General features: G+C 46.3%; 1 pseudogene; it reads right to left on the bottom strand.

Moving 5' to 3' along the window:
* Positions 1-19,812: 19,812 nt before the first annotated feature.
* On the bottom strand, positions 19,813-53,802 carry LOC137346306 (zinc finger protein 271-like; annotated as a pseudogene).
* Positions 53,803-69,474: the final 15,672 nt, after the last annotated feature.

The following is a 69,474-nucleotide window of genomic DNA, read 5'->3' as shown; positions in this document are numbered from 1 at the left end:
CACTCACTGGATATTCAGTCCTGAACATTAGTGTGGATATTATGGGATACAATCTGTACAAACTCTGCTCCGTCACTCACTGGATATTCAGTCCTGAACATTAGTGTGGATATTATGGGATACAATCTGTACAAACTCTGCTCCGTCACTCACTGGATATTCAGTCCTGAACATTAGTGTGGATATTATGGGATACAATCTGTACAAACTCTGCTCCGTCACTCACTGGATATTCAGTCCTGAACATTAGTGTGGATATTATGGGATACAATCTGTACAAACTCTGCTCCGTCACTCACTGGATATTCAGTCCTGAACATTAGTGTGGATATTATGGGATACAATCTGTACAAACTCTGCTCCGTCACTCACTGGATATTCAGTCCTGAACATTAGTGTGGATATTATGGGATACAATCTGTACAAACTCTGCTCCGTCACTCACTGGATATTCAGTCCTGAACATTAGTGTGGATATTATGGGATACAATCTGTACAAACTCTGCTCCTTTACTCACCGTCTCACTTGTTTTTCAATCCCGATCAGGAAATCAACCAGCTGCGAAAGAGGAAGAGGAGGAAAAGAGCCGATTGGTTGGCTTCTCTGACTGACATCTCCCACAACCAATGAGTAGCTCAGGGACATCGAAAGCCACCCATCCTAAAAATGTTAGTCGTCTGCTCCCATGTCAATCAATCCACTCAGCCATTCACAGTGGAGAGGGCCGGACCTCCTCTTGGTGTTTTGTTACTTTGAGATTATTCAATCCAGTCAATGTCAGTGATGAGAAATAAAGGAGAGAAGGAGCAAGAACTTTCATATATACAGGATGTTCCAAAACATTTCACAGTCCCTCCGACAGTGCAGCACTCCGAGTACCGACCTTCCGACAGTGCAGCACTCTCTCAGTACCGACCTTCCGACAGTGCAGCACTCTCTCAGTACCGACCTTCCGACAGTGCAGCACTCTCTCAGTACCGACCTTCCGACAGTGCAGCACTCTCTCAGTACCGACCTTCCGACAGTGCAGCACTCCGAGTCCCGACCTTCCGACAGTGCAGCACTCTCTCAGTACCGACCCTCCGACCGTGCAGCACTCCGAGTCCCGACCTTCCGACAGTGCAGCACTCTCTCAGTACCGACCTTCCGACAGTGCAGCACTCTCTCAGTACCGACCTTCCGACAGTGCAGCACTCCGAGTCCCGACCTTCCGACAGTGCAGCACTCTCTCAGTACCGACCCTCCGACCGTGCAGCACTCCGAGTCCCGACCTTCCGACAGTGCAGCACTCTCTCAGTACCGACCTTCCCACAGTGCAGCACTCTCTCAGTACCGACCTTCCGACAGTGCAGCACTCCGAGTACCGACCTTCCGACAGTGCAGCACTCTCTCAGTACCGACCTTCCCACAGTGCAGCACTCCGAGTCCCGACCTTCCGACAGTGCAGCACTCTCTCAGTACCGACCCTCCGACCGTGCAGCACTCCGAGTCCCGACCTTCCGACAGCGCAGCACTCTCTCAGTACCGACCTTCCGACAGTGCAGCACTCCGAGTACCGACCTTCCGACAGTGCAGCACTCTCTCAGTACCGACCTTCCGACAGTGCAGCACTCTCTCAGTACCGACCTTCCCACAGTGCAGCACTCTCTCAGTACCGATCTTCCCACAGTGCAGTAGTCTCTCAGTACCGACCCTCCGACAGTGCAGCATTCCGAGTACCGACCTTCCGACAGTGCAGCACTCCGAGTACTGACTTTCCGAAAGTGCAGCACTCTCTCAGTACCGACCATCCGACAGTGCAGCACTCTCTCAGTACCGACCTTCCGACAGTGCAGCACTCCGAGTACTGACTTTCCGAAAGTGCAGCACTCTCTCAGTACCGACCTTCCCACAGTGCAGCACTCTCTCAGTACCGACCTTCCCACAGTGCAGCACTCCGAGTACTGACTTTCCGAAAGTGCAGCACTCTCTCAGTACCGACCTTCCCACAGTGCAGCACTCTCTCAGTACCGACCTTCCGACAGTGCAGCACTCTCTCAGTACCGACCCTCCGACAGTGCAGCACTCCGAGTACTGACTTTCCGAAAGTGCAGCACTCTCTCAGTACCGACCTTCCGACAGTGCAGTACTCTTTCAGTACCGACCTTCCGACAGTGCAGCACTCCGAGTACCGACCTTCCGACAGTGCAGCACTCTCTCAGTACCGACCTTCCCACAGTGCAGCACTCCGAGTCCCGACCTTCCGACAGTGCAGCACTCCGAGTACCGACCTTCCGACAGTGCAGCACTCTCTCAGTACCGACCCTCCGACCGTGCAGCACTCCGAGTCCCGACCTTCCGACAGTGCAGCACTCTCTCAGTACCGACCTTCCGACAGTGCAGCACTCTCTCAGTACCGACCTTCCGACAGTGCAGCACTCCGAGTACCGACCTTCCGACAGTGCAGCACTCTCTCAGTACCGACCTTCCGACAGTGCAGCACTCCGAGTCCCGACCTTCCGACAGTGCAGCACTCTCTCAGTACCGACCCTCCGACCGTGCAGCACTCCGAGTCCCGACCTTCCGACAGCGCAGCACTCTCTCAGTACCGACCTTCCGACAGTGCAGCACTCCGAGTACCGACCTTCCGACAGTGCAGCACTCTCTCAGTACCGACCTTCCGACAGTGCAGCACTCTCTCAGTACCGACCTTCCCACAGTGCAGCACTCTCTCAGTACCGATCTTCCCACAGTGCAGTACTCTCTCAGTACCGACCTTCCGACAGTGCAGCACTCCGAGTACCGACCTTCCGACAGTGCAGCACTCCGAGTACTGACTTTCCGAAAGTGCAGCACTCTCTCAGTACCGACCTTCCGACAGTGCAGCACTCTCTCAGTACCGATCTTCCCACAGTGCAGTACTCTCTCAGTACCGACCCTCCGACAGTGCAGCATTCCGAGTACCGACCTTCCGACAGTGCAGCACTCCGAGTACTGACTTTCCGAAAGTGCAGCACTCTCTCAGGACCGACCTTCCGACAGTGCAGCACTCTCTCAGTACCGACCTTCCGACAGTGCAGCACTCCGAGTACTGACTTTCCGAAAGTGCAGCACTCTCTCAGTACCGACCTTCCCACAGTGCAGCACTCTCTCAGTACCGACCTTCCGACAGTGCAGCACTCCGAGTACTGACTTTCCGAAAGTGCAGCACTCTCTCAGTACCGACCTTCCCACAGTGCAGCACTCTCTCAGTACCGACCTTCCCACAGTGCAGCACTCTCTCAGTACCGACCTTCCGACAGTGCAGCACTCTCTCAGTACCGACCTTCCGACAGTGCAGCACTCTCTCAGTACCGACCTTCCGACAGTGCAGTACTCTCTCAGTACCGACCCTCCGACAGTGCAGCACTCCGAGTACTGACTTTCCGAAAGTGCAGCACTCTCTCAGTACCGACCTTCCGACAGTGCAGTACTCTCTCAGTACCGACCTTCCGACAGTGCAGCACTCCGAGTACCGACCTTCCGACAGTGCAGCACTCTCTCAGTACCGACCTTCCCACAGTGCATCACTCCGAGTCCCGACCTTCCGACAGCGCAGCACTCTCTCAGTACCGACCTTCCGACAGTGCAGCACTCCGAGTACCGACCTTCCGACAGTGCAGCACTCTCTCAGTACCGACCTTCCGACAGTGCAGCACTCCGAGTACCGACCTTCTGACAGTGCAGCACTCTCTCAGTACCGACCTTCCGACCGTGCAGCACTCCGAGTCCCGACCTTCCGACAGTGCAGCACTCTCTCAGTACCGACCTTCCGACAGTGCAGCACTCTCTCAGTACCGACCTTCCGACAGTGCAGCACTCCGAGTCCCGACCTTCCGACAGTGCAGCACTCTCTCAGTACCGACCCTCCGACAGTGCAGCATTCCGAGTACCGACCTTCCGACAGTGCAGCACTCCGAGTACTGACTTTCCGAAAGTGCAGCACTCTCTCAGTACCGACCTTCCGACAGTGCAGCACTCTCTCAGTACCGACCTTCCGACAGTGCAGCACTCCAAGTACTGACTTTCCGAAAGTGCAGCACTCTCTCAGTACCGACCTTCCCACAGTGCAGCACTCTCTCAGTACCGACCTTCCCACAGTGCAGCACTCCGAGTACTGACTTTCCGAAAGTGCAGCACTCTCTCAGTACCGACCTTCCCACAGTGCAGCACTCTCTCAGTACCGACCTTCCCACAGTGCAGCACTCTCTCAGTACCGAACTTCCGACAGTGCAGCACTCTCTCAGTACCGACCTTCCGACAGTGCAGCACTCTCTCAGTACCGACCTTCCGACAGTGCAGTACTCTCTCAGTACCGACCCTCCGACAGTGCAGCACTCCGAGTACTGACTTTCCGAAAGTGCAGCACTCTCTCAGTACCGACCTTCCGACAGTGCAGTACTCTCTCAGTACCGACCTTCCGACAGTGCAGCACTCCGAGTACCGACCTTCCGACAGTGCAGCACTCTCTCAGTACCGACCTTCCCACAGTGCAGCACTCCGAGTCCCGACCTTCCGACAGCGCAGCACTCTCTCAGTACCGACCTTCCGACAGTGCAGCACTCCGAGTACCGACCTTCCGACAGTGCAGCACTCTCTCAGTACCGACCCTCCGACCGTGCAGCACTCCGAGTCCCGACCTTCCGACAGCGCAGCACTCTCTCAGTACCGACCTTCCGACAGTGCAGCACTCCGAGTACCGACCTTCCGACAGTGCAGCACTCTCTCAGTACCGACCCTCCGACAGTGCAGCACTCCGAGTACTGACTTTCCGAAAGTGCAGCACTCTCTCAGTACCGACCTTCCGACAGTGCAGTACTCTCTCAGTACCGACCTTCCGACAGTGCAGCACTCCGAGTACCGACCTTCCGACAGTGCAGCACTCTCTCAGTACCGACCTTCCCACAGTGCATCACTCCGAGTCCCGACCTTCCGACAGCGCAGCACTCTCTCAGTACCGACCTTCCGACAGTGCAGCACTCCGAGTACCGACCTTCCGACAGTGCAGCACTCTCTCAGTACCGACCCTCCGACCGTGCAGCACTCCGAGTCCCGACCTTCCGACAGCGCAGCACTCTCTCAGTACCGACCTTCCGACAGTGCAGCACTCCGAGTACCGACCTTCCGACAGTGCAGCACTCTCTCAGTACCGACCTTCCGACCGTGCAGCACTCCGAGTCCCGACCTTCCGACAGTGCAGCACTCTCTCAGTACCGACCTTCCGACAGTGCAGCACTCTCTCAGTACCGACCTTCCGACAGTGCAGCACTCCGAGTCCCGACCTTCCGACAGTGCAGCACTCTCTCAGTACCGACCCTCCGACAGTGCAGCATTCCGAGTACCGACCTTCCGACAGTGCAGCACTCCGAGTACTGACTTTCCGAAAGTGCAGCACTCTCTCAGTACCGACCTTCCGACAGTGCAGCACTCTCTCAGTACCGACCTTCCGACAGTGCAGCACTCCGAGTACTGACTTTCCGAAAGTGCAGCACTCTCTCAGTACCGACCTTCCCACAGTGCAGCACTCTCTCAGTACCGACCTTCCCACAGTGCAGCACTCCGAGTACTGACTTTCCGAAAGTGCAGCACTCTCTCAGTACCGACCTTCCCACAGTGCAGCACTCTCTCAGTACCGACCTTCCCACAGTGCAGCACTCTCTCAGTACCGACCTTCCGACAGTGCAGCACTCTCTCAGTACCGACCTTCCGACAGTGCAGCACTCTCTCAGTACCGACCTTCCGACAGTGCAGTACTCTCTCAGTACCGACCCTCCGACAGTGCAGCACTCCGAGTACTGACTTTCCGAAAGTGCAGCACTCTCTCAGTACCGACCTTCCGACAGTGCAGTACTCTCTCAGTACCGACCTTCCGACAGTGCAGCACTCCGAGTACCGACCTTCCGACAGTGCAGCACTCTCTCAGTACCGACCTTCCCACAGTGCAGCACTCCGAGTCCCGACCTTCCGACAGCGCAGCACTCTCTCAGTACCGACCTTCCGACAGTGCAGCACTCCGAGTACCGACCTTCCGACAGTGCAGCACTCTCTCAGTACCGACCCTCCGACCGTGCAGCACTCCGAGTCCCGACCTTCCGACAGCGCAGCACTCTCTCAGTACCGACCTTCCGACAGTGCAGCACTCCGAGTACCGACCTTCCGACAGTGCAGCACTCTCTCAGTACCGACCTTCCGACCGTGCAGCACTCCGAGTCCCGACCTTCCGACAGTGCAGCACTCTCTCAGTACCGACCTTCCGACAGTGCAGCACTCTCTCAGTACCGATCTTCCGACAGTGCAGCACTCCGAGTCCCGACCTTCCGACAGTGCAGCACTCTCTCAGTACCGACCCTCCGACCGTGCAGCACTGCGAGTCCCGACCTTCCGACAGTGCAGCACTCTCTCAGTACCGACCTTCCCACAGTGCAGCACTCTCTCAGTACCGACCTTCCGACAGTGCAGCACTCCGAGTACCGACCTTCCGACAGTGCAGCACTCTCTCAGTACCGACCTTCCCACAGTGCAGCACTCCGAGTCCCGACCTTCCGACAGTGCAGCACTCTCTCAGTACCGACCCTCCGACCGTGCAGCACTCCGAGTCCCGACCTTCCGACAGCGCAGCACTCTCTCAGTACCGACCTTCCGACAGTGCAGCACTCCGAGTACCGACCTTCCGACAGTGCAGCACTCTCTCAGTACCGACCTTCCGACAGTGCAGCACTCTCTCAGTACCGACCTTCCGACAGTGCAGCACTCTCTCAGTACCGATCTTCCCACAGTGCAGTACTCTCTCAGTACCGACCCTCCGACAGTGCAGCATTCCGAGTACCGACCTTCCGACAGTGCAGCACTCCGAGTACTGACTTTCCGAAAGTGCAGCACTCTCTCAGTACCGACCTTCCGACAGTGCAGCACTCTCTCAGTACCGACCTTCCGACAGTGCAGCACTCCGAGTACTGACTTTCCGAAAGTGCAGCACTCTCTCAGTACCGACCTTCCCACAGTGCAGCACTCTCTCAGTACCGACCTTCCCACAGTGCAGCACTCCGAGTACTGACTTTCCGAAAGTGCAGCACTCTCTCAGTACCGACCTTCCCACAGTGCAGCACTCTCTCAGTACCGACCTTCCCACAGTGCAGCACTCTCTCAGTACCGACCTTCCGACAGTGCAGCACTCTCTCAGTACCGACCTTCCGACAGTGCAGCACTCTCTCAGTACCGACCTTCCGACAGTGCAGTACTCTCTCAGTACCGACCCTCCGACAGTGCAGCACTCCGAGTACTGACTTTCCGAAAGTGCAGCACTCTCTCAGTACCGACCTTCCGACAGTGCAGCACTCTCTCAGTACCGACCTTCCCACAGTGCAGCACTCCGAGTCCCGACCTTCCGACAGCGCAGCACTCTCTCAGTACCCACCTTCCGACAGTGCAGCACTCCGAGTACCGACCTTCCGACAGTGCAGCATTCTCTCAGTACCGACCCTCCGACCGTGCAGCACTCCAAGTCCCGACCTTCCGACAGCGCAGCACTCTCTCAGTACCGACCTTCCGACAGTGCAGCACTCCGAGTACCGACCTTCCGACAGTGCAGCACTCTCTCAGTACCGACCTTCCGACAGTGCAGCACTCTCTCAGTACCGACCTTCCCACAGTGCAGCACTCTCTCAGTACTGATCTTCCCACAGTGCAGTACTCTCTCAGTACCGACCCTCCGACAGTGCAGCACTCCGAGTACTGACTTTCCGAAAGTGCAGCACTCTCTCAGTACCGACCTTCCGACAGTGCAGCACTCTCTCAGTACCGACCTTCCAACAGTGCAGCACTCCGAGTACTGACTTTCCGAAAGTGCAGCACTCTCTCAGTACCGACCTTCCCACAGTGCAGCACTCACTCAGTACCGACCTTCCCACAGTGCAGCACTCTCTCAGTACCGACCTTCCGACAGTGCAGCACTTTCTCAGTACCGACCTTCCGATAGTGCAGCACTCTCTCAGTACCGACCTTCCGACAGTGCAGTACTCTCTCAGTACCGACCCTCCGACAGTGCAGCACTCCGAGTACTGACTTTCCGAAAGTGCAGCACTCTCTCAGTACCGACCTTCCGACAGCGCAGCACTCTCTCAGTGCCGACCTTCCGACAGTGCAGCACTCCGAGTACCGACCTTCCGACAGTGCAGCACTCTCTCAGTACCGACCTTCCGACAGTGCAGCACTCTCTCAGTACCGACCTTCTGACAGTGCAGCACTCCGAGTACCGACCTTCCGACAGTGCAGCACTCTCTCAGTACCGACCTTCCGACAGTGCAGCACTCTCTCAGTACCGACCTTCCGACAGTGCAGCACTCTCTCAGTACCGACCTTCCGACAGTGCAGCACTCTCTCAGTACCGACCTTCCCACAGTGCAGCACTCTCTCAGTACCGATCTTCCCACAGTGCAGTACTCTCTCAGTACCGACCTTCCGAAAGTGCAGCACTCCGAGTACCGACCTTCCGACAGTGCAGCACTCCGAGTACTGACTTTCCGAAAGTGCAGCACTCTCTCAGTACCGACCTTCCGACAGTGCAGCACTCTCTCAGTACCGATCTTCCCACAGTGCAGTACTCTCTCAGTACCGACCCTCCGACAGTGCAGCATTCCGAGTACCGACCCTCCGACAGTGCAGCACTCCGAGTACTGACTTTCCGAAAGTGCAGCACTCTCTCAGTACCGACCTTCCGACAGTGCAGCACTCTCTCAGTACCGACCTTCCGACAGTGCAGCACTCCGAGTACTGACTTTCCGAAAGTGCAGCACTCTCTCAGTACCGACCTTCCCACAGTGCAGCACTCTCTCAGTACCGACCTTCCCACAGTGCAGCACTCCGAGTACTGACTTTCCGAAAGTGCAGCACTCTCTCAGTACCGACCTTCCCACAGTGCAGCACTCTCTCAGTACCGACCTTCCCACAGTGCAGCACTCTCTCAGTACCGACCTTCCGACAGTGCAGCACTCTCTCAGTACCGACCTTCCGACAGTGCAGCACTCTCTCAGTACCGACCTTCCGACAGTGCAGTACTCTCTCAGTACCGACCCTCCGACAGTGCAGCACTCCGAGTACTGACTTTCCGAAAGTGCAGCACTCTCTCAGTACCGACCTTCCGACAGTGCAGTACTCTCTCAGTACCGACCTTCCGACAGTGCAGCACTCCGAGTACCGACCTTCCGACAGTGCAGCACTCTCTCAGTACCGACCTTCCCACAGTGCAGCACTCCGAGTCCCGACCTTCCGACAGCGCAGCACTCTCTCAGAACCGACCTTCCGACAGTGCAGCACTCCGAGTACCGACCTTCCGACAGTGCAGCACTCTCTCAGTACCGACCCTCCGACCGTGCAGCACTCCGTGTCCCGACCTTCCGACAGCGCAGCACTCTCTCAGTACCGACCTTCCGACAGTGCAGCACTCCGAGTACCGACCTTCCGACAGTGCAGCACTCTCTCAGTACCGACCTTCCGACAGTGCAGCACTCTCTCAGTACCGAACTTCCCACAGTGCAGCACTCTCTCAGTACTGATCTTCCCACAGTGCAGTACTCTCTCAGTACCGACCCTCCGACAGTGCAGCACTCCGAGTACCGACCTTCCGACAGTGCAGCACTCCGAGTACTGACTTTCCGAAAGTGCAGCACTCTCTCAGTACCGACCTTCCCACAGTGCAGCACTCTCTCAGTACCGACCTTCCGACAGTGCAGCACTCCGAGTACTGACTTTCCGAAAGTGCAGCACTCTCTCAGTACCGACCTTCCCACAGTGCAGCACTCCGAGTACTGACTTTCCGAAAGTGCAGCACTCTCTCAGTACCGACCTTCCGACAGCGCAGCACTCTCTCAGTGCCGACCTTCCGACAGTGCAGCACTCCGAGTACCGACCTTCCGACAGTGCAGCACTCTCTCAGTACCGACCTTCCGACAGTGCAGCACTCTCTCAGTTCCGACCTTCCGACAGTGCAGCACTCCGAGTACCGACCTTCCGACAGTGCAGCACTCTCTCAGTACCGACCTTCCGACAGTGCAGCACTCTCTCAGTACCGACCTTCCGACAGTGCAGCACTCTCTCAGTACCGACCTTCCGACAGTGCAGCACTCCGAGTACCGACCTTCCGACAGTGCAGCACTCTCTCAGTACCAACCTCTCTCAGTACCGACCTTCCGACAGTGCAGCACTCTCTCAGTACCGACCTTCCGACAGTGCAGCACTCTCTCAGTACCGACCTTCCGACAGTGCAGCACTCTCTCAGTACCGACCCTCCGACAGTGCAGCACTCTCTCAGTACCGACCTTCCCACAGTGCAGCACTCTCTCAGTACCGACCCTGCGACAGTGCAGCACTCCGAGTACCGACCTTCCGACAGTGCAGCACTCTCTCAGTACCGACTTTCTGACAGTGCAGCACTCTCTCAGTACCGACCTTCCGACAGTGCAGCACTCTCTCAGTACCGACCCTCCGACAGTGCAGCACTCCGAGTACCGACCTTCCCACAGTGCAGCACTCTCTCAGTACCGACCTTCCCACAGTGCAGCACTCTCTCAGTACCGACTTTCTGACAGTGCAGCACTCTCTCAGTACCGACCTTCCGACAGTGCAGCACTCCGAGTACCGACCTTCCCACAGTGCAGCACTCTCTCAGTACCGACCTTCCGACAGTGCAGCACTCCGAATACCGACCTTCCCACAGTGCAGCACTCTCTCAGTACCGACTTTCTGACAGTGCAGCACTCCGAGTACCGACCTTCCCACAGTGCAGCACTCTCTCAGTACCGACCTTCCCACAGTGCAGCACTCTCTCAGTACCGACCTTCCCACAGTGCAGCACTCTCTCAGTACCGACCTTCCCACAGTGCAGCACTCTCTCAGTACCGACCTTCCGACAGTGCAGTACTCTCTCAGTACCGACCTTCCGACAGTGCAGCACTCCGAGTACCGACCTTCCGACAGTGCAGCACTCCGAGTACCGACCTTCCGACAGTGCAGCTCTCCGAGTACCAACCTTCCGACAGTGCAGCACTCTCTCAGTACCGACCTTCCCACAGTGCAGCACTCTCTCAGTACCGACCTTCCCACAGTACAGCACTCTCTCAGTACCGACCTTCCGACAGTGCAGCACTCTCTCAGTACCGACCTTCCGACAGTGCAGCACTCCGAGTACCGACCTTCCGACAGTGCAGCACTCTCTCAGTACCGACCTTCCCACTGTGCAGCACTCTCTCAGTACCGACCTTCCCACAGTGCAGCACTCTCTCAGTACCGACCTTCCGACAGTGCAGCACTCTCTCAGTACCGACCTTCCGACAGTGCAGCACTCTCTCAGTACCGACCTTCTGACAGTGCAGCACTCTCTCAGTACCGACCTTCCGACAGTGCAGCACTCTCTCAGTACCGACCTTCTGACAGTGCAGCACTCTCTCAGTACCGACCTTCCGACAGCACAGCACTCTCTCAGTACCGACCTTCCGACAGTGCAGCACTCCGAGTACCGACCTTCCCACAGTGCAGCACTCCCTCAGTTCCGACCTTCCCACAGTGCAGCACTCTCTCAGTACCCACCTTCCGACAGTGCAGCACTCTCTCAGTACCAACCTTCCGACAGTGCAGCACTCTCTCAGTACCGACCCTCCGACAGTGCAGCACTCTCTCAGTACCGACCTTCCGACAGTGTAGCACTCTCTCAGTACCGACCCTCCGACAGTGCAGCACTCTCTCAGTACCGACCTTCCGACAGTGCAGTACTCTCTCAGTACCGACCTTCCGACAGTGCAGCACTCTCTCAGTACCGACCTTCCCACAGTGCAGCACTCTCTCAGTACCGACCCTCCAACAGTGCAGCACTCTCTCAGTACCGACCTTCCGACAGCGCAGCTCTCTCTCAGTACCGACCTTCCGACAGTGCAGCACTCCGAGTACCGACCTTCCCACAGTGCAGCACTCTCTCAGTACCGACCTTCCCACAGTGCAGCACTCTCTCAGTACCGACCTTCCGACAGTGCAGCACTCCCTCAGTTCCGACCTTCCGACAGTGCAGCACTCTTTCAGTACCGACCTTCCGACAGTGCAGTACTCTCTCAGTACCGACCTTACGACAGTGCAGCACTCTCTCAGTACCGTCCTTCCGACAGTGCAGCACTCCGAGTACCGACCTTCCGACAGTGCAGCACTCCGAGTACCGACCTTCCGACAGTGCACTACTCCGAGTACCAACCTTCCGACAGTGCAGCACTCTCTCAGTACCGACCTTCCGACAGTGCAGCACTCTCTCAGTACCGACCTTCCCACAGTGCAGTACTCTCTCAGTACCGACCTTCCGACATTGCAGCACTCCGAGTACCGACCTTCCGACAGTGCAGCACTCAGAGTACCGACCTTCCGACAGTGCAGCACTCCGAGTACCAACCTTCCGACAGTGCAGCACTCTCTCAGTACCGACCTTCCGACAGTGCAGCACTCCGAGTACCGACCTTCCGACAGTGCAGCACTCCGAGTACCAACCTTCCGACAGTGCAGCACTCTCTCAGTACCGACCTTCCCACAGTGCAGCACTCTCTCAGTACCGACCTTCCGACAGTGCAGCACTCCGAGTACCGACCTTCCCACAGTGCAGCACTCTTTCAGTACCGACCTTCCCACAGTGCAGCACTCTCTCAGTACCGACCTTCCGACAGTGCAGCACTCTCTCAGTACCGACCTTCCCACAGTGCAGTACTCTCTCAGTACCGACCTTCCGACAGTGCAGCACTCTCTCAGTACCGACCTTCCGACAGTGCAGCACTCTCTCAGTACCGACCCTCCGACAGTGCAGCACTCTCTCAGTACCGACCTTCCCACAGTGCAGCACTCCCTCAGTTCCGACCTTCCGATGGCGCGGCACATCCTCACTACTGACCCTGCGACGGTGCGGCACTCACTCAGTACCGAGCCTGTGGCGGTGCTGCGCTCCCTCGGTACCGACCCTCCGACGGTGCTGCGCTCCCTTGGTACCGACCCTCCGACGGTGCGGCACTACCTCAATACTGACCCTGAGACAGTGCGGCACTCCCTCAGTTCTGACCCTGCAACTGTGCGGCACTCCCTCAGTACTGACCCTGCAACAGTGCGACACTCCCTCAGTACTGACCCTGCGACAGTGCGGCACTCCCTCACTTCCGACCTTCCGACAGTGCGACACTCCCTTGGTACTGACCCTGCGATAGTGCGGCACTCCCTTGGTACTGACCCTGCGGCACTCCCTCAGTACTGACCCTCCGACAGTGCAGCACTCCCTCGGTACTGACCCTGCGACTGTGCGACACTCCCTCGGTACTGACCCTACGACAGTGAGGCACTCCCTTACTACCGACCCTCCAACAGTGCGGCACTCCCTCAGTACTGACCTTGCGACTGTGCGGCACCCCCTCGGTACTGACCCTGCGACTGTGCGGCACTCCCTCACTACCGACTCACCGGCAGTGCGACACTCCCTCGGTACTGACCCTGCGACTGTGCGGCACTCCCTCAGTACTGACCCTGCAATTGTGCGGCACTCCCTCAGTACCGACCCTGCAACTGTGCGGCACTCCTTCACTATCGACCCTCCGACAGTGCGACACTCCCTCGGTACAGACCCTGCGACAGTGCGACACTCCCTCAGTACCGACCCTGCGACACTCCATCGGTACCGACCCTCCAATGGTGTGGCAGTCCCTTGGTACCAACTCTCCGACGGTGCGGCGCTCCCTCGGTACCGACCCTCCGACGGAGCGGCACTCCCTCAGTACCGACCCTCCGACGGTGCGGCTCTCCCTCGGTACCGACCCTCCGACGGAGCGGCACTCCCTCGGTACCGACCCTCCGACGGTGCGGCACTCCCTTGGTTCCGATCCTGCGACAGTGTGGCACTCCCTCAGTACCGACCATCCGACAGTGTGGCACTCCCTCAGTACCGACCATCCGATACTCTCTCGGTACCGACCCTCCGACAGTGCGGCACTCCCTCGGTACCGACCCTCCGACAGTGTGGCACTCCCTCAGTACTGATCTTCTGACAGTGCAGCACTCCCTCAGTACTGACCCTCCGAAGATTCGGCGCTCCCTCGGCACCAACTCTCCAACACCATGGTGCTCCCACGTAATGACCCTCGTCAACATTCCAGCACTCCCTCGGTCCCAATGCTCTGACAGCGCGGTGCTCCCTCGGCACCGACCTCCTCAGATAGCACGCTGCTCTCTCAGCATGACCCTCCAACAGCGCGGCACTCCCTCAGCACCAATCCTGTGACAGCACAGCGCTCCCTCGGCACCAATGATCTGAAAGCGCAGTGATCCCTTGGCACCGATGCTCTGACAGCGCGGCACTCCCTCGGCACCAACCCTTCGACATCGCAGTCCTCCCTCAGCATCAATACTCCGACAGCGCGGCGATCCCCTGCTCTCTCCGTACTGACCCTCCAAACGTGCGGCGCTCCCTCAGGAATGACCCGCCAACAATGCGGCGCTTCCTCAGTACACTCATATGCGAACGACTGGATAAGTAGAGAGGCACACGGTAAGTGGTTTGAACTGAGATAGATCTTCGGTGTTCATGGTAAACCTGTTAAATCTTCTTGTTGGACTGTTTCTTTAAAAGTTGCAGGTGGTTAAGACTTTAGACTGGAAGAACGGGTCACTTTCAGTTCTCTGCTGCACCAAGTTGAAGTGTAGAATTCACAGCAGGACTCCTTCCTAGTTTTTGTTGGAGTCCTCTTCACAGCCCTTAGCTGGGCTGCTTTTCTGTGGTGTTCTTCTGATCTCCCTCTCTCTTTCTCCCACCAGAGGGTTGCCTATTAAGGTCAAAAGGCGTCAGATTAGAGTCTTTCTGTGTTGATGCTTGGCCCTCTCCCCTGGTGTTACCACACAATGGACCAGGATGTGAAATCCTTGGCCATCCATTAAGGTCTGGATGAATATCATCCTGCTGTGATGTGGCTACTCCACACCTTTGTTTCAGAAGAATCCATTCAATTCAGGAATGTCTTTTGATGGTTTCAGGATGGATGTAATTGAAACCTCTTAGCCTAGAATGTAGCCTTTTGTCCCTAACATACAGTGAGGCAGTGTTCGAATACACAAGGCCCAGTCATCTGACCTACAGCAGCCATCTTTTGCAGCATTTTCCACTTTAAAAAAAAAGTAATGTCAATTTTAAAGAGTACACCTTCAATAAAGTTTGTATCTTAAAAGTAGGAAATTGATATGCCTTTACTGGGCATGACACACCCCTGACAAAAGAAATCAAAATGAAATCTTGATACATTAGTTTTACATTATTTACAGAGCAAAGTAAGAGAAACATGAACACACATTCTGCACTCACTTGTATCATCCAAACCTCAATTTTACAACTGCTGAACTGGCATTGTCTGCAACAGCCATTTCTTGTTCAAGTTTGGATGGGCCACAATTATAATTGAATTTCCTTTTTGGGTGTTGAAGTTTTGCCCCAGGAAAGCTTTTATTTAGAAAACTTAGCACTTTCTATCCGTTCCCCACTTTTGAATCCCAGTTATGTGTTGTCGAATGGTGTTGGATTTCTCAAGCATCTGCTTGCAGTACTTTGGGAGTGTTAATTACCAATAGACGTGTATTTTTTGAGAGACTTGAGTCCTTGAAGGGATTTAATTTTACAGGCAGTTGTAGAGACAGTTGTTCTGTTCCAAGGTTTGTAATGTGCAAATTTCCATTACTGCATTGTTCCTGGCTGTTAACAAATTTTACTGCCTGTACAGGCCTTAACCCCTGAACTGCTGCATCCACAACACATGGATTTTCTAGTTCAGGTTCTGGCACATTGATAATTCTTATCTCTAGGGTGACAGTGGGTGGTAAACTGTTTTTTTTTTAGCCTCTGTAAGGGTCTGAGTTCTCTGGCACTTTGTACTGAAATAGTTCTGAATCTAAATTGCTGGGTTTGGTTAGGTTTGGATTCAGAACCTGAGTGTTTGATTCTTCAGTAGGCAAATCCACAGCCGCCTCACTTTTACCTTTCTTGTAGCTTTCACAAGTGCTGTTTACTTTAGGGCATATTACCTTCCCTTTTCCCTTTATTTTGGGGATGGGATTTCCCCCAATCTGCCCTATGTCCTCTGGGACATTACTGCTCATGTGTGGCTATCCAGCTTCTGCTGCACTCCACTTCAGCTGGGAGGGGCATTCTTGCCTTGCCTGTTTGGCAACTTTCCTGTCCCTGTTTAAATCTGTGAAGAAGGTTTTGGCTAACCATACCGCTGCTGCTTTAATCTCAGCTCTTTTACTTGCCTTTGGCTCTGTAGTGGCCTTTTTAAATTCTACTGGCTTTCCTTTCGGGCCAGTAAAGGTTAAAGAGACTAACAGTCCCTGTGGGATTTTTGGGACTTCCTCAGCCCTCTGCAGCTGTGCAGTTTTGTTTGTTCCTGTCAGTTTCTCCAGTCTCCGTGGACTGCTCTGGACCCTCTGGGTATAATACTGTGCTTTCCGCAAAGTCATTGCCCAGCAATAGGTCAACACCCTGCATTGGTAAGGTCTGAATGACCCCACCCATTACTACACCAGTGACCCACTTACTCTGTAAGTAATCTTTAACTGAGGGAAGCTTCAAGCATTTGCCAGTAAGCCCTGTTACCAATACTGTGGTATTTGTTCTGCTTTGACATCTCTTCTCTGCAATTGTATTTCCTCTTTTCAACAGCATCTCTTCTTTTTTCAACTGCAATTTCTCCCTTTCCTTCTGCATTCGAGCTAGGACTATTTTCTCAGACTCCGATTCCATGCTTTCTTTTTTGGGCTGCAGGGTAAGTTTACATTGATTAGCTGGACTCCGCAGCGTTCAGATTTCTTTGCTTTTGTTTGAAAGTGACTCCTACCTCAGTAGCTAAGCTTTTAGAATCTGCAATACTTAATTTAACTATCATGGGAGAAGTCTCACTGCTCTATAAACTATTTAGCATTAAATGTGGCCATATTTCCTGTTTCTAGCACTGCAAAGAAAAAACTGATATGGGAAAACCTTTTGTTTCAATTTTCCCACAGTTTTAGAAGTGAATTTTCTTCCCTTTTCCCAAATCTCTTGTTTAGTCTGATTTGTTCAGAATCTTGGCTTCGAGTCCCCAATTTGTTGTGGAAAGGTGGTTGAGGAATGTGGGTGGTTTGTGCCGTTCACCTCGAAATTGGCTACAATTGTGTTTACTTGAACATGATGAATTAGCACTTGAGTGTGCTTAAGGTCAAATAAACAGGCAAATGACAGGTTTTCTCATAGGTTAAACAAAAGATGGTCTCAGCTGCACCCACGCACATTCACGTTCTCACACACCACAAAAAGATAGAGAGGAAAAGGCTAAGTAGTTTGAAGTGAGGTAGGTGCTTGGGGTTCACGGCAAACCTATTGAATCTTCCTGGAGGACAGTTTCTTACAAAGTTGCAGGCCTGGGTGGCTGTAGTTTTCTGGTGGTTAAGACTTTAGGCTTTCAGTTCTCTGCTGCACAAAGTAGAATTGTAGAATTTGCAGCAGGGCTCCTTCTTCATTTTGGCTGAATTTCTGGACGAATATAGTCCTGTTATAATGTGGCTCCTTCACACCTTCTTTGTTTCAGAAGAACCCATTCAATACAGGAAAGTCTCTTGATGGTTTCAGGATGGGCGCAATTAACACCTGTTCGCCTGGAATATATTCTTTTGTCCGTAACAGACAGTGAGGCGATGTTATAATACACAAGAACAAGTTGTCTCACCTTTGCCGGCCATCTTTTTCAGTATTGCCACTTTTTTTTTTTAAAAGGTAAAATCAATTTTAAAGAGTCAACTTTGAATAAAGTTTGTATCTTAAAATTAGGAATATATGTCTTTACTGTGGCATGACAATGTTGATAGATGAAGTCACTGGACAAAACTGTGGCAAATGGATTTCAATGTAGATAAATCTGAGTTCATCTACTTTGGACAAAAAAGGATAGAACAGGCTATTTTCTAAATGTTGAAAAGCTAGAAACAGTGGGGTCCAATTACACTTGGAGTTCCAGGTACAAAGATCATTAAAATAATCAAAAAGACTAATGGACTGCTGGCCTTTATATCTAATTGACGAGAATACAAGGGGGTAAAAGTCATGCTTCAGCTATATAAAGCCCTGTTTAGACCACTCCTGGAGTTACGGTGAGTGGTTCTGGGCACCAGGCACCAGACCTTAGGAATGATAGGCCTTGCAGGGAGTGCAGCATAGATTTACTAGAATGATAACAGGAGTATAAGAGTTTAAACAAACTCTGGTTGTACTCCCTTGACATCAGAAGGTGGAGGGGTGATTTGTTCACAGTTTTCAAAATATTAAGGGACAGACAGGATGAACAGAGAGAAACTATTTCCACTGGTTGGGGAGTCTTGGACTTGGGTGGCATAGCCTAAATATTAGAGCCAGGGCTTTCCAGTGAAATCAGGAAACTCTTCTACACACAAAAGGTGTGAGAAATTTGGAACTCTCTTCCACAAATGAAATTGATGCCAGGTCAATTGTTAATTTTAAATCTGGGATTTTTGTTAACCAAAGGTATTAAGAGAGATGGGGAAAGGGCAGGTATATGGAGTTAGATCACAGATCCGCCATGATCTCACTAAATGATGGAACATGCTTGAGGGGCTAAATAGCCGACTCCTGTTCCTATGTACTGCACTTCCAACAAGGCAACACTCCCTCAGTGTTGCCCCTCTGCAGGACAGCATTCCCTCAGAGGAACTGTACAAATCCAGGCCTCCACTCCCACATGTCTAAAGGAATCTCAGGTTACAATTTCATTTTTCACCAAGTCTAACCCCTTCAGAAATATTCCCAAAACTCTGCTGCCAGTGTCCGAACTCACACCAAGTGCTGTTCACCCATCACCCCTGGACTCGCTGACCTATATTGGTTCCCGGTTAAACAACGCCTCGATTTTAAAATTCTCATCCTTGTTTTCAAATCTCTCCATGGCCTGCCCCCTCCCTACTCCTGTAATCTCTTCCAGCCCCACAAACCTCTGATGTATCTGCACTCATCTAATTCTAGCCTCTTGAGCATCCCTGATTTTAATCTCTCCACCATTGGTGGCTGTGTCCTCAGCTGCCGAGATCCTAAACTCCGGAATTCCCTCCCAAAACCTTCTCTTTCTTCCTTTAAACCTACCCTTTTTTGACTAATTGTTTGGTCACCTGTCCTACTATCTCCCAATGTGGTTTGGTTTCAATTTTTACTTGATAATGCTCCTGTGAAAGCACCTTGAAATGTTTTGTTTTGTCTAAGGCACTATATAAATACAAGTTGTTGTTGGTGGTGATCTGGTATCAACCTGAGAAAGTGTTAAAGGGAACCCATTTCCTGTCAGGACCTGGGCAGTGTGTGTGTGCTGGAGATAAAAAGACTGGTGTCAAATCAAAGTCATCAGAAAATTGGGACAGTTAATCAGTGTTTCAGTGCCCCAAAAAAATGCATTCATCACGAATAACCTGATCATTCAGAAAAGCTGATCACCTGCGACTCAAGGCAGTTTGGGCCTCATAACCTGCAACCAATGCCCTTACCTGAGCTTTCTCATGAAAACTAAACAGCTCCCATTGGCAAGTCCACACCTCCCACTGAGTGAAACAGAGATCTCACCAGTGGACAGAGTGGACAAGCACACTCACTGGGAACAAATACACTTCATCAACTTGTTTTAATCAAACACACAGGGATACCAATCAGACATTTCTAATCATTTCCATAGGTGGGAAAACACCAGGCTAATTGAGTATATAGTGTAGGCTCAGGATAATAAGAGAGATTTATTGCAGGAATGTACAGCTATACAGAAGCAAGGTCAATCATCAGATGAACAATGCTGTATTTATTTTGTACCAATACTGAGAAGTATTTTTTGAAACCAAAATAACAAATGTTTCAACATTCTTGGAGTCCTTTAACTGAATCCTGGATGATTATAACAAGATAAATGGAGTTGACTGGAGTTCATCCTCACCGTTATATTAAAGTCTAAACTGAGCAATCTCAGGACACTGGAGCTGTTTCCCTGGTCAGAAGTTCATTTATGTTGAAGTTACGATTTTTGACAAACATACTTCTTGATCGAAATACATCTGTTATATCACAGGTAGTAATCCTGAGCTGATTATTTTCCCAGATCTATCTTCCCTGATAGGTTAGCCAGTACAGGTAATTCTCAAAGTCCCCACAGTCAGAAACTTAGAAAGATTGCTTCGAGTGATCAGTAATATTATCTTGACCTGCACGTACTATTCTCCTATACATCCGAGACATCAAATCCAAGACCACACTGACACACTTAACATGTGCAGTACCACAACCAAATTCAGGCACTCACAGGCGAAGCTCACATCCACTGCATTCGAATGGAGCAGATTGGTCAACAGTCTTGTCAGAAGCATTGCTCCCCTACACTTTCTCATGGGTCTGCATACAGTGAGACTGGGTAAGCTTGGTGATATTGCTGCAAATTCTGGAACAGGTACCACAATGAAACAGCTGCTCAGCTGCAGGGGGACAAGGCAGCCTGGAGACAGCTCTGAAAACCATCACAATGCTGGAGGACTTGAGTTTGCTCCAAGCCGATGTGGCTATGTCAGTGAAGCAGTTCTTGCAGTGATCATACTGGAAGGGAGGAGGAGGAGGAGATGGTGAAACTGCACTGGTACATGTCAATCTGGGAGGGTTTCTATCCCGTGTGGAGACTCTGGTGAAGCTCTAGAGATGAGGAGTAGGTGAAACATTCCTGGCACACGTCACACTGGAAGGGTTTGTCTCCCGTGTGAGTACGTTGATGTTCCAGGAGGTCAGGCAAATGTCTGAAAGCTTTGTTGCAGAATTCGCACCTGAATGGGGTCTCCCCTGTGTGGGTTCGCTGATGTTCCACCAGGTCTGACAAATGCCGGAAGGTTTTCTTACAAAACTCACAGCGGGAGGGTTTCTCCCTCGTGTGTGTCCTGAAATGAGCCAGGAGGTTCGATGAGCGTGCGAAGGCTTTATCACAGACCTCGCAGCTGAAGGGCTTCTCTCTCGTGTGAGTCCTGACGTGAGCCTGGAGGGTTGCTGAGTGTGTAAAGGCTTTATCACACACCTCACACTTGAAGGGTTTCTCTCCAGTGTGGATCCTATAATGAGCTAGGAGGGTCGATGAGTGTGTGAAGGCTTTATCGCACACCTCACACTTGAATGGTTTCTCCATCGTGTGTGTCCTGGAGTGAGCCAGGAGTGTCGATGACTGGGTGAAGGCTTTATCACATACCTCACACCTGAAAGGTTTCTCCCTCGTGTGGATCCTGTAGTGATCCTGCAGAGTTGATAAGCGTGTGAAGGCTTTATCACACACTTCACACTTGAAGGGCTTCTCTCCCGTGTGAATCCTCTGATGTTGTAGCAGGCGCGAGGAGCATGTGAAGGTTTTCTGGCAAACCTCACAGCTGAAGGGCCTCTCCCCTGTGTGGATCCTGTGATGAAGGAGGAGAGTTGATGACAGTGTGAAGGTTTTACCACAAACCTCACACTTGAACGGTCTCTCCCCTGTATGGATCCGTTGGTGTATCAGGAGGGTGGATGACAGTGTGAAGCTTTTAGAACAAACCTCACAGCGGAATGGTTTCACCCCTGTGTGGATCCGCTGGTGGACAAGGAGGGTGGATGGGCGTGTGAAGGTCCTCTCACAAACGTCACACCTGAACGCTCTCTCTGCTGTGTGAATGCGCTGGTCTTGTAAGTGGTTGGACAACATTGCAAAACCTTTGTTGCAAATGTCACACGTGAAGGGTTTCTCCCCTTTGTGGGTTTTCTCATGGACCAGGAGGTGGGACGGTTTTGTCACACACCTCGACTTTGAACAGTTTCTCCCCTGTGTGGGTGTGTTGGTGTTTCAGCAGGTACGATAACTGTACAAAGATCTTCTCACACACTTCACACTAGAACCACCACTCCTCTGTGTTGATGGTTTGGGGATTCACAGGGCCTGATGAACTTGCAGAGACTCCGTCAAATTGTCCACATTCAATTGCTTTCTCTGCCATGTGGCTGCCCTCGTGTTACAGGAGACACAATGGTGTCACTAAGACTGTCTACACTCTCACCGTCTGTGGATGAGGAGGTCCAACAATCATATAAAGCCCTCTGCAAACGTCAGACACCTGTCAGGATCTGCCAATGCTGCACAAGGTATAATGAACACTCAAAGCCCTCCTCACACTCGGAGCAGGCCTGACGCCCCTCAATGTGAATGACCTTTCACCTGAGTGGATATTCCAGTGTTTCAGGAACATCAAGGACAGTGTGAAAACCAGTGCTTGTGGAACCTGAGAGACTTCTCTCCAATCTCACCCGTTACACTCCCTCCATCCCCTGGACAGACTGATATCCCACAGCCAAACCTATGGAAGTGTTGGTTTTGACTGGACACTGGATACTGGTCAGTTTCACTTCACCTGACCAATCAGATTTATTGGAGATGCTTTTTCTGTGGAGTTGTTCCTGGGGTGATGTCCGGGATCTCCTCGGGTCTTGGTTGGGCGTGGTGTCTATCCTCTCTCTATTCTCTGATTTAATACGGTGAGATACTCCTGTAACACAAAAAATAATGAGTGAGTTTCCTCCGATTCTCTCCTGTCTCTGAAGGTGCTGACCCCTCACTGGGAGACTGGTGTCCAGGGAGGGTCAGCAGGTTACTGAACTGTGGGGACAGTAAATGTGGATCAATGGATTTTGCCTGGACTACCTGTGCTGGATTTTCTGAAAGTTAAAAAACATCACTTCCATCTATATGGCACCAGTCATGACTACCAGTTGCCCCAAAACACTTTACGGCCAATGATGTACGACTGAAGTGTACTCACTGCCATTATTTAGGAACTGCAGCACTCAATTTGATAACAGCAAGCTCCCACACACGGCAAAGTAATAATGAACAGGTAATCTGTTTTTGATATGTTGATTGAGCGATAAATGGCTATGATGGGAAACAATCTGTACCAACCCCGCTCCATCACTCACTGGATATTCAGCCCTGAACATGAGTGTGGATATTATGGGATACAATCTGCACAAACTCTGCTCCTTCACACACTGGATATTCAGCCCTGAACATGAGTGTGGATATTATGGGATACAATCTGTACAAACTCTGCTCCTTCACTCACTGGATATTCAGTCCTGAACATTAGTGTGGATATTATGGGATAGAATCTGTACAAACTCTGCTCCTTCACTCACTGGATATTCAGTCCTGAACATTAGTGTGGATATTATGGGATACAATCAGCACAAACTCTGCTCCTTTACTCACTGGATATTCAGTCCTGAACATTAGTGTGGATATTATGGGATACAATCTATACAAACTCTGCTCCTTCACTCACTGGATATTCAGTCCTGAACATTAGTGTGGATATTATGGGATACAATCTGTACAAACTCTGCTCCGTCACTCACTGGATATTCAGCCCTGAACATTAGTGTGGATATTATGGGATACAATCTGGACAAACTCTGCTCCTTTACTCACTGGATATTCAGTCCTGAACATTAGTGTGGATATTATGGGATACAATCTGTACAAACTCTGCTCCGTCACTCACTGGATATTCAGCCCTGAACATGAGTGTGGATATTATGGGATACAATCTGGACAAACTCTGCTCCTTTACTCACTGGATATTCAGTCCTGAACATTAGTGTGGATATTATGGGATACAATCTGTACAAACTCTGCTCCGTCACTCACTGGATATTCAGCCCTGAACATGAGTGTGGATATTATGGGATACAATCTGCACAAACTCTGCTCCTTCACTCACTGGATATTCAGTCCTGAACATTAGTGTGGATATTATGGGATACAATCTGGACAAACTCTGCTCCATCACTCACTGGATATTCAGTCCTGAACATTAGTGTGGATATTATGGGATACAATCTGGACAAACTCTGCTCCTTCACTCACTGGATATTCAGTCCTGAACATTAGTGTGGATATTATGGGATACAATCTGTACAAACTCTGCTCCTTCCACTCACTGGATATTCAGTCCTGAACATTAGTGTGGATATTATGGGATACAATGTGGACAAACTCTGCTCCATCACTCACTGGATATTCAGTCCTGAACATTAGTGTGGATATTATGGGATACAATCTATACAAACTCTGCTCCTTCACTCACTGGATATTCAGTCCTGAACATTGGTGTGGATATTATGGGATACAATCTGTACAAACTCTGCTCCTTCACTCACTGGATATTCAGTCCTGAACATTGGTGTGGATATTATGGGATACAATCTGTACAAACTCTGTTCCTTCACTCACTGGATATTCAGTCCTGAACATTAGTGTGGATATTATGGGATACAATGTGGACAAACTCTGCTCCATCACTCACTGGATATTCAGTCCTGAACATTAGTGTGGATATTATGGGATACAATCTATACAAACTCTGCTCCTTCACTCACTGGATATTCAGTCCTGAACATTGGTGTGGATATTATGGGATACAATCTGTACAAACTCTGCTCCTTCACTCACTGGATATTCAGTCCTGAACATTGGTGTGGATATTATGGGATACAATCTGTACAAACTCTGTTCCTTCACTCACTGGATATTCAGTCCTGAACATTAGTGTGGATATTATGGGATACAATCTGTACAAACTCTGCTCCTTCACTCACTGGATATTCAGTCCTGAACATTGGTGTGGATATTATGGGATACAATCTGTACAAACTCTGCTCCTTCCACTCACTGGATATTCAGTCCTGAACATTAGTGTGGATATTATGGGATACAATCTGGACAAACTCTGCTCCATCACTCACTGGATATTCAGTCCTGAACATTAGTGTGGATATTATGGGATACAATCTGGACAAACTCTGCTCCATCACTCACTGGATATTCAGTCCTGAACAATAGTGTGGATATTATGGGATACAATCTATACAAACTCTGCTCCTTCCACTCACTGGATATTCAGTCCTGAACATTAGTGTGGATATTATGGGATACAATCTGGACAAACTCTGCTCCATCACTCACTGGATATTCAGTCCTGAACATTAGTGTGGATATTATGGGATACAATCTGGACAAACTCTGCTCCATCACTCACTGGATATTCAGTCCTGAACATTAGTGTGGATATTATGGGATACAATCTGGACAAACTCTGCTCCATCACTCACTGGATATTCAGTCCTGAACATTAGTGTGGATATTATGGGATACAATCTGGACAAACTCTGCTCCATCACTCACTGGATATTCAGTCCGGAACATTAGTGTGGATATTATGGGATACAATCTGTACAAACTCTGCTCCGTCACTCACTGGATATTCAGTCCTGAACATTAGTGTGGATATTATGGGATACAATCTGTACAAACTCTGCTCCTTCACTCACTGGATATTCAGTCCTGAACATTAGTGTGGATATTATGGGATACAATCTGTACAAACTCTGCTCCTTCACTCACTGGATATTCAGTCCTGAACATTAGTGTAGATATTATGGGATACAATCTGTACAAACTCTGCTCCATCACTCACTGGATATTCAGTCCTGAACATTAGTGTGGATATTATGGGATACAATCTGTACAAACTCTGCTCCTTTACTCACTGGATATTCAGTCCTGAACATTAGTGTGGATATTATGGGATACAATCTGGACAAACTCTGCTCCTTCACTCACTGGATATTCAGTCCTGAACATTAGTGTGGATATTATGGGATACAATCTGTACAAACTCTGCTCCTTTACTCACTGGATATTCAGTCCTGAACATTAGTGTGGATATTATGGGATACAATCTGTACAAACTCTGCTCCTTCACTCACTGGATATTCAGTCCTGAACATTAGTGTGGATATTATGGGATACAATCTGTACAAACTCTGCTCCTTCCACTCACTGGATATTCAGTCCTGAACATTAGTGTGGATATTATGGGATACAATCTATACAAACTCTGCTCCTTCCACTCACTGGATATTCAGTCCTGAACATTAGTGTGGATATTATGGGATACAATCTGGACAAACTCTGCTCCATCACTCACTGGATATTCAGTCCTGAACAATAGTGTGGATATTATGGGATACAATCTATACAAACTCTGCTCCTTCCACTCACTGGATATTCAGTCCTGAACATTAGTGTGGATATTATGGGATACAATCTGGACAAACTCTGCTCCATCACTCACTGGATATTCAGTCCTGAACATTAGTGTGGATATTATGGGATACAATCTGGACAAACTCTGCTCCATCACTCACTGGATATTCAGTCCGGAACATTAGTGTGGATATTATGGGATACAATCTGTACAAACTCTGCTCCGTCACTCACTGGATATTCAGTCCTGAACATTAGTGTGGATATTATGGGATACAATCTGTACAAACTCTGCTCCTTCACTCACTGGATATTCAGTCCTGAACATTAGTGTGGATATTATGGGATACAATCTGGACAAACTCTGCTCCATCACTCACTGGATATTCAGTCCTGAACATTAGTGTGGATATTATGGGATACAATCTGTACAAACTCTGCTCCGTCACTCACTGGATATTCAGTCCTGAACATTAGTGTGGATATTATGGGATACAATCTGTCCAAACTCTGCTCCTTCACTCACTGGATATTCAGTCCTGAACATTAGTGTGGATATTATGGGATACAATCTGTACAAACTCTGCTCCTTCACTCACTGGATATTCAGTCCTGAACATTAGTGTGGATATTATGGGATACAATCTGTACAAACTCTGCTCCTTCACTCACTGGATATTCAGTCCTGAACATTAGTGTGGATATTATGGGATACAATCTGTACAAACTCTGCTCCTTCACTCACTGGATATTCAGCCCTGAACATTAGTGTGGATATTATGGGATACAATCTGTACAAACTCTGCTCCTTCACTCACTGGATATTCAGTCCTGAACATTAGTGTGGATATTATGGGATACAATCTGTACAAACTCTGCTCCTTCACTCACTGGATATTCAGTCCTGAACATTAGTGTGGATATTATGGGATACAATCTGGACAAACTCTGCTCCTTTACTCACTGGATATTCAGTCCGGAACATTAGTGTGGATATTATGGGATACAATCTGGACAAACACTGCTCCTTCACTCACTGGATATTCAGTCCTGAACATTAGTGTGGATATTATGGGATACAATCTGGACAAACTCTGCTCCTTCACTCACTGGATATTCAGTCCTGAACATTAGTGAGGATATTATGGGATACAATCTGTACAAACTCTGCTCCATCACTCATTGGATATTCAGTCCTGAACATTAGTGAGGATATTATGGGATACAATCTGGACAAACTCTGCTCCTTCACTCACTGGATATTCAGTCCGGAACATTAGTGTGGATATTATGGGATACAATCTGTACAAACTCTGCTCCTTCACTCACTGGATATTCAGTCCTGAACATTAGTGTGGATATTATGGGATACAATCTGGACAAACTCTGCTCCTTTACTCACTGGATATTCAGTCCGGAACATTAGTGTGGATATTATGGGATACAATCTGGACAAACACTGCTCCTTCACTCACTGGATATTCAGTCCTGAACATTAGTGAGGATATTATGGGATACAATCTGTACAAACACTGCTCCATCACTCACTGGATATTCAGTCCTGAACATTAGTGTGGATATTATGGGATACAATCTGTACAAACTCTGCTCCGTCACTCACTGGATATTCAGTCCTGAACATTAGTGAGGATATTATGGGATACAATCTGTACAAACTCTGCTCCGTCACTCACTGGATATTCAGTCCTGAACATTAGTGTGGATATTATGGGATACAATCTGTACAAACTCTGCTCCGTCACTCACTGGATATTCAGTCCTGAACATTAGTGTGGATATTATGGGATACAATCTATACAAACTCTGCTCCATCACTCACTGGATATTCAGTCCTGAACATTAGTGAGGATATTATGGGATAGAATCTGGACAAACTCTGCTCCTTTACTCACTGGATATTCAGTCCTGAACATTAGTGTGGATATTATGGGATACAATCTGGACAAACTCTGCTCCTTTACTCACTGGATATTCAGTCCTGAACATTAGTGTGGATATTATGGGATACAATCTGTACAAACTCTGCTCCTTCACTCACTGGATATTCATTCCTGAACATTAGTGTGGATATTATGGGATAGAATCTGGACAAACTCTGCTCCTTTACTCACTGGATATTCAGTCCTGAACATTAGTGTGGATATTATGGGATAGAATCAGGACAAACTCTGCTCCTTTACTCACTGGATATTCAGTCCTGAACATTAGTGTGGATATTATGGGATACAATCTGGACTAACTCTGCTCCTTTGCTGACTGGATATTTAGTCCTGAACATTAGTGTGGATATTATGGGATACAATCTGGACAAACTCTGCTCCATCACTCATTGGATATTCAGTCCTGAACATTAGTGTGGATATTATGGGATACAATCTGGACAAACTCTGCTCCTTTACTGATTGGATATTCAGTCCTGAACATTAGTGTGGATATTATGGGATACAAACTGGACAAACTCTGCTCCATCACTCATTGGATATTCAGTCCTGAACATTCGTGTGGATATTATGGGATACAATCTGTACAAACTCTGCTCCTTCACTCACTGGATATTCAGTCCTGAACATTAGTGTGGATATTATGGGTTACAATCTGTACAAACTCTGCTCCTTCACTCACTGGATATTCAGTCCTGAACATTAGTGTGGATATTATGGGATACAATCTGTACAAACTCTGCTCCTTCACTCACTGGATATTCAGTCCTGAACATTAGTGAGGATATTATGGGATACAATCTGTACAAACTCTGCTCCTTCACTCACTGGATATTCAGTCCTGAACATTCGTCTGCATATTATGGGTCACAATCTGTACAAACTCTGCTCCTTCACTCACTGGATATTCAGTCCTGAACATTAGTGAGGATATTATGGGATAGAATCTGTACAAACTCTGCTCCTTCACTCACTGGATATTCAGTCCTGAACATTAGTGTGGATATTATGGGATACAATCTGTACAAACTCTGCTCCTTCACTCACTGGATATTCAGTCCTGAACATTAGTGTGGATATTATGGGATACAATCTGTACAAACTCTGCTCCTTCACTCACTGGATATTCAGTCCTGAACATTAGTGTGGATATTATGGGATACAATCTGTACAAACTCTGCTCCTTCACTCACTGGATATTCAGTCCTGAACATTAGTGTGGATATTATGGGATACAATCTGTACAAACTCTGCTCCTTCACTCACTGGATATTCAGCCCTGAACATTAGTGTGGATATTATGGGATACAATCTGTACAAACTCTGCTCCTTCACTCACTGGATATTCAGTCCTGAACATTAGTGTGGATATTATGGGATACAATCTGTACAAACTCTGCTCCATCACTCACTGGATATTCAGTCCTGAACATTAGTGTGGATATTATGGGATACAATCTGGACAGACTCTGCTCCTTTACTCACTGGATATTCAGTCCGGAACATTAGTGTGGATATTATGGGATACAATCTGGACAAACACTGCTCCTTCACTCACTGGATATTCAGTCCTGAACATTAGTGTGGATATTATGGGATACAATCTGGACAAACTCTGCTCCTTCACTCACTGGATATTCAGTCCTGAACATTAGTGAGGATATTATGGGATACAATCTGTACAAACTCTGCTCCATCACTCATTGGATATTCAGTCCTGAACATTAGTGAGGATATTATGGGATACAATCTGGACAAACTCTGCTCCTTCACTCACTGGATATTCAGTCCGGAACATTAGTGTGGATATTATGGGATACAATCTGTACAAACTCTGCTCCTTCACTCACTGGATATTCAGTCCTGAACATTAGTGTGGATATTATGGGATACAATCTGGACAAACTCTGCTCCTTTACTCACTGGATATTCAGTCCGGAACATTAGTGTGGATATTATGGGATACAATCTGGACAAACACTGCTCCTTCACTCACTGGATATTCAGTCCTGAACATTAGTGAGGATATTATGGGATACAATCTGTACAAACACTGCTCCATCACTCACTGGATATTCAGTCCTGAACATTAGTGTGGATATTATGGGATACAATCTGTACAAACTCTGCTCCGTCACTCACTGGATATTCAGTCCTGAACATTAGTGAGGATATTATGGGATACAATCTGTACAAACTCTGCTCCGTCACTCACTGGATATTCAGTCCTGAACATTAGTGTGGATATTATGGGATACAATCTGTACAAACTCTGCTCCGTCACTCACTGGATATTCAGTCCTGAACATTAGTGTGGATATTATGGGATACAATCTATACAAACTCTGCTCCATCACTCACTGGATATTCAGTCCTGAACATTAGTGAGGATATTATGGGATAGAATCTGGACAAACTCTGCTCCTTTACTCACTGGATATTCAGTCCTGAACATTAGTGTGGATATTATGGGATACAATCTGGACAAACTCTGCTCCTTTACTCACTGGATATTCAGTCCTGAACATTAGTGTGGATATTATGGGATACAATCTGTACAAACTCTGCTCCTTCACTCACTGGATATTCATTCCTGAACATTAGTGTGGATATTATGGGATAGAATCTGGACAAACTCTGCTCCTTTACTCACTGGATATTCAGTCCTGAACATTAGTGTGGATATTATGGGATAGAATCAGGACAAACTCTGCTCCTTTACTCACTGGATATTCAGTCCTGAACATTAGTGTGGATATTATGGGATACAATCTGGACTAACTCTGCTCCTTTACTGACTGGATATTCAGTCCTGAACATTAGTGTGGATATTATGGGATACAATCTGGACAAACTCTGCTCCATCACTCATTGGATATTCAGTCCTGAACATTAGTGTGGATATTATGGGATACAATCTGGACAAACTCTGCTCCTTTACTGATTGGATATTCAGTCCTGAACATTAGTGTGGATATTATGGGATACAATCTGGACAAACTCTGCTCCATCACTCATTGGATATTCAGTCCTGAACATTCGTGTGGATATTATGGGATACAATATGTACAAACTCTGCTCCTTCACTCACTGGATATTCAGTCCTGAACATTCGTCTGCATATTATGGGTTACAATCTGTACAAACTCTGCTCCTTCACTCACTGGATATTCAGTCCTGAACATTAGTGTGGATATTATGGGTTACAATCTGTACAAACTCTGCTCCTTCACTCACTGGATATTCAGTCCTGAACATTAGTGTGGATATTATGGGATACAATCTGTACAAACTCTGCTCCTTCACTCACTGGATATTCAGTCCTGAACATGAGGGAGGATATTATGGGATACAATCTGTACAAACTCTGCTCCTTCACTCACTGGATATTCAGTCCTGAACATTCGTCTGCATATTCTGGGTCACAATCTGTACAAACTCTGCTCCTTCACTCACTGGATATTCAGTCCTGAACATTAGTGAGGATATTATGGGATAGAATCTGTACAAACTCTGCTCCTTCACTCACTGGATATTCAGTCCTGAACATTAGTGTGGATATTATGGGATACAATCTGTACAAACTCTGCTCCGTCACTCACTGGATATTCAGTCCTGAACATTAGTGAGGATATTATGGGATACAATCTGTACAAACTCAGCTCCTTCACTCACTGGATATTCAGTCCTGAACATTCGTCTGCATATTATGGGTTACAATCTGTACAAACTCTGCTCCTTCACTCACTGGATATTCAGTCCTGAACATTAGTGTGGATATTATGGGATACAATCTGTACAAACTCTGCTCCTTCACTCACTGGATATTCAGTCCGGAATATTAGTGTGGATATTATGGGATACAATCTGTACAAACTCTGCTCCGTCACTCACTGGATATTCAGTCCTGAACATTAGTGTGGATATTATGGGATACAATCTGGACAAACTCTGCTCCTTTACTCACTGGATATTCAGTCCGGAATATTAGTGTGGATATTATGGGATACAATCTGGACAAACACTGCTCCTTCACTCACTGGATATTCAGTCCTGAACATTAGTGTGGATATTATGGGATACAATCTGGACAAACTCTGCTCCTTTACTCACTGGATATTCAGTCCGGAATATTAGTGTGGATATTATGGGATACAATCTGGACAAACACTGCTCCTTCACTCACTGCATATTCAGTCCTGAACATTAGTGAGGATATTATGGGATACAATCTGTACAAACTCTGCTCCATCACTCATTGGATATTCAGTCCTGAACATTAGTGTGGATATTATGGGATACAATCTGTACAAACTCTGCTCCGTCACTCACTGGATATTCAGTCCGGAACATTAGTGTGGATATTATGGGATACAATCTGGACAAACACTGCTCCTTCACTCACTGGATATTCAGTCCTGAACATTAGTGAGGATATTATGGGATACAATCTGTACAAACTCTGCTCCATCACTCATTGGATATTCAGTCCTGAACATTAGTGAGGATATTATGGGATACAATCTGGACAAACTCTGCTCCTTTACTCACTGGATATTCAGTCCGGAACATGAGTGTGGATATTATGGGATACAATCTGTACAAACTCTGCTCCTTCACTCACTGGATATTCAGTCCTGAACATTAGTGTGGATATTATGGGATACAATCAGTACAAACTCTGTTCCTTCACTCACTGGATATTCAGTCCTGAACATTAGTGTGGATATTATGGGATACAATCTGTACCAACTCTGCTCCTTTACTCACTGGATATTCAGTCCTGAATGAGTGTGGATATTATGGGATACAATCTGTACAAACTCTGCTCCTTTACTCACTGGATATTCAGTCCTGAACATTAGTGTGGATATTATGGGATACAATCTGCACAAACTCTGCTTCTTTACTCACTGGATATTCAGTCCTGAACATTAGTGTGGATATTATGGGATACAATCTGTACAAACTCTGCTTCTTCACTCACTGGATATTCAGTCCTGAACATTAGTGTGGATATTATGGGATACAATCTGCACAAACTCTGCTCCTTCACTCACTGGATATTCAGTCCGGAACATTAGTGTGGATATTATGGGATACAATCTGTACAAACTCTGCTCCTTCACTCACTGGATATTCAGTCCTGAACATCAGTGTGGATATTATGGGATACAATCTGTACAAACTCTGCTCCTTCACTCACTGGATATTCAGTCCTGAACATTAGTGTGGATATTATGGGATACAATCTGTACAAACTCTGCTCCGTCACTCACTGGATATTCAGTCCTGAACATTTGTCTGCATATTATGGGCTACATCTGTACAAACTCTGCTCCGTCACTCACTGGATATTCAGTCCTGAACATGAATGTGGATATTATGGGATACAATCTGTACAAACTCTGCTCCTTTACTCACTGGATATTCAGACCTGAACATTAGTGTGGATATTATGGGATACAACCTGTACAAACTCTGCTCCTTCACTCACTGGATATTCAGTCCTGAACATTAGTGTGGATATTATGGGATAGAATCTGTACAAACTCTGCTCCTTCACTCACTGGATATTCAGTCTGGAACATTAGTGTGGATATTATGGGATACAATCTGTACAAACTCTGCTCCTTCACTCACTGGATATTCAGTCCTGAACATTAGTGTGGATATTATGGGATAGAATCTGTACAAACTCTGCTCCTTCACTCACTGGATATTCAGTCCTGAACATTAGTGTGGATATTATGGGATAGAATCTGTACAAACTCTGCTCCGTCACTCACTGGATATTCAGTCCTGAACATTAGTGTGGATATTATGGGATAGAATCTGTACAAACTCTGCTCCGTCACTCACTGGATATTCAGTCCTGATCATTAGTGTGGATATTATGGGATACAATCTGTACAAACTCTGCTCCATCACTCACTGGATATTCAGTCCTGAACATTAGTCTGCATATTATGGGATACAATCTGTACAAACTCTGCTCCTTCACTCACCGGATATTCAGTCCGGAACATTAGTGTGGATATTATGGGATACAATCTGTACAAACTCTGCTCCTTCACTCACTGGATATTCAGTCCTGAACATTAGTCTGCATATTATGGGATACAATCTGTACAAACTCTGCTCCGTCACTCACTGGATATTCAGTCCTGAACATTAGTGTGGATATTATGGGATACAATCTGTACAAACTCTGCTCCTTCACTCACTGGATATTCAGTCCTGAACATTAGTGTGGATATTATGGGATACAATCTGTCCAAACTCTGCTCCTTCACTCACTGGATATTCAGTCCTGAACATTAGTGTGGATATTATGGGATACAATCTGTACAAACTCTGCTCCTTCACTCACTGGATATTCAGTCCTGAACATTAGTGTGGATATTATGGGATACAATCTGTACAAACTCTGCTCCTTCACTCACTGGATATTCAGTCCTGAACATTAGTGAGGATATTATGGGATACAATCTGTACAAACTCTGCTCCTTCACTCACTGGATATTCAGTCCTGAACATTACTGTGGATATTATGGGATACAATCTGTACAAACTCTGCTCCGTCACTCACTGGCTATTCAGTCCTGAACATTAGTGTGGATATTATGGGATAGAATCTGTACAAACTCTGCTCTTTCACTCACTGGATATTCAGTCCTGAACATTAGTGTGGATATTATGGGATAGAATCTGTACAAACTCTGCTCCTTCACTCACTGGATATTCAGTCCTGAACATTAGTGTGGATATTATGGGATAGAATCTGTACAAACTCTGCTCCGTCACTCACTGGATATTCAGTCCTGAACATTAGTGTGGATATTATGGGATAGAATCTGTACAAACTGCTCCGTCACTCACTGGATATTCAGTCCTGATCATTAGTGTGGATATTATGGGATACAATCTGTACAAACACTGCTCCATCACTCACTGGATATTCAGTCCTGAACATTAGTCTGCATATTATGGGATACAATCTGTACAAACTCTGCTCCTTCACTCACTGGATATTCAGTCCGGAACATTAGTGTGGATATTATGGGATACAATCTGTACAAACTCTGCTCCTTCACTCACTGGATATTCAGTCCTGAACATTAGTCTGCATATTATGGGATACAATCTGTACAAACTCTGCTCCGTCACTCACTGGATATTCAGTCCTGAACATTAGTGTGGATATTATGGGATACAATCTGTACAAACTCTGCTCCTTCACTCACTGGATATTCAGTCCTGAACATTAATGTGGATATTATGGGATACAATCTGTACAAACTCTGCTCCTTCACTCACTGGATATTCAATCCTGAACATTAATGTGGATATTATGGGATACAATCTGTACAAACTCTGCTCCTTCACTCACTGGATATTCAGTCCTGATCATTAGTGTGGATATTATGGGATACAATCTGTACAAACTCTGCTCCTTCACTCACTGGATATTCAGTCCTGAACATTAATGTGGATATTATGGGATACAATCTGGACAAACTCTGCTCCTTCACTCACTGGATATTCAGTCCTGAACATTAGTCTGCATATTATGGGATACAATCTGTACAAACTCTGCTCCGTCACTCACTGGATATTCAGTCCTGAACATTAGTGTGGATATTATGGGATACAATCTGTACAAACTCTGCTCCGTCACTCACTGGATATTCAGTCCTGAACATTAGTGTGGATATTATGGGATACAATCTGTCCAAACTCTGCTCCTTGACTCACTGGATATTCAGTCCTGAACATTAGTGTAGATATTATGGGATAGAATCTGTACAAACTCTGCTCCTTTACTCACTGGATATTCAGTCCTGAACATTAGTGTCGATATTATGGGATAGAATCTGTACAAACTCTGCTCCTTTACTCACTGGATATTCAGTCCGGAACATTAGTGAGGATATTATGGGATACAATCTGTACAAACTCTGCTCCTTCACTCACTGGATATTCAGTCCTGAACATTAGTGTGGATATTATGGGATAGAATCTGTACAAACTCTGCTCCGTCACTCACTGGATATTCAGTCCGGAACATTAGTGAGGATATTATGGGATACAATCTGTACAAACTCTGCTCCTTCACTCACTGGATATTCAGTCCTGAACATTAGTGTGGATATTATGGGATAGAATCTGTACAAACTCTGCTCCTTCACTCACTGGATATTCAGTCCTGAACATTAGTGTGGATATTATGGGATACAATCTGTACAAACTCTGCTCCGTCACTCACTGGATATTCAGTCCTGAACATTAGTGTGGATATTATGGGATCGAATCTGTACAAACCCTGCTCCTTCACTCACTGGATATTCAGTCCTGAACATTAGTGTGGATATTATGGGATAGAATCTGTACAAACTCTGCTCCGTCACTCACTGGATATTCAGTCCTGATCATTAGTGTGGATATTATGGGATACAATCTGTACAAACTCTGCTCCATCACTCACTGGATATTCAGTCCTGAACATTAGTCTGCATATTATGGGATACAATCTGTACAAACTCTGCTCCTTCACTCACTGGATATTCAGTCCGGAACATTAGTGTGGATATTATGGGATACAATCTGTACAAACTCTGCTCCTTCACTCACTGGATATTCAGTCCTGAACATTAGTCTGCATATTATGGGATACAATCTGTACAAACTCTGCTCCGTCACTCACTGGATATTCAGTCCTGAACATTAGTGTGGATATTATGGGATACAATCTGTACAAACTCTGCTCCTTCACTCACTGGATATTCAGTCCTGAACATTAATGTGGATATTATGGGATACAATCTGTACAAACTCTGCTCCTTCACTCACTGGATATTCATTCCTGAACATTAGTGTGGATATTATGGGATACAATCTGTCCAAACTCTGCTCCTTTACTCACTGGATATTCAGTCCTGAACATTAGTGTGGATATTATGGGATACAATCTGTCCAAACTCTGCTCCTTTACTCACTGGATATTCAGTCCTGAACATTAGTGAGGATATTATGGGATAGAATCTGGACAAACTCTGCTCCGTCACTCACTGGATATTCAGTCCGGAACATTAGTGTGGATATTATGGGATACAATCTGTACAAACTCTGCTCCTTCACTCACTGGATATTCAGTCCTGAACATTAGTCTGCATATTATGGGATACAATCTGTACAAACTCTGCTCCGTCACTCACTGGATATTCAGTCCTGAACATTAGTGTGGATATTATGGGATACAATCTGTACAAACTCTGCTCCGTCACTCACTGGATATTCAGCCCTGAACATTAATGTGGATATTATGGGATACAATCTGTACAAACTCTGCTCCTTCACTCACTGGATATTCAGTCCTGAACATTAGTGTGGATATTATGGGATACAATCTGTCCAAACTCTGCTCCTTCACTCACTGGATATTCAGTCCTGAACATTAGTGTGGATATTATGGGATACAATCTGTACAAACTCTGCTCCTTCACTCACTGGATATTCAGTCCTGAACATTAGTGTGGATATTATGGGATACAATCTGTACAAACTCTGCTCCTTCACTCACTGGATATTCAGTCCTGAACATTAGTGTGGATATTATGGGATACAATCTGTACAAACTCTGCTCCTTCACTCACTGGATATTCAGTCCTGAACATTAGTGAGGATATTATGGGATACAATCTGTACAAACTCTGCTCCTTCACTCACTGGATATTCAGTCCTGAACATTACTGTGGATATTATGGGATACAATCTGTACAAACTCTGCTCCGTCACTCACTGGATATTCAGTCCTGAACATTAGTGTGGATATTATGGGATAGAATCTGTACAAACTCTGCTCCTTCACTCACTGGATATTCAGTCTGGAACATTAGTGTGGATATTATGGGATACAATCTGTACAAACTCTGCTCTTTCACTCACTGGATATTCAGTCCTGAACATTAGTGTGGATATTATGGGATAGAATCTGTACAAACTCTGCTCCTTCACTCACTGGATATTCAGTCCTGAACATTAGTGTGGATATTATGGGATAGAATCTGTACAAACTCTGCTCCTTCACTCACTGGATATTCAGTCCTGAACATTAATGTGGATATTATGGGATACAATCTGTACAAACTCTGCTCCTTTACTCACTGGATATTCAGTCCTGAACATTAGTGTGGATATTATGGGATAGAATCTGTACAAACTCTGCTCCGTCACTCACTGGATATTCAGTCCTGATCATTAGTGTGGATATTATGGGATACAATCTGTACAAACTCTGCTCCATCACTCACTGGATATTCAGTCCTGAACATTAGTCTGCATATTATGGGATACAATCTGTACAAACTCTGCTCCTTCACTCACTGGATATTCAGTCCGGAACATTAGTGTGGATATTATGGGATACAATCTGTACAAACTCTGCTCCTTCACTCACTGGATATTCAGTCCTGAACATTAGTCTGCATATTATGGGATACAATCTGTACAAACTCTGCTCCGTCACTCACTGGATATTCAGTCCTGAACATTAGTGTGGATATTATGGGATACAATCTGTACAAACTCTGCTCCTTCACTCACTGGATATTCAGTCCTGAACATTAATGTGGATATTATGGGATACAATCTGTACAAACTCTGCTCCTTCACTCACTGGATATTCAGTCCTGAACATTAATGTGGATATTATGGGATACAATCTGTACAAACTCTGCTCCTTCACTCACTGGATATTCAGTCCTGATCATTAGTGTGGATATTATGGGATACAATCTGTACAAACTCTTCTCCTTCACTCACTGGATATTCAGTCCTGAACATTAGTGTGGATATTATGGGATACAATCTGTACAAACTCTGCTCCTTCATTCACTGGATATTCAGTCCTGAACATTAGTCTGCATATTATGGGATACAATCTGTACAAACTCTGCTCCGTCACTCACTGGATATTCAGTCCTGAACATTAGTGTGGATATTATGGGATACAATCTGTACAAACTCTGCTCCTTTACTCACTGGATATTCAGTCCTGAACATTAGTGTAGATATTATGGGATAGAATCTGTACAAACTCTGCTCCTTCACTCACTGGATATTCAGTCCGGAACATTAGTGTGGATATTATGGGATACAATCTGTCCAAACTCTGCTCCTTTACTCACTGGATATTCAGTCCTGAACATTAGTGTAGATATTATGGGATAGAATCTGTACAAACTCTGCTCCTTTACTCACTGGATATTCAGTCCTGAACATTAGTGTAGATATTATGGGATAGAATCTGTACAAACTCTGCTCCTTTACTCACTGGATATTCAGTCCTGAACATTAGTGTGGATATTATGGGAGACAATCTGTACAAACTCTGCTCCTTCACTCACTGGATATTCAGTCCTGAACATTAGTGTGGATATTATGGGATAGAATCTGTACAAACTCTGCTCCGTCACTCACTGGATATTCAGTCCGGAACATTAGTGAGGATATTATGGGATACAATCTGTACAAACTCTGCTCCTTCACTCACTGGATATTCAGTCCTGAACATTAGTGTGGATATTATGGGATAGAATCTGTACAAACTCTGCTCCTTCACTCACTGGATATTCAGTCCTGAACATTAGTGTGGATATTATGGGATACAATCTGTACAAACTCTGCTCCGTCACTCACTGGATATTCAGTCCTGAACATTAGTGTGGATATTATGGGATAGAATCTGTACAAACTCTGCTCCTTCACTCACTGGATATTCAGTCCTGAACATTAGTGTGGATATTATGGGATACAATCTGTCCAAACTCTGCTCCTTTACTCACTGGATATTCAGTCCTGAACATTAGTGTGGATATTATGGGATAGAATCTGGACATCTCTGCTCCTTTACTCACTGGATATTCAGTCCTGAACATTAGTGTGGATATTATGGGATAGAATCTGGACAAACTCTGCTCCTTCACTCACTGGATATTCAGTCCTGAACATTAGTGTGGATATTATGGGATACAATCTGGACAAACTCTGCTCCTTCACTCACTGGATATTCAGTCCTGAACATTAGTGTGGATATTATGGGATACAATCTGTCCAAACTCTGCTCCTTTACTCACTGGATATTCAGTCCTGAACATTAGTGTGGATATTATGGGATACAATCTGTCCAAACTCTGCTCCTTTACTCACTGGATATTCAGTCCTGAACATTAGTGTGGATATTATGGGATACAATCTGTACAAACTCTGCTCCTTTACTCACTGGATATTCAGTCCTGAACATTAGTGTGGATATTATGGGATACAATCTGGACAAACTCTGCTCCGTCACTCACTGGATATTCAGTCCTGAACATTAGTGTGGATATTATGGGATACAATCTGTCCAAACTCTGCTCCTTTACTCACTGGATATTCAGTCCTGAACATTAGTGAGGATATTATGGGATAGAATCTGGACAACCTCTGCTCCGTCACTCACTGGATATTCAGTCCTGAACATTAGTGTGGATATTATGGGATACAATCTGTACAAACTCTGCTCCTTCACTCACTGGATATTCAGACCTGAACATTAGTGTGGATATTATGGGATACAATCTGCACAAACTCTGCTCCTTCACTCACTGGATATTCAGACCTGAACATTAGTGTGGATATTATGGGATACAATCTGTACAAACTCTGCTCCTTCACTCACTGGATATTCAGTCCTGAACATTAGTGTGGATATTATGGGATACAATCTGTACAAACTCTGCTCCTTCACTCACTGGATATTCAGTCCTGAACATTAGTGTGGATATTATGGGATACAATCTGGACAAACTCTGCTCCTTCACTCACTGGATATTCAGTCCTGAACATTAGTGTGGATATTATGGGATACAATCTGTACAAACTCTGCTCCTTCACTCACTGGATATTCAGTCCTGAACATTAGTGTGGATATTATGGGATACAATCTGGACAAACTCTGCTCCTTCACTCACTGGATATTCAGTCCTGAACATTAGTGTGGATATTATGGGATACAATCTGTACAAACTCTGCTCCGTCACTCACTGGATATTCAGTCCTGAACATTAGTGTGGATATTATGGGATACAATCTGTACAAACTCTGCTCCTTCACTCACTGGATATTCAGTCCTGAACATTAGTGTAGATATTATGGGATACAATCTGTACAAACTCTGCTCCTTCACTCACTGGATATTCAGTCCTGAACATTAGTGTGGATATTATGGGATACAATCTGTACAAACTCTGCTCCTTCACTCACTGGATATTCAGTCCTGAACATTAGTGTGGATATTATGGGATACAATCTGTACAAACTCTGCTCCTTCACTCACTGGATATTCAGTCCTGAACATTAGTGAGGATATTATGGGATACAATCTATACAAACTCTGCTCCTTCACTCACTGGATATTCAGTCCTGAACATTAGTGTGGATATTATGGGATAGAATCTGTACAAACTCTGCTCCTTCACTCACTGGATATTCAGTCCTGAACATTAGTGTGGATATTATGGGATAGAATCTGTACAAACTCTGCTCCTTCACTCACTGGATATTCAGTCCTGAACATTAGTGTGGATATTATGGGATAGAATCTGTACAAACTCTGCTCCTTCACTCACTGGATATTCAGTCCTGAACATTAGTGTGGATATTATGGGATAGAATCTGTACAAACTCTGCTCCTTCACTCACTGGATATTCAGTCCTGAACATTAGTGAGGATATTATGGGATAGAATCTGGACAAACTCTGCTCCATCACTCACTGGATATTCAGTCCTGAACATTAGTGTGGATATTATGGGATAGAATCTGTACAAACTCTGCTCCTTCACTCACTGGATATTCAGTCCTGAACATTAGTGTGGATATTATGGGATAGAATCTGTACAAACTCTGCTCCTTCACTCACTGGATATTCAGTCCTGAACATTAGTGAGGATATTATGGGATAGAATCTGTACAAACTCTGCTCCTTCACTCACTGGATATTCAGTCCGGAACATTAGTGTGGATATTATGGGATACAATCTGTACAAACTCTGCTCCTTCACTCACTGGATATTCAGTCCGGAACATTAGTGTGGATATTATGGGATACAATCTGTACAAACTCTGCTCCTTCACTCACTGGATATTCAGTCCTGAACATTAGTGAGGATATTATGGGATAGAATCTGTACAAACTCTGCTCCTTCACTCACTGGATATTCAGTCCGGAACATTAGTGTGGATATTATGGGATACAATCTGTACAAACTCTGCTCCTTCACTCACTGGATATTCAGTCCTGAACATTAGTGTGGATATTATGGGATACAATCTGTACAAACTCTGCTCCTTCACTCACTGGATATTCAGTCCGGAACATTAGTGTGGATATTATGGGATACAATCTGTACAAACTCTGCTCCGTCACTCACTGGATATTCAGTCCTGAACATTAGTGTGGATATTATGGGATACAATCTGTACAAACTCTGCTCCGTCACTCACTGGATATTCAGTCCTGAACATTAGTGTGGATATTATGGGATACAATCTGTACAAACTCTGCTCCTTCACTCACTGGATATTCAGTCCGGAACATTAGTGTGGATATTATGGGATACAATCTGTACAAACTCTGCTCCGTCACTCACTGGATATTCAGTCCTGAACATTAGTGTGGATATTATGGGATACAATCTGTACAAACTCTGCTCCATCACTCACTGGATATTCAGTCCTGAACATTAATGTGGATATTATGGGATACAATCTGTACAAACTCTGCTCCATCACTCACTGGATATTCAGTCCTGAACATTAATGTGGATATTATGGGATACAATCTGTACAAACTCTGCTCCATCACTCACTGGATATTCAGTCCTGAACATTAGTGTGGATATTATGGGATACAATCTGTACAAACTCTGCTCCTTTACTCACTGGATATTCAGTCCTGAACATTAGTGTGGATATTATGGGATACAATCTGTACAAACTCTGCTCCTTTACTCACTGGATATTCAGTCCTGAACATTAGTGTGGATATTATGGGATACAATCTGTACAAACTCTGCTCCTTTACTCACTGGATATTCAGTCCTGAACATTAGTGAGGATATTATGGGATACAATCTGGACAAACTCTGCTCCTTTACTCACTGGATATTCAGTCCTGAACATTAGTGTGGATATTATGGGATACAATCTGTACAAACTCTGCTCCTTTACTCACTGGATATTCAGTCCGGAACATTAGTGTGGATATTATGGGATAGAATCTGTACAAACTCTGCTCCGTCACTCACGGTCTCCTCACTTCATTTTCAGCCCCTGGCAGGAAGTGATCGTGCTGCGGAAGAGGAAGAGGAGGGAATGAGCCGATTGGCTCGATTCTCCAATTGACATCTTTGGCAGCCATTGAGAACCTGGGATAAGTTTAAGCCCAATGGCTGCTCGCATGTCAATCAATTCTCTCAGCCATTCACAAACGAGAAGGCGGGACCTCCCCTTGTTTCTTTGCTTTTTTTTGAGAATATTCAATCCAGTCAGTGTCAGTGATGAGAAGCAAAGAAGAGAAGGAGCTGGAGCTTTCATGTATACAGGATGTTCCAAAACATTTCACAGTCCCTCTGACAGTGCAGCACTGCCTCAGTACCGACCCACCAACAGTGCAGTGCTCCCTTCGTACCAACGCTCCGACAGTGTGGCACTCCCTCAGTACAGGCCCTCCGACAGTGTGGCACTCCCTCAGTCCCGACCCTCCGACATTGCGGCACTCCCTCTGTCCCGGCTCTCCAACAGTGCGGCACTCCCTCAGTACAGGCCCTCCGACAGTGTGGCACTCCCTCAGTCCCGACCCTCCGACATTGCGGCACTCCCTCAGTACAGGCCCTCCGACAGTGCGGCACTCCCTCAGTACCGACCCTCTGACATTGCGGCGCTCCCTCAGTACCAACCCTTCGACAGTGTGGCACTCCCTCTGTCCCGGCCCTCCGACAGTGCGGCACTCCCTCAGTACCAACCCTCTGACAATGCGGCACTCCCTCAGTACCGACCCCCCGGCAGCGTGGATCTCCCACAGTACCAAGCCTCAGACAGCGCAACGCTCCTTTTGTACTGCCTCTCTGACAGTGCGGTTCACCCTCCATATTGCAGAATCGTTACAGTGCTGAATGAGGCCATTTGGCCCATCTTGTTTGCGCTGGCTCTCTAAAAGCACAAGCTGGCTCAGTTACATTCCCCTGCCTTCTCCCCATCATCCTGCACATTCTTCCTTTTCATATAACTGTCTAATTCCCTACTGAATGCAGTTGAAGCTGCCTCCACCACATTCTCAGTCAGTGCATTCCAGACCTTAACCACTCGCTGTGTGAAAATGTTTTTCCTCATGTCATTTTTTCTTATCTTACCAAATACTTTAAATCTGTGCCCTCTCATTCTCGATCCTTTTATAACGGGAACAGTTTCTCTCTATCCACTCTGTTCAGAGACCTCATGATTTTGAATACCTCTATTAAATTACCTCTCAGAATTCCCTTCACCAAAGTAGACAGTCCAAACCTTTATTTTATTTATTTAGAGATACAGCACTGAAACAGGCCCTTCTGCCCACTGCGTCTGTGCTGACCGTCAACCACCGATTTATACTCATCCTATATTCCCAGCACATCCCCACATTCCCCTCCCACCTACCTATACTAGGGGCAATTTATAATGGCCACTTTACCTGTCAACCTGCAAGTCTTTGGCTGTGGGAGGAAACCGGGGCACCCGGAGGAAACCCATGCGGTCACAGGGAGAACTTACAAACTCCACACAGGCAGTACCCAGAATTGAACCCGGGTCGCTGGAGCTGTAAGGCTGCAGTGTTAACCACTGTGCCAATGTAAACTTCTCCAATCTATTGTCAGAACTGAAATTCCTCACTCCAGAACCATTCTCGTGAATCTTTTCTGTAATCTCTCCAATGCCTTCACGTCTTTCCTCAAGTGCAGTGCCCAGAATTGGGTGCAATATTCCAGCTGAGGCTGAAATAGTGTCTTATACAAGTTCAACATAACCTCCTTGCACTTGTACTTACGCCCCTATTAATAAAGCCCAGGATACTAAAGCCTGGCTACCCGACCCAAACCTGACCAAACCCGACTCTATGTGTCGGGTTCGGGTGGGGTGGGGTCTATATTCTGTGTCCAGCATTCGGACTCTGGTCAGGTTGGGCCGGGCTCTACTGTTTTGTTTTGTATTGTTTTCTTTTTAATCTACGTTTTGACGTGTATTTTTTCTGTTTCAATAACATGTTTGATATTTTCGGGTCGGGTCAGGCATGAAAAAGAATTCAAGGACTCGGGCTCCAGTAGGGTTCAGTTTGGCTGTGGTTGGGTCGGGCCTGGGTTGTCTTTTCATTTTATATCCAAGTAGGCCTTTACAGGATACTGTATGCTTTATTAACTGCTCTCTCAACCTCTCCCGCCACCTTGTATGACTTATGCACATATACACCAAGGTCCCTCTGCTCCAAGCACCCCCTTTAGAATTGTACCCTTTATTTTATATTATCTCTCTATGTTCTTCCTTGCAAAATGAATAACTTCACATTTCTCTGCATTCAAATTCATCTGCCACCTGTCTGCCCATTCCACCAATTTGATATGTCCTTTTGAAGTTCTACACTATCCTCTTTACAGTTCAAAATACTTACAAGTTTTGTATCATCTTCAAACTTTGAAATTGTGTCCTGTACACTAAGGTCTAGTTCATTAATATGTATCAGGAAAATCAGGGGTCCCAACACTGATCCCTGGGGAACTCCATTACAAACCTTCCTCCAGCTCGAAAAACATCCATTAATCACTGTTCTTTGTTTCCTGTCACTCAGCCAATTTCATATCCATGTTGTTACCGTCCCCTTTGTTCCATAAGCTACAAGTTTGCTCGCAAGTCTGTTGTGTGGCATTGTATCAAATGCCTTTTGAAAGTCCATGTACACCACATCGACAGCATTGCCCTCATCAACCCTCTCTGTTACCTCTTGAAAAAACTCCAGCAAGTTAGTTAAACATGATTATCCCTTACGAAATCCCTGCTGGCTTTCCTTAACTAACTCGCAATTGTCCATCTGACTATTGATTTTGTCCGAAATTATTTTGTCTAGAAGTTTTTCCACCACCGAAGTTAAACTGACTGGCCTGTAGTTGCTGGGCTTACCTTTACACTCTTTTTTGAACAAGCGTGTAACATTTGCAATTCTCCAGTCCTCTGGTACCACCCCCGAGTCTAAGGAAGACTGAAAAATTACAGCCAGAGCCTCTACGATTTCCACCCTCACTTCTCTCGGTATCCTTGGATGCATCTCATCCGGCCCTGGTGCTTTATCCACTTTAAGTTCAGACAGCCTATCCAATATAATATAAAATAAAAACAAGAAATGCTGGAAATACTGGCAGCATCTGTGGAGAGAGAAGCAGAGTTAATGTTTCAGGTCAGTGACATTTCTATGTCTTCTTTGAAGGTTGTTCATCTACCAGTTTTCCTGCCAGCTTTTGACTCCAATTTATTTGCCCCAGCTCCTTTCTTCCCCCATTGAAGTTGGCCTTCCCCCAGTTAGTTATCCTTACCCTGGATTGCTCTTTGTCCTTTTCCATAGTCAGCCTAAACATTATGATACAATGATCACTAACCCCTAACTGCTCTCCTACTGATACTTGATCCACTTGGCCCACCACATTCCCAAGTACCAGGTCTAGCAGTGCCTCCTTCCTCATTAGACTAGCAACAAACTGCTGTAGAAAATTTTCCTGAACACACTCTAGGAACTCTTGCCCCTCACTGCCATTTACATTACTCTTAACTCAGTCTATGTTTGGATAATTAAAGTCCCCCATTATAACTACACTATAATTTTTTGCACCTCTCTGTAATTTCCTTGCAAATTTGTTCCTCCATGTTCTTCCCACTAGCTGGTGGCCTATAGACAACACCGAGCAATTTAACTGCACCTTTTTTTCCTTAGCTCTAGCCAAATTGATTCAGTCCTCGACCCCTCTGGGACACTCTTTTTCTCCAGCACTGCAATGCTCTCCTTAATCAATACCATAACCCCTCCCCCATTTTTCCCATTCCTATCTTTCCTGAACACCTTGTATCGAGGAATATTTAACACCTAGTCTTGACCTTCTTTGAGCCAGGTCTCTGTTATAGCCACAACATCATATTTCCACATGACAATCTGCACCTGTAACTCATCAGTCTTATTAACCACACTCCGTGCATTCACATACATGCACATTAACCTTAATTCAGACTTTAAAACTTTCTCCCTTACTCTGACCCCATCTAATAACATATTATTCCCTAGTGTTGTGCTATCTATCTCCCCCAGTATACTGTGCACCTTGGTATTCCTCTCTGATACTTGCTCCTGGTTCCCACACCCCAAACAAGTTACCTGTTTTGCTTCCCTCCAATCTAAGTTCTATCTCAGGTTCCCATCCCCCTGACAATTTAGTTTAAACCCTCCCCAACAGCACCAGCAAATCTCCCTGAGAGGATATTCAACCCTGTCATGCTGAACCTCCAGCTGCCAAGAATGAGGCATATTAATTTCACCATATGGACATTAAATTTCAAATTGTTGCTGGGAAGAAGAGAAGGCGTGTTACAAGGGCTGCCAGACACTTGGCTGGAAGACATTTACATACCAATAGGGACAAGAGAGGTTACTTCCCTTATCCATTTAACCCACAATGGACTTTGAGCACCAGACGTTGAAGGCAGGGAAGCGCATTCCAGGCCCTGCTAAGATGATACAATCCACAGAGCCAAGACGTGGTCAGACTGACTAGTCACATGACTAACCTGCTTGGCAATCTGGGTTTTTCTGAATGGTATGAACAGTTTGAACTCAGAGACTGCAGAATTCTCCTGGACTGAAAAGACCTCTCCTGGCTGGCTCGCCACAATCTCTCCTGTCTGGCTCTCTCTCTCTCTCTCATGGAACTCCAAATCCACTGAAGACACACGAACCCCAAGAGAGAAAAGTCTCCTACATCGAACAAGGTTTAAGAAGAATACTGGGCCCCAACGAAAAGCAAGATCTACCTGCAATCAAGGCCTCTACAGTGAACTCGAAGAACCGTAAAATCAGGAAACTCTTCTGCACACAAAGGGTGTGAGAAGTATGGAACTCTCTTCCATCAATGACAATTGATGCTTGGTCAATTGTTAATTCTATACCAAAGGTATTAAAGGAAATGGGGCAAGGTCAGATAGATGGAGTTAGATCACAGATCCGCCATAATCCCACTGAATGATGGAACATGCTCGAGGGGCTAAATGGCCAACTCCTCTTCCTATATACTGCCCCTCCAACAAGGTAACACTCCCTCAGTGCTGCCCCTCTGTAGGACAGCATTCCCTCAGAGGAGCTGTACAAATCCAGGCCTCCAACACGGCATTACAATCTCAGGTTAATTCTCGGGGAAAGAAGATGGATCCAGTGTTAAATTGCAGGGGAAATGGAAAGGAATCCAGGGTTAAATCATCAGGGAAATGGGAGGAATCCAGGATTCAATTGTAATGGAAAGGGAAGGGAATCCTGGGTTGAATTACAGTGGAAAGGGAAGGAATCGTGGTCAAGCCTAAAGGCCAATTATTTATTTATACCCTTTCAATGAAAGGACAAACATTGTTGTCGGCTAGGGTGGGATTTTCAGCTCTCTATATACTCTCCCTGGGAGGGAATACATTCCAGGAATCTGCAACTTGAAAATCTGCAATTTGACAGGAACATTCCAGCAGGTGTAAAATCTACAATCTCATCTTTCACCAAGTCTAACACTTTCAGAAATATTCAAACTCTGTTGCCAGTGTCCTAGCTTGCACCAAGTGCTGTTCACCCAAGACTCCTGGGCTCGCTGATCTACATTGGCTCCCAGTTAAACATTGTCTCCATTTTAAAATTCTCGTCCTTGCCTCGGGCAGATTAGCACAGCTGCCTGAAGCTGCACGCCTTTCTCTACACTCTTCTCTGAGACCTTTCCCACAAGAAGAAAGAAAATTACAAAGACACAGTCTGCCAGTAGCAAGAACAAAACCTGTTTTCAGCCAGCTTTGCTCTCTGTCTAAGAAAAAGGTGACTTCAACAAATTAAGCTACCTCCATTTACCTTCAAGAGTGCAAAGAAGAAGAAATTTGAAAGAGAAGAATTTTTTCCAACAGTTCCTCCCCCATTCGGCATTTCCAGTTGGTGATCTCCAGTTTGTTTGGACTTTTTGATAATTAAAGATGGACTCTAGGGTTCAACTGAAATTCATGTCAGTTTATACTTCTATTTAGTAAATGTCCTTGCCTTTTTATTTATGCCTTTAACCGTTCCTTGTATGTTTGTAAACGTGCGTTGAGAAGTTAATCCCCTTCCCGAGTTTAAGTGTGTGTTAATAAACCCTAATTCTTTGATTTAACTTTAATGACCTTGTTTTCGTTGCGGTCATTTATTATCAGGGTTTAAGGGAGGGAAAAGTTCAATCACTAATCTGTTTACAGACAGGTGGTTGGAAAAACAGAGACATTTGTTTTAAAAAAATGATTAACTACCTGTTCGTAACACTGGTGTGAAATCAAAGTGATTAGAAAATTGTGACAATTGATCAGTCTCGGCAGTGCCGAAAAAAATCATTCATCACTAATAATCTGATCATTCAGATAAGCTGATGACCTGTGACTCAAGGTGGATCGGGACTCATACCCTGCAACCATTGCCCTTACCTGAGCTTCCTCAGGAAAACAGATCTCACCGGTGGACAAGCACAGTGTCATGCAGGCCCCCAGCTGGCAAGCATGGGGTATATTAATTTTGCCACATGGACATTAAATTTCAAACTGTTGTTGAAGTAAAGAAAGGACTTGCTTTAAAAATTTCCAGATATTGGCTGGAAATACATTTGCATATTAACTGACAGTGTTTGGAAGGATAAAGCAGCCATTCCCGAACACATTCAACCCACAATGGACTTTTGATCACCAGACGTTGAAGGGTTGAAGGTGGGGGAGTTCGCATTCCAGGTTGACTGTTAAGATGGCCGAATACACAAACAGACATGGTCAAACCAGCTAGTCACATGACTAACCTGCTGGGCAACCTGTGTTTTTGAATTTGTGTGAATAGTTTGGGCAGAAAGCAAAATGCTCCTGGACTGAGAAGATCTCTCCTGGCTGGCTCGGCACAGCCTCTCCTGTCTGCCTGCTTCCATCTCTTTCTCACAAGCCTCTAAATTCACTGAAGACACATGAACCCCAAAAGAGAAAAGTCTCCTACAGTGAACAAGGTTTAAGAAGCATACTGGTCCCCAACGGAAAGCAAGATCTACCTACAATCAAGAACTCTACAATGGTCTCGAAGAACCCTAACAAAAACTCTTCAGATATTGCCTCAAACTTTTCCACTTTATTTTTCTTCTGCTCTTTTCTGTCTCTATTTGTATGTGTGTATCGTGTATGCATGCTAGCGTGGGCACCTTGTGTATCCGTAGGCGTTAACCGAATCAGAGTTTAATAAATGTCAACTTTTCTTCTTTAAACCTAAGAAAGCCTATTTGTGCTGGTTTATTTGCCTTCCAATTGGAAAGCGATGAGCAAAGATTCATCAAGGGGGAGCTAAAAACACAGTGTGTTTAAAATTAAACCCTGTTATGGTAAGACCAGGTGAAGGCTGAGAGGGAACCCCAGATACCTTTCTCACCTGGAGTAACAGCAGTCACTGGGAACAAATATACTTCATATTTGGGCGGCACAGTGGTGCAGTGGTTAGCACCGCAGCCTCACTGCTCCAGGGACCCGGGTTCGATTCTGGGTACTGCCTGTGTGGAGTTTGCAAGTTCTCCCTGTGTCTGCGTGGGTTTTCTCCGGGTGCTCTGGTTTCCTCCCACAAGCCAAAAGACTTGCAGGTTGGTAGGTAAATTGGCCATTATAAATTGCCCCTAGTATAGGTAGGTGATAGGGAAATATAGGGACAGGTGAGGATGTGGTAGGAATATGGGATTAGTGTCGGATTAGTATAAATGGGTGGTTAATGGTCGGCACAGACTCGGTGGGCCGAAGGGCCTGTTTCAGTGCTGTATCTCTAAATCTGGATAAATCTAAAATCTTCATCAAACTGTTTTAATCAAACACACAGGGATACCAATCAGACACTACTAATCATTTCCATAGGTTGAAAAACACCAGGCTAATTAAGCATATAGCGTAGGCTCAGGATAATAAAGGAGATTTATTGCAGGAATGTACAGTTATACAGAAGCATGGTCAATCATCAGATGAACAATGCTGTATTTATCTTGTACCAATATTGAGAAGTATTTTTGAAACTGAAATAGCAAATGTTTCAACATTCTTGAAGTCCTTTAACTGAATTGTGGATGATTATAACAAGATTAATGGAGCTGACTGGAGTTCACCCTCACTGTTATGTTAAAGTCTAAATTGAGTAATCTCAGGAGACTGCAGCTGTTTCCCACGTCAGATGTTCATTTGTGTTGAAGTTAGGAGTTTTGAAGAACACCCTTCTTCTTGATCAAAGTACACCTGTTGTATCATAGGTATTAATCTTGAGTTGATTATTTTCCCAGATCTATCTTTGGCTGACAAATAACTACATAAGAACTTTGCTCCCTCTCTGCAACTTGCGTCTCTGCTCACTGCCTCCTCTCTATAATGGGCTGAGATCAGGAACTATCATCACCCCCAATCCATGCAGGGAGGGGGGGGGAGGCGGGGTGGTCTGCAGTTTGAAGGTGCATCCTGCAGTGCTCCTTGACACACTGAGTTAGAACCACTGTGCAGTCATTCCTACCCTGCTCTGCAGGCTATAGCCTATCTCTATATACAGGACCCTACTCAGCCTCAGTCTGTTCTACCCCAGTCCCTCGACCCTGCTCCAGGATCCTGCCCTGCCTCAGCCTGTTAACAGTTGAGGAGAGGAGATAATTAGGAAAATGGTAAAAAAAAGGCAAGCACAGGTTGCTGAGCTTATCGAGGCTGCTCCTTCCAACTCTATTTGTCACTCTATTTTATCGTCAGTGAAACTGTTCCTTGTTTTTTAGTCTCTTTCTCTCTCTGTGAAAATTGCTCTCTGTTAGTTTTTGTTGGTATCTCGCTTCCCTTACCTTAGATGAACTCCTGCCCCTTCTCTCCCTCCAGGTCGTACACAGGATCTATAATACCAGGCATTCTGCAGATACTGAGAGTGTTAGAATCAAGAACATAAGAAATAGGAGCAGGAGTAGACCATTCGGCCCCTTGAGACTGTGCAGCCATTGAGGCTGATCTTCTGCCTCAACTCCACTTTCCCGCCCACTCCCTGTGTCCATTGATTCCCTTAGAGATCAAAAATCTATCCGTCTCAGTTTTGAATGTGCTAAACAATGGAGTAGCCACAACTCTCTGGGGGAGAGCATTCCAAAGTTTCACAACCCTCTTAGTGAAGAGAGTTCTCCTCATGAAAGGAGCCCATTAGTTTTAGCTGAGGCTCAGAAATACCTGAAGACATTGACAGGGCACTAACCCTGTGGGAATGTGCTGGTGCTTCAGGAAGCTCTTCATTCTTGACCATTCCTTTCCCTGTGGGATGACGTTGTGTTAGGAAGATGGTCGGACAGGTCAGCTGTCTTGTCAGAAAGATTGCACTTTTCTGTTCTGGGAGGTGTTACAGAGGGTATGAGGAAGAGAAGCTGGTAGAACAGTTCTGGGAGATGTCACACTGAACACACTAGCCCATGTATGTTTGCTGATGATCCAGGAGCTCTGCTAACTGTGGGAAAGCTTTGTCGACAAGCTCACACCTGAAACAGTTCTTCATGTGTGTGGCTGCGCTGGTGACGGAGGAGGCTTGAGGACAGTGTGAAGGCCTTGGAACAAACATCACACTTGAAGGGTTTCTCTCCTGTGTGGATCCGTCTGTGATGCACGAGGTCTGATGACTGTGAGAAAGCTCGATCACAAACCTCACACCTGAAGGGTTTCTCCCCTGTGTGGGTCCTCTGATGGACCAGGAGAGTTGATGAATAAGTGAAAGCTCAATCACAAACTTCACACCTGAAGGTTTTCTCTCCCGTGTGGATCCTCCAGTGTTCCAGGAGATTTGATGACTTTGTGAAGGATTTATCACATATCTCACACCTGAAGGGTTTCTCTCCCGTGTGGATCCTCTGGTGTTCCAGGAGGTTTGATGACTTTGTGAAGGATTTATCACACACCTCACACCTGAAGGGTTTACCATCTGCATGAGTGCTCCGGTCTTGCAGGAGATCAGACAACTGCGTGAAAGTTTTGTCGCAAACCACAGGCTGGAATAGTTTCTTATTCCTGTGGGTGTGCTGGTGTCTTAGGAAACCCGATAACCGCGTGAACGCCCGGTCACACATTTCACACGTGAAGGGTCTCTCCCCTGTGTGAATAAGTCGATGGTTCATCAGGGTCGACAATTGTGTAAAAGCTTTGTCACATACCTCACACTTGAAATGCCTCTCCCCTGTGTGAGTACACTGGTGTTGTAGGAGGACCCATGACTGTTTGAAGGACCTGTCACATACCTCACACTTGAATGGTTTCTCACCCATGTACCTGCCCTGGTTACAGGAGGAAGAATGAGCAAAGCTTTGTCACCCACCTTGCACATGAATTCTTTCCACTTTGTAGATGTACCTGTGTATCAGAAGGTCTAAGGTCCACATGAAGGCCTCCTCACTCTTGGACAGCCTGTAAGAATGAGTCAGTGGTTCATGAGGCTCAATGAATGATTGAAGTCCTCCTCACACTCAAAGCTCACCTCACACTCAAAGCCCTCCTCACACTCGGAGCAGTCCTGACAGCCCGCACGATGAATGACCTTTCACCTGAGTGGATGTTCCAGTGTTTCAGGAACACCAATGACTGTGTGAAAACCACTGCTTGTGGAACCTGAGAGACTTCTTTCCAATCTCACCCGTTACACTCCCTCCATCCCCTTGACTGACCGATATCCCACAGCCAAACCTATGGAAGCGCTGGTTTTGATTGGATGCTGGATACTGGTCAATTTCTGATTGAGTATCAAAGTCCTCTTGAGTGATTGGGTCGCTGGAGATGATTTCACTGGAGATGATTTCACTGGGGAGTTTTCCCTTGGGTGACGGTCAGGATCTATTCTCAATGTTGATCGTCTCTCTATCCTCTCCTTTAATACAGGGTGATGCTCCTGAAAATACTATAAAACAAATTCCACAAATTGTCTCAACTCTGAAGGTGCTGCCTCCTCACTGGGAGACGAGTTCACACTAGAGGTTATTGAACCATGAAGGGAATGATGCTGATCTCACTGAACACCTGGTCACTTTCTGACTTTTTACACAACAATAATACGCAGCTTGCATTTATATAGCGCCTGTAACAGATGGATTTTTACAACAATCGATGATAGTTTCAGGGCACCATTACTGAGACTAGCTTTCAATTAATTGAATTTAATTTCCACCAGCTGCTGTGATGGGATTTGAACCAGTGTCCCTGAGGCATTAGCCTGGGCCTCTGCATTACTGGTTCAGTGAAATTACCACGACCGCACTGTCTCCAATGTAAAGCAATACCAGAACTTCGGGTCCAGGCAGCTAAAGGCACAGCCAATGGTGGCGTGATTAAAATCGCACGTGCTGGAGGCCAAAACTGGAAGAGGTCAGAGGTCTTAGAGGGTTATAGAGGCTGAGTTGATTGTCAGCCATGGTTCAGTTCATCGCACTCATACCTCGGAGTTGTGGGTTCAAGTCCCGCTCCAGGACCTGAGCACAAAAATCTAGACAGGTATTGTTGGAGGTGCATCTTTCAAATGAGACATGAAACCAAGTCCCTGTCTGCTCTCTATAAGGTGGGTGAAAAAGATTTGAGCACTGCCTTGAAGAGGAGTGGAGCTCTCACTGGCTAACATTAATCTCTCAATTAACATCATTAAAAAACAGCTGATCTGGATATTTAGATTAGTTCAGTTTAGAGATACAGCACTGAAACAGGCCCTTCGGCCCACCAAGTCTGTGCCGACCATCAACCACCCATTTATACTAATCCTACACTAATCCCATATTCCTACCACATCCCCACCTGTCCCTATATTTCCCTACCACCTACCTGGACTAGGGACAATTTATAATGGCCAATTTACCTACCAACCTGTAAGTCTTTTGGCTTGTGGGAGGAAACCGGAGCACCCGGAGAAAACCCACGCAGCCACAGGGAGAACTTGCAAACTCCACACAGGCAGTACCCAGAATTGAACCCGGGTCGCGGTGCTAACCACTGCGCCACTGTGCCGCCCAATTATCACATTGCTTTGTGTGGGATCTTGCTGTGTGCAAATTAGCTGCCATGTTTCCGACATGATAACAGTGACTACACTTCAAAGCTAGTTCATTGGCTCTAAAGTGCTCTGGGACATCTGATAGTTGTGAAAGGTCCGATATAAATGCAAGTCTGAATTTCTTTCTTTCTGAGGAGGTAACAGACATTGGATGGAGGAAGCCAATGGAGGGATTTGAAAACAGAGGCAAAAATCAGTTCCACAAACACAGAACTGACTGTCCAGTCCACACGATCATAAACAGTTCCACACACATACGGAAATGACCGTCCAGTCCACACGATCATAAACAGTTCCACACACACTCATACAGAACTGACCGTCCACTCCACACGATCATAAAGAATTCCACACACACACACAGAACTGACCGTCCAGTCCACACGATAATAAACAGTTCCACATACATACACAGAACTGACCGTCCAGTCCACATTATCATAAACAGTTCCACACACACACACAGAACAGAACGTCCAGTCCACACGATCATAAAGAGTTCCACATACATACACAGAACTGACCGTCCAGTCCACACGATAATAAACAGTTCCACATACATACACAGAACTAAACGTCCAGTCCACATGATCATAAAGAGTTCCACATACATACACAGAAATGACCGTCCAGTCCACATGATAATAAACAGTTCGACATACATACACAGAACTGACCGTCCAGTCCACACGATAATAAAGAGTTCCACATACATACACAGAACTGACCGTCCAGTCCACATGATAATAAACAGTTCGACATACATACACAGAACTGACCGTCCAGTCCACACGATAATAAACAGTTCCACATACATACACAGAACTGACCGTCCAGTCCACATGATAATAAACAGTTCCACACACACACACAGAACTGACCGTCCAGTCCACACGATCATAAAGAGTTCCACATACATACACAGAACTGACCGTCCAGTCCACACGATCATAAACAGTTCCACACACATACACAGAACTGACCGTCCAGTCCATACGATAATAACAGTTCCACACACACACACAGAACTGACCGTCCAGTCCACACGATAATAAACAGTTCCACACACACACACAGAACTGACCGTCCAGTCCACACGATAATAAACAGTTCCACACACACACACAGAACTGACCGTCCAGTCCACACGATCATAAAGAGTTCCACATACATACACAGAACTGACCGTCCAGTCCACACGATAATAAACAGTTCCACACACACACACACAAGTGACCATGCAGTCCACACAATAATAAACAGTTCCACACACACACACACAACTGACCGTCCAGTCCACACGATAATAAACAGTTCCACACACACACACACAACTGACCGTCCAGTCCACACGATAATAAACAGTTCCACACACACACACACAACTGACCGTCCAGTCCACACGATAATAAACAGTTCCACACACACACACAGAACTGACCGTCCAGTCCACACAATAATAAACAGTTCCACACACACACAGAACTGACCGTCCAGTCCACACAATAATAAACAGTTCCACACACACACACAAGTGACCGTCCAGTCCACACAATAATAAACAGTTCCACACACACACACACAAGTGACCATGCAGTCCACACAATAATAAACAGTTCCACACACACACAGAACTGACCGTCCAGTCCACACAATAATAAACAGTTCCACACACACACACACAACTGACCGTCCAGTCCACACGATAATAAACAGTTCCACACACACACACAGAACTGACCGTCCAGTCCACACGATAATAAACAGTTCCACACACACACACACAACTGACCGTCCAGTCCACACAATAATAAACAGTTCCACACACACACACACAACTGACCGTCCAGTCCACACGATAATAAACAGTTCCACACACACACAGAACTGACCGTCCAGTCCACACGATAATAAACAGTTCCACACACACACACAACTGACCGTCCAGTCCACACAATAATAAACAGTTCCACACACACACACAGAACTGACCGTCCAGTCCACACGATAATAAACAGTTCCACACACACACACAACTGACCGTCCAGTCCACACAATAATAAACAGTTCCACACACACACACACAACTGACCGTCCAGTCCACACGATAATAAACAGTTCCACACACACACAGAACTGACCGTCCAGTCCACACGATAATAAACAGTTCCACACACACACACAACTGACCGTCCAGTCCACACAATAATAAACAGTTCCACACACACACACAGAACTGACCGTCCAGTCCACACGATAATAAACAGTTCCACACACACACACAGAACTGACCGTCCAGTCCACACAATAATAAACAGTTCCACACACACACACACAACTGACCGTCCAGTCCACACAATAATAAACAGTTCCACACACACACACACACAACTGACCATGCAGTCCACACGATAATAAACAGTTCCACACACACACACAGAACTGACCGTCCAGTCCACACGATAATAAACAGTTCCACACACACACACACAACTGACCGTCCAGTCCACACAATAATAAACAGTTCCACACACACACACACAACTGACCGTCCAGTCCACACAATAATAAACAGTTCCACACACACACACAGAACTGACCGTCCAGTCCACACGATAATAAACAGTTCCACACACACACACACAACTGACCGTCCAGTCCACACAATAATAAACAGTTCCACACACACACACAGAACTGACCGTCCAGTCCACACAATAATAAACAGTTCCACACACACACACACAACTGACCGTCCAGTCCACACGATAATAAACAGTTCCACACACACACACACAACTGACCGTCCAGTCCACACAATAATAAACAGTTCCACACACACACACACAACTGACCGTCCAGTCCACACGATAATAAACAGTTCCACACACACACACAGAACTGACCGTCCAGTCCACACGATAATAAACAGTTCCACACACACACACACAACTGACCGTCCAGTCCACACGATAATAAACAGTTCCACACACACACACAGAACTGACCGTCCAGTCCACACGATAATAAACAGTTCCACACACACACACACAACTGACCGTCCAGTCCACACAATAATAAACAGTTCCACACACACACACAGAACTGACCGTCCAGTCCACACAATAATAAACAGTTCCACACACACACACAGAACTGACCGTCCAGTCCACACGATAATAAACAGTTCCACACACACACACACAACTGACCGTCCAGTCCACACGATAATAAACAGTTCCACACACACACACACAACTGACCGTCCAGTCCACACGATAATAAACAGTTCCACACACACACAGAACTGACCGTCCAGTCCACACAATAATAAACAGTTCCACACACACACACACAACTGACCGTCCAGTCCACACAATAATAAACAGTTCCACACACACACACACACAACTGACCATGCAGTCCACACGATAATAAACAGTTCCACACACACACACAGAACTGACCGTCCAGTCCACACAATAATAAACAGTTCCACACACACACACACAACTGACCGTCCAGTCCACACAATAATAAACAGTTCCACACACACACACAGAACTGACCGTCCAGTCCACACGATAATAAACAGTTCCACACACACACACACAACTGACCATCCAGTCCACACGATAATAAACAGTTCCACACACACACACAGAACTGAACGTCCAGTCCACACAATAATAAACAGTTCCACACACACACACAGAACTGAACTTCCAGTCCACACGATAATAAACAGTTCCACACACACACACACAACTGACCGTCCAGTCCACACAATAATAAACAGTTCCACACACACACACAGAACTGACCGTCCAGTCCACACGATAATAAACAGTTCCACACACACACACACAACTGACCGTCCAGTCCACACAATAATAAACAGTTCCACACACACACACAGAACTGAACGTCCAGTCCACACGATAATAAACAGTTCCACACACACACACAGAACTGAACGTCCAGTCCACACGATAATAAACAGTTCCACACACACACACACAACTGACCGTCCAGTCCACACAATAATAAACAGTTCCACACACACACACACAACTGACCGTCCAGTCCACACGATAATAAACAGTTCCACACACACACACAGAACTGACCGTCCAGTCCACACAATAATAAACAGTTCCACACACACACACACAACTGACCGTCCAGTCCACACGATAATAAACAGTTCCACACACACACACACAACTGACCGTCCAGTCCACACGATAATAAACAGTTCCACACACACACACACAACTGACCGTCCAGTCCACACGATAATAAACAGTTCCACACACACACACACAACTGACCGTCCAGTCCACACAATAATAAACAGTTCCACACACACACAGAACTGACCGTCCAGTCCACACGATAATAAACAGTTCCACACACACACACACAACTGACCGTCCAGTCCACACAATAATAAACAGTTCCACTCACACACACAGAACTGACCATCCAGTCCACACGATAATAAACAGTTCCACACACACACACACAACTGACCGTCCAGTCCACACGATAATAAACAGTTCCACACACACACACACAACTGACCGTCCAGTCCACACGATAATAAACAGTTCCACACACACACACACAACTGACCGTCCAGTCCACACAATAATAAACAGTTCCACTCACACACACACAACTGACCGTCCAGTCCACACGATAATAAACAGTTCCACACACACACACAGAACTGACCGTCCAGTCCACACGATAATAAACAGTTCCACACACACACACACAACTGACCGTCCAGTCCACACAATAATAAACAGTTCCACACACACACACAGAACTGACCGTCCAGTCCACACGATAATAAACAGTTCCACATACATACACACAGAACTGACCGTCCAGTCCACACGATAATAAACAGTTCCACACACACACACACAACTGACCGTCCAGTCCACACGATAATAAACAGTTCCACACACACACACAGAACTGACCGTCCAGTCCACACAATAATAAACAGTTCCACACACACACACAGAACTGACCGTCCAGTCCACACAATAATAAACAGTTCCACTCACACACACACAACTGACCGTCCAGTCCACACGATAATAAACAGTTCCACACACACACACACAACTGACCGTCCAGTCCACACGATAATAAACAGTTCCACACACACACACAGAACTGACCGTCCAGTCCACACGATAATAAACAGTTCCACACACACACACACAACTGACCGTCCAGTCCACACAATAATAAACAGTTCCACACACACACACACAACTGACCGTCCAGTCCACACGATAATAAACAGTTCCACACACACACACAGAACTGACCGTCCAGTCCACACAATAATAAACAGTTCCACACACACACACAGAACTGACCGTCCAGTCCACACAATAATAAACAGTTCCACACACACACACACAACTGACCGTCCAGTCCACACAATAATAAACAGTTCCACACACACAGACACAACTGACCGTCCAGTCCACACAATAATAAACAGTTCCACACACACACACACAACTGACCGTCCAGTCCACACAATAATAAACAGTTCCACACACACACACAGAACTGACCGTCCAGTCCACACAATAATAAACAGTTCCACACACACACACACAACTGACCGTCCAGTCCACACAATAATAAACAGTTCCACACACACACAGAACTGACCGTCCAGTCCACACAATAATAAACAGTTCCACACACACACACACAACTGACCGTCCAGTCCACACAATAATAAACAGTTCCACACACACACACAGAACTGACCGTCCAGTCCACACAATAATAAACAGTTCCACACACACACACACAACTGACCGTCCAGTCCACACAATAATAAACAGTTCCACACACACACACAGAACTGACCGTCCAGTCCACACAATAATAAACAGTTCCACACACACACACACAACTGACCGTCCAGTCCACACAATAATAAACAGTTCCACTCACACACACAGAACTGACCATCCAGTCCACACGATAATAAACAGTTCCACACACACACACACAACTGACCGTCCAGTCCACACGATAATAAACAGTTCCACACACACACACACAACTGACCGTCCAGTCCACACGATAATAAACAGTTCCACACACACACACACAACTGACCGTCCAGTCCACACAATAATAAACAGTTCCACTCACACACACACAACTGACCGTCCAGTCCACACGATAATAAACAGTTCCACACACACACACAGAACTGACCGTCCAGTCCACACGATAATAAACAGTTCCACACACACACACACAACTGACCGTCCAGTCCACACAATAATAAACAGTTCCACACACACACACAGAACTGACCGTCCAGTCCACACGATAATAAACAGTTCCACATACATACACACAGAACTGACCGTCCAGTCCACACGATAATAAACAGTTCCACACACACACACACAACTGACCGTCCAGTCCACACGATAATAAACAGTTCCACACACACACACAGAACTGACCGTCCAGTCCACACAATAATAAACAGTTCCACACACACACACAGAACTGACCGTCCAGTCCACACAATAATAAACAGTTCCACTCACACACACACAACTGACCGTCCAGTCCACACGATAATAAACAGTTCCACACACACACACACAACTGACCGTCCAGTCCACACGATAATAAACAGTTCCACACACACACACAGAACTGACCGTCCAGTCCACACGATAATAAACAGTTCCACACACACACACACAACTGACCGTCCAGTCCACACAATAATAAACAGTTCCACACACACACACACAACTGACCGTCCAGTCCACACGATAATAAACAGTTCCACACACACACACAGAACTGACCGTCCAGTCCACACAATAATAAACAGTTCCACACACACACACAGAACTGACCGTCCAGTCCACACAATAATAAACAGTTCCACACACACACACACAACTGACCGTCCAGTCCACACAATAATAAACAGTTCCACACACACAGACACAACTGACCGTCCAGTCCACACAATAATAAACAGTTCCACACACACACACACAACTGACCGTCCAGTCCACACAATAATAAACAGTTCCACACACACACACAGAACTGACCGTCCAGTCCACACAATAATAAACAGTTCCACACACACACACACAACTGACCGTCCAGTCCACACAATAATAAACAGTTCCACACACACACAGAACTGACCGTCCAGTCCACACAATAATAAACAGTTCCACACACACACACACAACTGACCGTCCAGTCCACACAATAATAAACAGTTCCACACACACACACAGAACTGACCGTCCAGTCCACATAATAATAAACAGTTCCACACACACACACACAACTGACCGTCCAGTCCACACAATAATAAACAGTTCCACACACACACACAGAACTGACCGTCCAGTCCACACAATAATAAACAGTTCCACACACACACACACAACTGACCGTCCAGTCCACACAATAATAAACAGTTCCACACACACACAGAACTGACCGTCCAGTCCACACAATAATAAACAGTTCCACACACACACACACAACTGACCGTCCAGTCCACACAATAATAAACAGTTCCACACACACACACACAACTGACCGTCCAGTCCACACAATAATAAACAGTTCCACACACACACACACAACTGACCGTCCAGTCCACACAATAATAAACAGTTCCACACACACACACAGAACTGACCGTCCAGTCCACACAATAATAAACAGTTCCACACACACACACACAACTGACCGTCCAGTCCACACGATAATAAACAGTTCCACACACACACACAGAACTGACCATCCAGTCCACACGATAATAAACAGTTCCACACACACACACACAACTGACCGTCCAGTCCACACGATAATAAACAGTTCCACACACACACACACAACTGACCATCCAGTCCACACGATAATAAACAGTTCCACACACACACACACAACTGACCGTCCAGTCCACACGATAATAAACAGTTCCACACACACACACAGAACTGACCGTCCAGTCCACACGATAATAAACAGTTCCACACACACACACACAACTGACCGTCCAGTCCACACGATAATAAACAGTTCCACACACACACACACAACTGACCGTCCAGTCCACACGTTAATAAACAGTTCCACACACACACAGAACTGACCGTCCAGTCCACACGATAATAAACAGTTCCACACACACACACACACAGAACTGACCGTCCAGTCCACATGATAATAAACAGTTCCACACACACACACACACAGAACTGACCGTCCAGTCCACACAATAATAAACAGTTCCACACACACACACACAACTGACCGTCCAGTCCACACAATAATAAACAGTTCCACACACACACAGAACTGACCGTCCAGTCCACACGATAATAAACAGTTCCACACACACACACAGAACTGACCGTCCAGTCCACACAATAATAAACAGTTCCACACACACACACACAACTGACCGTCCAGTCCACACAATAATAAACAGTTCCACACACACACAGAACTGACCGTCCAGTCCACACGATAATAAACAGTTCCACACACACACACAGAACTGACCGTCCAGTCCACACGATAATAAACAGTTCCACACACACACACACAACTGACCGTCCAGTCCACACGATAATAAACAGTTCCACACACACACACAGAACTGACCGTCCAGTCCACACGATAATAAACAGTTCCACACACACACACACAACTGACCGTCCAGTCCACACAATAATAAACAGTTCCACACACACACACAGAACTGACCGTCCAGTCCACACAATAATAAACAGTTCCACACACACACACAGAACTGACCGTCCAGTCCACACGATAATAAACAGTTCCACACACACACACACAACTGACCGTCCAGTCCACACGATAATAAACAGTTCCACACACACACACACAACTGACCGTCCAGTCCACACGATAATAAACAGTTCCACACACACACAGAACTGACCGTCCAGTCCACACAATAATAAACAGTTCCACACACACACACACAACTGACCGTCCAGTCCACACAATAATAAACAGTTCCACACACACACACACACAACTGACCATGCAGTCCACACGATAATAAACAGTTCCACACACACACACAGAACTGACCGTCCAGTCCACACAATAATAAACAGTTCCACACACACACACACAACTGACCGTCCAGTCCACACAATAATAAACAGTTCCACACACACACACAGAACTGACCGTCCAGTCCACACGATAATAAACAGTTCCACACACACACACACAACTGACCATCCAGTCCACACGATAATAAACAGTTCCACACACACACACAGAACTGAACGTCCAGTCCACACAATAATAAACAGTTCCACACACACACACAGAACTGAACTTCCAGTCCACACGATAATAAACAGTTCCACACACACACACACAACTGACCGTCCAGTCCACACAATAATAAACAGTTCCACACACACACACAGAACTGACCGTCCAGTCCACACGATAATAAACAGTTCCACACACACACACACAACTGACCGTCCAGTCCACACAATAATAAACAGTTCCACACACACACACAGAACTGAACGTCCAGTCCACACGATAATAAACAGTTCCACACACACACACAGAACTGAACGTCCAGTCCACACGATAATAAACAGTTCCACACACACACACACAACTGACCGTCCAGTCCACACAATAATAAACAGTTCCACACACACACACACAACTGACCGTCCAGTCCACACGATAATAAACAGTTCCACACACACACACAGAACTGACCGTCCAGTCCACACAATAATAAACAGTTCCACACACACACACACAACTGACCGTCCAGTCCACACGATAATAAACAGTTCCACACACACACACAGAACTGACCGTCCAGTCCACACGATAATAAACAGTTCCACACACACACACACAACTGACCGTCCAGTCCACACGATAATAAACAGTTCCACACACACACACACAACTGACCGTCCAGTCCACACAATAATAAACAGTTCCACACACACACAGAACTGACCGTCCAGTCCACACGATAATAAACAGTTCCACACACACACACACAACTGACCGTCCAGTCCACACAATAATAAACAGTTCCACTCACACACACAGAACTGACCATCCAGTCCACACGATAATAAACAGTTCCACACACACACACACAACTGACCGTCCAGTCCACACGATAATAAACAGTTCCACACACACACACACAACTGACCGTCCAGTCCACACGATAATAAACAGTTCCACACACACACACACAACTGACCGTCCAGTCCACACAATAATAAACAGTTCCACTCACACACACACAACTGACCGTCCAGTCCACACGATAATAAACAGTTCCACACACACACACAGAACTGACCGTCCAGTCCACACGATAATAAACAGTTCCACACACACACACACAACTGACCGTCCAGTCCACACAATAATAAACAGTTCCACACACACACACAGAACTGACCGTCCAGTCCACACGATAATAAACAGTTCCACATACATACACACAGAACTGACCGTCCAGTCCACACGATAATAAACAGTTCCACACACACACACACAACTGACCGTCCAGTCCACACGATAATAAACAGTTCCACACACACACACAGAACTGACCGTCCAGTCCACACAATAATAAACAGTTCCACACACACACACAGAACTGACCGTCCAGTCCACACAATAATAAACAGTTCCACTCACACACACACAACTGACCGTCCAGTCCACACGATAATAAACAGTTCCACACACACACACACAACTGACCGTCCAGTCCACACGATAATAAACAGTTCCACACACACACACAGAACTGACCGTCCAGTCCACACGATAATAAACAGTTCCACACACACACACACAACTGACCGTCCAGTCCACACAATAATAAACAGTTCCACACACACACACACAACTGACCGTCCAGTCCACACGATAATAAACAGTTCCACACACACACACAGAACTGACCGTCCAGTCCACACAATAATAAACAGTTCCACACACACACACAGAACTGACCGTCCAGTCCACACAATAATAAACAGTTCCACACACACACACACAACTGACCGTCCAGTCCACACAATAATAAACAGTTCCACACACACAGACACAACTGACCGTCCAGTCCACACAATAATAAACAGTTCCACACACACACACACAACTGACCGTCCAGTCCACACAATAATAAACAGTTCCACACACACACACAGAACTGACCGTCCAGTCCACACAATAATAAACAGTTCCACACACACACACACAACTGACCGTCCAGTCCACACAATAATAAACAGTTCCACACACACACAGAACTGACCGTCCAGTCCACACAATAATAAACAGTTCCACACACACACACACAACTGACCGTCCAGTCCACACAATAATAAACAGTTCCACACACACACACAGAACTGACCGTCCAGTCCACACAATAATAAACAGTTCCACACACACACACACAACTGACCGTCCAGTCCACACAATAATAAACAGTTCCACACACACACACAGAACTGACCGTCCAGTCCACACAATAATAAACAGTTCCACACACACACACACAACTGACCGTCCAGTCCACACAATAATAAACAGTTCCACTCACACACACAGAACTGACCATCCAGTCCACACGATAATAAACAGTTCCACACACACACACACAACTGACCGTCCAGTCCACACGATAATAAACAGTTCCACACACACACACACAACTGACCGTCCAGTCCACACGATAATAAACAGTTCCACACACACACACACAACTGACCGTCCAGTCCACACAATAATAAACAGTTCCACTCACACACACACAACTGACCGTCCAGTCCACACGATAATAAACAGTTCCACACACACACACAGAACTGACCGTCCAGTCCACACGATAATAAACAGTTCCACACACACACACACAACTGACCGTCCAGTCCACACAATAATAAACAGTTCCACACACACACACAGAACTGACCGTCCAGTCCACACGATAATAAACAGTTCCACATACATACACACAGAACTGACCGTCCAGTCCACACGATAATAAACAGTTCCACACACACACACACAACTGACCGTCCAGTCCACACGATAATAAACAGTTCCACACACACACACAGAACTGACCGTCCAGTCCACACAATAATAAACAGTTCCACACACACACACAGAACTGACCGTCCAGTCCACACAATAATAAACAGTTCCACTCACACACACACAACTGACCGTCCAGTCCACACGATAATAAACAGTTCCACACACACACACACAACTGACCGTCCAGTCCACACGATAATAAACAGTTCCACACACACACACAGAACTGACCGTCCAGTCCACACGATAATAAACAGTTCCACACACACACACACAACTGACCGTCCAGTCCACACAATAATAAACAGTTCCACACACACACACACAACTGACCGTCCAGTCCACACGATAATAAACAGTTCCACACACACACACAGAACTGACCGTCCAGTCCACACAATAATAAACAGTTCCACACACACACACAGAACTGACCGTCCAGTCCACACAATAATAAACAGTTCCACACACACACACACAACTGACCGTCCAGTCCACACAATAATAAACAGTTCCACACACACAGACACAACTGACCGTCCAGTCCACACAATAATAAACAGTTCCACACACACACACACAACTGACCGTCCAGTCCACACAATAATAAACAGTTCCACACACACACACAGAACTGACCGTCCAGTCCACACAATAATAAACAGTTCCACACACACACACACAACTGACCGTCCAGTCCACACAATAATAAACAGTTCCACACACACACAGAACTGACCGTCCAGTCCACACAATAATAAACAGTTCCACACACACACACACAACTGACCGTCCAGTCCACACAATAATAAACAGTTCCACACACACACACAGAACTGACCGTCCAGTCCACATAATAATAAACAGTTCCACACACACACACACAACTGACCGTCCAGTCCACACAATAATAAACAGTTCCACACACACACACAGAACTGACCGTCCAGTCCACACAATAATAAACAGTTCCACACACACACACACAACTGACCGTCCAGTCCACACAATAATAAACAGTTCCACACACACACAGAACTGACCGTCCAGTCCACACAATAATAAACAGTTCCACACACACACACACAACTGACCGTCCAGTCCACACAATAATAAACAGTTCCACACACACACACACAACTGACCGTCCAGTCCACACAATAATAAACAGTTCCACACACACACACACAACTGACCGTCCAGTCCACACAATAATAAACAGTTCCACACACACACACAGAACTGACCGTCCAGTCCACACAATAATAAACAGTTCCACACACACACACACAACTGACCGTCCAGTCCACACGATAATAAACAGTTCCACACACACACACAGAACTGACCATCCAGTCCACACGATAATAAACAGTTCCACACACACACACACAACTGACCGTCCAGTCCACACGATAATAAACAGTTCCACACACACACACACAACTGACCATCCAGTCCACACGATAATAAACAGTTCCACACACACACACACAACTGACCGTCCAGTCCACACGATAATAAACAGTTCCACACACACACACAGAACTGACCGTCCAGTCCACACGATAATAAACAGTTCCACACACACACACACAACTGACCGTCCAGTCCACACGATAATAAACAGTTCCACACACACACACACAACTGACCGTCCAGTCCACACGTTAATAAACAGTTCCACACACACACA

Source organism: Heterodontus francisci, chromosome 29 (genome assembly GCF_036365525.1).
Source record: "Heterodontus francisci isolate sHetFra1 chromosome 29, sHetFra1.hap1, whole genome shotgun sequence".
Taxonomy (NCBI): Eukaryota; Metazoa; Chordata; class Chondrichthyes; order Heterodontiformes; family Heterodontidae; genus Heterodontus; species Heterodontus francisci.
This window is presented reverse-complemented; position numbering and strand designations above follow the sequence as displayed.